General features: G+C 40.2%; 2 protein-coding genes and 1 long non-coding RNA gene across 3 annotated transcripts; 2 read left to right on the top strand and 1 right to left on the bottom strand.

Moving 5' to 3' along the window:
• Positions 1-12,449: 12,449 nt before the first annotated feature.
• On the top strand, positions 12,450-18,298 carry slc25a43 (solute carrier family 25 member 43). The gene is made up of 5 exons (XM_076292512.1): positions 12,450-12,853; positions 14,225-14,466; positions 14,563-14,735; positions 16,185-16,319; positions 16,839-18,298. Exons 1-5 carry the CDS (start codon positions 12,582-12,584, stop codon positions 17,049-17,051), a joined length of 1,035 nt encoding a protein of 344 aa, XP_076148627.1. The 5' UTR covers positions 12,450-12,581; the 3' UTR covers positions 17,052-18,298.
• A 1,989-nt stretch (positions 18,299-20,287) lies between these two features.
• slc25a5 (solute carrier family 25 member 5) lies at positions 20,288-23,308 on the top strand. Its single transcript, XM_076292511.1, has 4 exons — positions 20,288-20,507; positions 22,067-22,553; positions 22,639-22,779; positions 22,866-23,308. The coding sequence occupies exons 1-4, from the start codon at positions 20,391-20,393 to the stop codon at positions 23,021-23,023; spliced, it is 903 nt and encodes a 300-aa protein (XP_076148626.1). The 5' UTR covers positions 20,288-20,390; the 3' UTR covers positions 23,024-23,308.
• Positions 23,309-54,698: 31,390 nt separating this feature from the next.
• On the bottom strand, positions 54,699-56,502 carry LOC143133253 (uncharacterized). Its single transcript, XR_012988492.1, has 3 exons — positions 56,119-56,502; positions 55,372-55,435; positions 54,699-54,953 (listed from the first exon to the last, which is right to left on the bottom strand). It is a non-coding gene; the product is annotated as an uncharacterized LOC143133253 (long non-coding RNA).
• Between the last annotated feature and the right edge of the window lie 4,446 nt (positions 56,503-60,948).

Raw genomic sequence — 60,948 nt, 5'->3', positions numbered from 1 at the left:
TCCACACAGACTACATGCTTTAATTGTGACCAAGGGTGCATCTACTAAATGCTGACTTGAAGAGGGTGAATAATTGCTTATTTTGCATTATATATTTTATATTAATTAAAGCTGCAGATGGCAAGTCTGACAGATTGAGGGGACTTAGCCAAAATTTTGAATGTTTACAACTCTCATGCCCATCCCCCACTACCACTGAGCACCCTCTCATCGAGTTTGTGCTCGTCAGTGCGCACCAGACTTCACCAGACTGTGATTGACAGTCAGATTTCACACAGCCCTGCTCTGATTGGACAGAATAACCGGGAGCTGTGGATTTTTGCAAAACAAATAACAGGCTCTATAGGTGGAGAGCAGGGTTTTTTCTAAAATCAGCTGAGTGCAGGGTTTTTTTCTAAAATCAGCTGATTTATGTTGTTCGGTCGGAACTTAGTGTTGGTTTCAGTGAATATGATCAAAAAAATCTTGGCAACAGGTTTAACATTACTTTGTAGAAATCCACTTTCACTTTGACATTAAAGATAAAAGCAATAAAATGGGAAATATCCAAGGGGGGGGGGGGTGCTTTAGGCTCTGAAGATCTGCAATTCTAGAGACAGCAAAGTACTCCCATGAATATTCCCTCCTCCATGTTTCACTGTTGAATATTCAGTAACATGCTGTTGGACCATGTCTGGCTTTATTTCCCCTCCAGAGAAGTGGTTTAAATTTCAATTTCAATTATAGAGTGCTAAAACAATATACATATCTCATGGTGCTTTATAGAATGTTAGACAATCAGAGAAAAGAAAAGAAGGCCCATGAGTAACAGGGACGAGGAAAAACTCCCTAGAATTGGAGATACATATAGGAAGAAACCTCAAGCAGATCCACAACCCAAGGGCCTGACCCATCTGCCTTGGGTCAGTTACAGAACAGTAAGGTCTGTATACATGATAAATGCATGGAATAGAACATGGTGTTTAAAGCCATCTGAGGTGTATGTTACAAGAGGTGGGATGGTTATATATCCAGTATAGGCTCATTTAACAACTTCTGAATCTGTAATGACATCACTTCTCATATCAGTGAACAAAGATTGATATATTAATTTACTGATTGTGTGATGACATTCGGTTTGGTTGATCTTACTTGAAATACAGTGTTACAGAGTAACATGCACTACTCCTGATACACCTTCAGTGTACATAAGGTTTTTCAACCTTTTCCTCGACTGCATTGACACCACTGTAAGTGTGACCAAATATCTGCTGGTATTTGTGGGTGCCCGCATCAAGGGCTTGCGGTTTGTCTGGTCATGTTGCTGATCAGATCATAAACGGTCTCAGCAAAGAAGAGAGATGACCGAAGAATTTGTTGGTAATTGTTGGTAGAGAAGAGAACCCACCATGAGTGTGGAGGGGGATGGGTCTGGGACGCCAGACACCACTGTTGGTTGTTAAAAATATATAATGCAAAATAAGCAATGCATAAATATTCACCCCCTTCAAGTCAGCATTTAGTAGATCCACCTTTGGTCATAATTGTGTGAATAGGTCTCAATACAGCGCGCACATTTGGATACAGCAATTTTTCTTTGCAAAACTGCTCAAGCTTTATCAGGTATAAACAGCCCTTTTCAAGTCCAGCCACAGATTGGATTAGGATTGAGGTCTGGGCTTGGACTCGGCCTCTCCAGAACATTCACCTTGTTGTCTTTAAACCATTTCTGTGTAATTTTTGCTGTAGGCTTCGGCTCATTGTCTTGGAAAGTAAATCTTCTCGTAGTGTTGTCACGATACCAAAATTATGACTTCGATACGATACCTGCCATAAATATCACGATGCTCGATACTGAAACGATACTACGCTGAAATCCTAAGATATCTGGAAAAGAAAGGACTCATACCTCCTCCAAGTGTATTGAGTCATTTGTGTTGAATTCGGTGCACTTTTGTAGTGTGCAGGTCAATTCTGGGTTCTAAAATTCCTACATAATTATTATTTTTATAGTCAGTAAAATAGTAGGCCTACTTTGTGTGATTAAGTCCTTTATTTTTTGTTATAGTTCATTACATTGTGTTGTGTTTTGCCAATAAAGTAACTTTAAATAGCCAAACTAGGCTAGATCAAGGTCAGTGTTGAAATTACTGCATGCAAATCACTGAATGCTATGCAGAGGGGCCTAATCTTTAAGCCATCTGATGTACAGTAAAGGCTTCCCTAGGCCTTCCCGTGTTCATGGGATTTCTTTGACAGTTGCAAAGGGAAAAATGTGAGGATAGTCTTCTTTGCGCCCAGTGTACAAGTACGACGTTCCAACCACTCAGGTCTTCGTCAGATAGGCCTACAGTGTACAGCATTACCTGTTGCAATATGTCTGTGTGCAGTCCTACATTAGCCTACGTCTATTTCTTTGATAACATGATTTGCTACCACGTAACAATAACCCGCTATTATTATTAGGACTACTCAACACGCTTTGGTGGTATTATATGCTGTGGGCTTTAATTAGCGCATTTCGGGTAGCCTATCCTACATCTGGGCAATACTTATTGAACAAATTGCAGTCTACATGCCATGACAAATATTACCAGTAGTACTGACCGAACATGAAATAGATTGTTTACAAGTTATGGTAATGTTATTCTGGCGTGAACATTGCGCTTTCATCACGTTAGCACCCTATGATTACAGCTCGTTATGTCTCGTCAAAATGATTACAGCTCGTTATGTCTCCTCAAAATTCATTGATGAAGGAAGGTTCGCTTTATCCCAGAGAACCATACTCGTTTCACTTACCATGTAGTCGTGTTTTCTATAGCATATTCGTTAACCTGTCGTTCTTTGAACAAAAATGTTAGGATATGTCTGCGAGGTGTTTAGCCAAGTTCCATGCGTAGCCTACTGCTTTTAAATGACTTTGAAACATATTTCACAAACCGGCCTCTGTGTACCTGATGGCTTGCCTTCACTATTCGCGATGTATCCGAAATAGTTGCAGATTTCACTTCACCTTTTGTTTTATCCACAAGGCCGAGGACGGTCGGCAAAGAACTACTGTATGTTGACGTTGGCTGCGCACTCACTCACTCAGAGCTGCCTGCTTGACACGCCCACTTGCCTAGATGCGTGCAAGGAGCAGTGAGAGCAGCAGTTCACGCAGACACAGAACGTTAATTTTAATAAAGTATCGATTCTAAAAACGTCGGAAATCGTATCGTTTTTTGCGTGAAGGCATCGTGATACCTTTTTAGTATCGATGCACCGTGCAACACTATCTTCTCGTAGCTCTCTTGCAGGCTGCATCAGATTGTTCTCCAGAACTTCCATATATTTTGCTGAATTAATTTTACTTTGACCTTTACAAGCCTTCCAGGGACTGCTGTCGAGAAGTATCCCAATAGTATGATGCTACCTAGCCTGGGTGCCATTCCGAACTTAGTCCCGCCCACAACATTTGAGGTCGGGAAGTTCGGTCTGGCATTGCTCCATTGTGGAGCAAGTATGCTCGCCCTAGATCAAATCGGACAAATCAAATCGGGCTTTACGATGATGGACAGGTGAGCAACAGCGCCTGGTCTATCACGTCATCTGAGCACGCTTAGATTAGGCTTATGTTTGAAACAAAAACGCTGTGGCTAGAATGATACATGGCTTTTAAAACCCCATATGGAAAATGCATATTATTTAATGAGGTTTTATCACTGAAAATTATTATTTCTGAAAACTTTGGCCAAAGTTGAGATGTGGGAAAACTTGTGGTTTCACTTTCATCAAGGGAAAACAGCGATGTTGCATTGCGACATGTTCCCTTGTTTGTTTGAAATCTCTGATTGACCACCTGTTCGAGGGATTTGCGACAGCCTTTCCCAGCTGTTTAACATGTTTGTAGCATATCAGTGTTCAACAGAATTATTTTTAAAAACGGGGGGTATAGGCTATCAGTTTTTTCCTTATAGCCTACCCTACTACGTAGGCCTATCTCTTAGATTTCGCTAATGAGTGTTGTAGGCTAGGAGTTAACTTTTACAAAAGACCAGAAAACAATGTTAAGGCATTTCTGGAGAAGAAGGATGGTTCGTGTGTTTTCTTCCTACACCTCATGGTAAGCTATTTCGTTGCTCTGATTGGTTAGGTCTATCCAATTGAGTGCAGAGGCATTCCCCCCCTGTATCGGTTGAAACACGCCCCATAATTATGTCCCAATGGAGCAGTATCAGACTCATATTCTGACTAGAATTGAGTATGACTACGTCAGGCTAGATGCTACCACCACCATGCTTTAAATTAGGAATGATGCGTTTTTGGTGATGTGCAGTGTTTGGTGTCCGCCAAACATAGCATCTAGTCTGGTGGCCAAAAAGCTCAATTGCAGTGTTATTACAAAGAACCTTCCATCTCACATTGGAGTCTCCCACATGTCTTTGGCGAATTGTCGAGATTTAATAAGAACTTTGCCAGTCATAGAGCTTGGACTGATGGTCACTCAGTTTGTGGTGACGGCCTGCACTAGGCAAATTTGCACATTTGCCATATTCCTTACATTCCTTAATGATGGATGATGAGCTACAGGGGAAGTTCAGTGGACTTGAACGTATTTTTGTACCCATCCCCTCACTTATGCATACATTCATACACATTCACTGCACTCAGGCGATCTCCATTTCACTAATTTTGAGACTATTAGCACCACTTGGCTGGTCCGCTGTTGATTTAGTTCAGTCACTTTAAGGGGGGTGAATATTTATGCAATCACTTATTTTGCATTATATATTTATATATTTTTTATTAATTAATTAACATTACTTTGTAGAAATTTGGTTTCACTTTGACATTAGGGGAGGTTCACGCATGCACACACCCACGGACACTCGCAAACACACACAAACACATCCAAAACAACTGTAGGCCTTCTATTAAAAGGACAATATATGTGATATCTTTATGCAATCGCTTTGGCAATACAACTGTCTAACTATTTGTCATGCCAATAAAGCACATTTGGCATGACAAATAGTAGAAAACTATTTCTGAAAACGTTGTTCAATTCAACGACTTGAATTGAGATAGGAATCAAAGATGTTACTCACCTGCTCTTGGGCACTTCCAATGATGCAGAAATTTCCCTGTACCTTTCCCCAGATCTGTATTCACAACCTTCTCGCAGGTCTACGGACAATTCTCTCAACCTCTTAGCTTGGTTTTCACTCTGACATACAGAGGCTACCCCATCAACTGTGAGACCTTATAAAAAGAGTGAATTCATTTAGGCACAGGTTGACTCCAATCAAGTTGTAGAAGCCTATGTGCCTCTCCTAATAATGTCCAGTGAATTCATTTAGGCACAGGTGGACTCCAATCAAGTTGTAGAAGCATCTCAAGGACTAATGATAGAATAAGGATGTACCAGACCTCAATTCGCCTTATTCACCTTATTCCGCGTGCAAACATGGGGGCGCTAGCTTTGCCCACATTGTCTCCGAACTTCCGATTGAGCAGAACATCCATTGCGATACATTGAGATAGCAGAGCTCTATCGAGATGACTGGCATCATATATTATGCTATGCATCATCCTAAAGTTAGGAACATTTATTTAGGATTTTGGTGACTTAAGACATTTCTGTTATACAGCTTTCCTATCTGAAGTTAGGAAAAAACTGACTTTGGAGCGGCTGTTCTGTAAGTTAGCCTCTCTATCCTCTTCTGCCGTGTTATCCCAATGAAGCTAACTAGACGTAGCTAGCCGACCGGAAGTTTAAAGACAACGTGGATTTTTAAAAAATGGGCGGGGCTGAATTAGGTGAATTCACCCGGCGGCAATAGACCTCTGAAGTTCGCCTACAAAAAAGATCCAAAACGGCCATCTTTGCCCATATAAGGAGATCCGGTTGTTAATTGAAGCTAACTATCTATGGCAAATTGCATTGCAAGTTAGCTCTGGAGTAGCAAAAATCTAAGTGAGCCGCCTTTACTTACCGGAGATAACAGTATCCACTCGAAGGCAGAGGACAAAAGTATGTTCAGGAAAACGTATGCATTTCAGACTTTTTCATCCCCACGAGACTTAACAGGTGCGATTATTCAAAATCCCCATGTTATTTTCCCATAGGAAAAAATCGCCAGATACTGGATGTCAAAGATGGCAGCTTTTTTGTAGGCGAACTTCAGAGGTCTATTACGAGTCTGAGGGGTACACTTGTCATTACACCTCAGTCCAGCAGATGGTGGTGGTAATGCACTCCGTTTGCAAACTGCTAAAAAACAATTCACTGAAGAACAGGCCAGTGAACCCTTTTTCTTTAATCGGTGAGCTTTTTTCGGCAGTTTGCAAACGGAGTGCATTACCACCACCATCTGCTGGACTGAGGTGTAATGGCAAGTGTACCCCTCAGCCTCGTTATCGCAGCCGGGTGAATAAGACGAATAAACCTCCCTTGTTCACCTACAAAAAGGATCCAAAGCTGCCATCTTTGCCCATGTAAGGAGATCTGGGTGTTAATTGAAGCTAATGGCAAGTTGCATTGTTATGTGTCTTTCCATTTGTCTCGTAAGTCCTCCACCCGAGTTGGAAAGTGTAAATTACCCAGCTTTCTTGCGGCATTTCATGGAGGCACGCCCCCTTTACCTCGGAGTTCTTGAGGCTGCCGTACGACCTTACGACAAACATGGCTGCGCCCATAGTTGAGATGAGATGACATGTATTTTCTTTGCATTTGTACTGTGTTGGGCATTTTAATGTTGATGCAATGCTCTTACACACTAGATCACATTGCTGCTTCAATCCGGTCACCAATTCATGCATTGCGCGGTCTTGCTGTGCGTGCAATACAATGTAACAATTTGTTTTCCAGCCGGTTTGCTAAAAAGGCTACATGTAGCACAAAACAATAACAAAGACTAGTCTGCTAATGCCCCTCGAGACTCGAGAGAAACACGACAGCACTATTGTTGAAATTGAAATAGGCGAAATTGAGTTACTAAAAAAAGTTGTTATTATTAGTTCACATTGACCATACCCATCAAGGGCGAATGAGGGACGTGTTCTCGTGTTCTAGACCATGGTTCGAATTACGGGGGTATTGGGGGGATCCGACCCCCCTAGATGAGACTTGGAACCTCCCAAAAGGGATGAAAATAATAGTTTGGGGGTACTGAAAAAATGTAATAAACTTTAATGTTATCCAATATTGCATGTAATTAAATGCAGTATTACCATCACATATATACCAACAACGCAGGATATAATCTAATGAAATACGATTTTCAAACCCTGACCCCCATTGGGCTGTACCATTTCTCTGGTACGTTCAGACTGTGTTCTTTGCTATGATATAATACTGACGAATTAAAACAAATGCACAGTGTAGGCTGCAAAAACCTGGTATACGAATGGCTTAACAAGCGGTGGCCAACTGGTCATTTGTCTAATATTTCACTGCCTTTGTAACATAGTGATAGCCAACCATAGAAAAACATTGACTAGCAAGATCGCTATGGATTAACCGGAGGTCTCCCTTCCACTCAGCGGCCACGACTGCTGCTGCTGCTTAGCTTAAAAATCAGGCCTACAATCACACGCCATAGTAGGAGTTCGATAGATATACTGACACGGGGAGAGGTTTAATGAGGCGATTTATCATTGTGCATTAATGTCTTAACAAGAGGGAATCTGCACTAATATTCAGGGAATTTCGCATGTAGATTAGTGGTTCTTAACCTTTTTTAAGCAAATGCCCATACAGCCATAATTGCAACGTTACCTGCAGTTAGTTTGAAACGCTACGTGAACATATAATAATCAATTGGACCTGAAATGTCTTTCCTCGTTGCCATTATTAGAAATCAGCCTTTCTTAAAAGCGTATTGCTGCACAAACGTTTTGTGATATACCATGTGAACACCAGGCGCACAATGAATTGCCTAGGCCAGGGGTCCCCAACCTTTTATGTACCATGGACCGGTTTGATTCCCATTTTTTTTTCACGGACCGGCGCGGGGGGGGGGGGGGTGGGGGGGTTTCGGGGGTTCAATGTTCCATATGTGTTGTGCATGCATTACTTGAAAAGAACTAGCTCCAGTTATGTATGAACAGTGAAGGTAACAAACTCTTAAACATGTGAAAAACGTGAACTTGAAGAAGTGAAAATTGAACAATATGAACTATGAATATTGAACAACTTGAAGCTACATCTATCAAGTGTGAACATGTTTAACAAAATATGGGAACAAAACATGGGAACTAAACGTGCATTAGGCCTACGAATCAGTGGGAGCCCTGTGCTTGTTTCCCTGCAACAAGAAGGTTCCATCTGGGGGTGATGGAAGATAGTGACACCCTCAGTGTGTTTGAAATGTCCAGTCGATTGCGCAATTTGGTCTTAGTTGCAGTCATTGCCGAAAACCCGGCCTCGCATAGATAGGCCTACGTGGTGGGAAATGGTATCAATGTTTTCAGCGCTTTTACGGCTATCTCGGGATATTCTGCTTTGGTTTTGATCCAAAAACCCGCCAGAGAGGTTTCCTCATACACACTCTTAAGAGTAAGACCATCATTTGCAATTTCGATCAATTGCTCTTCCTCCTGCGCTGACAAGTTAGGACTATTCGGGATATTGACAAATGGGTTGCGGACCCACTCATTTGTTTGCCGTGGATCTTTGGAGGATGGGAAGTAACGATCAAACTCATTTGAAAGCGCAACAAGGTGATCGTGCACCAGCTGCGAGAGAAAGGGCCCTGCCTCAGTCTCTCCCAAAACCCCCACTACTGTTTGGAACATATCAAATAATACACCCCGGTCCACTCGTCGTCCCCACAAATCAATATAGCCGAATAGGCTATGTCACACAGGTAGGCCTAAGCGAGTTTTGACACCCAGTCCTCATCACTAAAATGTGCAGCTAACGGTGACTTTTTTTCTGTAAGAAATCTCTGCAGCGCCTCTCGCAACTCAAACACTCTGGCCAGTGACCTGCTAAAGATGCTTGTTTTTTGTTGCTCATTCTAGCAGTTTAGCTAACGTGTGACACTACCGTTTGCCAAGAACTGATCAAATGAAGTGAGCTGACCTGAGGCTGCGCAGCGCTGAAGGCAATATGTAAAGTGTTGAAGGCGGGACAGACAGACGTAAGAAAATAGACCTTGCAAAATGCAAACATGCGTGCAATCAAACAACTGCATATAGGCCTGTGTCATGTAAAAACGTGACATTATTGCGAATTAAATTGAGTTTAGTTTCCATGCATTTTTTTTTAAACTCATGTCGTAGGCTACGGCCCGGTTAGGAATGTCCTGCGGCCCGGTACCGGGCCGTGGCCCGGATGTTGGGGACCGCTGGCCTAGGCTACATTATATGAATCACCTAGGCTAAGCAACGTGAAGATATTTGTTTTCCAACCGTGAACAGGTTATTTTTTTATTTGCTTGATGTTTGGTAGGCTTAGGCTATCCAAGAAAAACGAATCAATGAACCAAAGGCAGGCCTTGTTTTAGGCTAGGTGAACTTGGCTATTAAACGGGAGACTTTCTGTGGCCCATCTGTAAACAATTCTGGGTCTTAAATGTAAGTAGTATGTTTGCCATTTCCGTGCTATTGGTCTGTATGCATTTCCATGTTTGCACTGTACTGATATACCAAAAAATATTTTTTGGACGTGGCGCGCAATTTTACGCACGGGGCGCACCTCGAAACAGTAACTCAAATTCAACCCTTCCCATAACTTGTAAGATATATTGTGCTTGCTAGTATGACTAGTTTCTTTTAAACTATGACCTATAGTTTGAAGGAAAATTTACTGTGAACCACAAGTGTGAAAGCATGTGTGTAAGCCTATATAAAATGGAGTGACGTCACCAGTCGAAATAGCTGTAGCCTACCCCCCGAAGCTCACGGTATAATTCGAACACTGTTCTAGACCAATGTCCAGCACTAACGAGACAGCTGCCCTGGTGGCATCCATGTTCTTCCCAAAAAGACTACAAACCCCAGCGTTCGCGCTAGCAACTCATTCGTAGCCTACATGTCGTACGGGTGGGCGTACGAGACTATTGGAAAGACCCATTAGCTCTGGGGTAGCAAAGATCAAAGTGTGCCGTCTTCACTTAGGCCTACCAAAGATTACAGTATCCACTCGAAGGCAGAGGACAAAACTGTGTGGAGCAAAACGTCTGCATTTCCGATTTTTTCGTCCCCGCGAGAGTTTACCTCCGATAATTCAATATCCCCATGTTATTTTCCATAGAAAAAATCTCAAGATAGGCTTACCGGATCTCCTTATTTGGGCAAAGGTGGTAGCCTTTTTGTAGGCGAACTTCAGAGGTCTATGGCAAGTGTCATAAACAAAAGGTGTGAATTATTATGTAATTATCACCCGGAGAGAAGAAATACTCTTTTCTGATTGGATGGCGGGTGGCCTTTAATTCTGAATAGCAGGACACCGTTCCATATCAATGCTTATGAATGGTAACTATAACAACCGTAGGACGACGGTTGCAGCGCTCTAGAATCTTTGGACGCACTGGTAGATGGCACTTCCGAGCTTTTGTTCATTTTTTAAGCAGCCACCTGTCCTTTTTGGCTAGTAGGCTACCTATGTCTTTTGTTTTGTTTTACTTAAAATAGCGGGAACAAGTTGAGTTTGCATAGTGGGAGCAGATAGTTACATTGTTTCTATCCGCGGACCAGTAGCCCATAGACTGAACCAGATCTCGTTGAAAGACGAAAACATTTCCCTCTCTTCTCTTAACCAGGCGCGCCTGCAGGTGTACGTCCGTACGCACTGTGCGTACCATCACTCAACAACGAGAGAAAATTTACCTTGTGTGTGTGTATATTCACACCATATTGGCCTATCGTACCTTTCCAACTATGCACAGTATCCCATTAGTTGCATGCCATCAGGCTATTTACAATTTTCTATTAAGTAAAGTTAGTGAACACTTATCAAAATTAACGCGCACACATGTTTGAGTAGGAGAGAATACGCACGCGCAACTCAATACTCATCATAGATATCACAAGTTTAAACAACGAAAACAGAAAGGATGGAGGCAGCAAAGCTAGAGGAGCTATTCAAGATGGGCAAGAACAAGGTTGGCTAAGCAATTGGTGTGCTTGTCATAACGACTGCATTACAGCTGTTTAAAGCCAGACGTTACAGTAGCTATAACACAACTAAAGGTAGCTTTAGCCTGTATAGGGATGTATAAAGTTGCCCAAATGAATAGGTAATTGTAGACGTTGTTGTTGCATTATTGCATGTGGATGTTGTTATGCTATGTATGCACGAACCTAAAGGAAAAATACTGTCCACGCGTGAAGGTTTTTTTTTTTTTTTTTTTTTTTTTTTTTTTGGGGGGGGGGGGGGGGGGTGATGGGTGTGCGTAGGCTACCATAGCATTAATTCCTGCAGGCGCCCCTGCTCTTAACTGCGTGTAAATAAGAAAAAGGCAGAAAAGGCCAATATAATTTTCCTTTGTTTCACCTAATAATAATTTCAGACTGAATACAGAACATAATTGGCAACCCCATGGAAGTTTTGGCAACCCCATTTGGGGTCGCGACCCCTAGTTTAAGAATCACTGGTTTAGCTGACCAATGCACGAGCTTGCAATTATGAAACGGACTAATACTGCAACCCTTCCAACGTTGGGGGACGAATGTTGACATTTTCCCGTATTCTGCATGAGAAACCCGGGAAATCTCCCTTATTTTCAAAGCCCAATGTTGACAGGTGACAGCTATGAACTAGTGAGCTTCTTTTTAAACAGAACAGCGTGTTTCCAGTGTTTCCAGTGGCAACCGGGTGATAAGCGGGATAACGGCCTTCGAGGTGTGTCCAGTTATACGGAATTAATGGACTCGGGCGGAGGGGAGTTTTTTGCCCCTCGCCCTCGTCCATTAATTCCGTATAACAGGACACCTCGGCGGCCGTTATCCCTTACATAGAATATTTCAGTCTTTTACTTTTTTATACATTTACAAAACACTCCAAACACTTGCTTTTTTGTGGGGTGTTGGAGTATTGTGTGTAGATTGATGAGAAAAAATACATAATTGAATCCATTTCAAGATGACAAAAAGTGTGGAAAAAGTGAAGCGCTATGTCATATGCTCGTATTTCTTTGGAATTGAGTAAACAACTGCATTTAAAACCTTTACAATATTGTTACACTTCTGAAACTATTTGGTAAGAGTTTTATGCACCAATTTAAGTTTAATTTCGCTGTTAGTTATGCCCCCGCTGAAAGTCGTAAGTCAATGAACCTTTCCCAGAACAACTCTCAATCAGATCTGCGTGCTAACCATAGGCTGTAAAAAAATACATGCTGCTAACCAATGTTAAGTTACAGTTACAGTGGAGCACCATACAATCTTTGCTCCACCCTCCGGAAAGCCAACGTGACCGTGATTGGTCATCGGCTGACACAGTTTAAAATACAGTTCTGCCAGTGGTGGTCAGCCAAACAAGGGTCTCGATTTCAGTGAAGTAGCTTGTCCGACAGTGTAGTGGTTGGGAATAAGCGGTTTAAAGAATTGTAGGTTAGTTGATGTAGGTTATCTTATGTATTCGCGATCACATAAAGGCTGCTAGAATAATGGCAACAGTTAAAAAAGATGATAGATTGACAAACTCGCAGGGGTTTCTCTGTGTTGGTTTTGCTGGGATTTTCAGCAAAACTGTTACTTCCCCTTTGGAGGTGGTAAAAATTGTTAGTCAAGTAGGTACATTTCATAGCAAAAGAGGCTTTATTCACAGCTTTTTGCTAATCTACCAGAATGAAGGTCTACGTGCGTTTTGGAAGGGTAATGTGGTTTCCTGTCTTCGACTGTTTCCTTACAGTGCAATTCATCTGGCAACTTACAAAAAGTAAGTATCATAACGCTACATTAGAAGAACATCCAAATGGTTTAACACAGATTGACAGTTAGTCAATGTGTGTGGTCATACCTCCAAGATTAAATGTATGCCGTATTCACTTATGCTAACAAAACTAGCGATAGCTTGCGATAATTATAGACTGTTTGTCAACATTAGAACAATGTCCAACGTGTTGTTTTGCTAGCTTAGGTAGCTATGGCTAGTTAGCTCGCTATTGTCTCGGCTATTGCTCCTGTAGCGAGTTGTATTCGTTCTTAGTTACACAGCGGGACATGTCATGGTAAATTCGGCTTCTATTATTATGTGCACGTATGTTAATATTTGGAGGCGACGTGGATAATCGCGTAACATTACCCTTAGCAGCTACCTTTAACGTTACCGTTGTTGGGTGAGTAGCTGCTAGCATTACGATGACGTTATCGTTACTAAAAAGGTAGCTTCTAGCAGCTAACCGAAGGGCCGAAGTGTAGTTCGTCTGTTTTACAGTTTTTTAATCGTTTGGAACATCATGTAGCAGAACTCGTTTATTGCGAAACAGCTTTACATTTGTTTAAAACTTTATACTGCCCCTCAACTTCCTGGCAGGCTAGGAATTTATTTATTTATTATAGTTCGTCGGCAAGCTACATAGACGGCAAGCTAGCGTTTACTTCCGTGCTCAAGTTTACCATCGTTCATGTGACGACGGAGTCACGCTTTACATTTCGCCCAATCAGAATCCTCAGAGTGTCACCACATAATCTGGTGAGACGAGCCTCCAAGATTTTTTTTAGGTCTAATACATATTAACATTACAACCTGAGAATGTGTCGCATAGATATATATCTACGACGTGGCATGTCAGCTTCCCACTTGCACACTTACTGGCTTCTGGAAATGAACTCTCCCATGTGTGTAAACTAAAAAGGACAGAGGAGTGTTCCGAAACCTTTGAAATGTCACGTGGCTTGGCACATGTGTTTACAAATTAGCCCCCTGCCTCGTGAATGTTCTGTACAGTATGTACCCGGAGTCTTGGAGTGTGCCCTTTGCCTGTCGCTACATAAACAAATGTTTAAAATATCAAAACAGATCAACAACTTGTAACATTGGTTAACATATTGATAGTTGGTCTAAAACTATTAGACTGACTGGATACAATTTCCCCAGTTTTCTTGTACATTACCTGTTTCAAGGCTTTAATTGCAGTATTTGTCCATTAAGCCTACATTATTTTTTCCTGTGTGATGCATAGAATGTACAGAAATGTCGTAAAACATTTTCTCTTGATCTATGATGATACACAATGGTATGGGATGTATATATGTAGTATGAATTGTAAGAATTACATTTTGTTTTAACCATTTCATATGTTTGCAGGATTGTCCACCAGCATATGGATGGTTTGGGCCATATATCACAGTGGCAAGCCATAGTGGCTGGAGGCCTAGCAGGAATAACTGCTGCACTCACCACATACCCACTGGAAGTGGTAGAAACACGCCTCATTGCCCAGAACTGCAGGCAGTCTACCTACAGGGGTGTGCTGCACACCATGTCCAACATCTACCACAAAGAGGGGCTCCTGGCTCTCTACAGGGGATTCTCTCTCACTGTGATTGGTATGTTCCCATTCGTCTAATGAGAAAATGTATACGATGTGTAAGATTGTCCACACAATATGAACGACTGATTACATTTGGTTTCTGTTGTGACAGGTGCTGTTCCATTCTCTATTGGCTGCTATGCAGTCTACATGAACCTGGATAAGTTGTGGCAGGAACCACACTTTCGCTTCTCTTCTCTGCAGAACTTCATTAATGGTTGCCTAGCAGCAGGAGTAGCCCAGACTCTGTCGTTCCCCTTTGAGACGGTGAAACGAAAAATGCAGGTGTGGGAAAATTTTTGGCACTCTTGATTACATTTATTTAAATTGTTGATGCTAAAATAAGTCATGTGTGTTTTTTTTTAATTATTTTATTGATTTTGACAGTTTTTATGAAGTACTATGACTGTAGATAAACTTGACATTGTACAGGGTTTTCACTGTAATTCAAGTGAGTAGAAACAACAGTGATATAATAAAGATATCGCTATGTAATGATTATAACATCTCACTGCATGGTTCTCCTTGCTCCTGTGGTTTTACCAATGGTGCAGTAAATATTTTGTCCATGAGGTGGCACAACTTATTAACAGCTGAACAACAATAACTCAAGTATGCAACAGGTAGTTGTGGAGTTACTGAAAGGCTATGCAAGAATAAGAACTATTCATTTGTTTATCTTTTTTATGAGGGAAAAGGTGATCACATCAGACACAGCAGACTAATTAACTTCATGGCTTTAGTAGAAGACGGGTTTATTCTTTGAGTACATTAACTGTGGACAAAGAACTAGAGAACATGTTCTATTATTAGGGACCACAAGGTGTTGTGGCAGCTGAGAATGTAGACACTGTTCAGGGTCTGCCTGGCCATAGATAAGGTCTCCAAAGATAGGCTGGTGAATATCACACAACAAATTGAAAATGCCCCACGGTTTTCGGGGATACTCTGATTGTATGGGCAAAGGTTCTGACTGCCTTTGTTCACCAAGCTTTATCAAAACAGTCTTTCAGTATACAGCATGACTTTGAATGGAGGTGCAGAGGTGTGTAATCATTTGTGCAATTAGGCCCAAAAGATCAAATCATGCAGCCATTATGGGGCAAACATGGCCCCACCCTGCAGGCACCACAGAGGGATTTTAAAGAAGCCTAAAGCAAGGGAGCAGCTCTTGTCTGTCCTTAAACAAAAGCTGTGAGGAGACTGCCCATGGTTTTCGACAGTCTTTCCCTTTAAGAGCCGGGAGGGCCTCGTGACTTGGTGTGTGTTGGGGTGGGGGATGGTCAGAAGCAAAGTTTCCTGTCACGCTTGTGAATGCATTGACTGCATTGACATTACAGAGGGTACAAAGTGGAGGGTAAACTCTAACACTGGTAGACTTCTTTCATGCCTTCACTAAAAAGCACTTATGGCAAAGAGAAGTAAATAGGAGCAAGGGAGCCACACTGCTCTACACATGACTCATGTGATAATACTTGTCTGTAATTGGTTAAGTATGAGTCCGTGCACTGCATTCAATTTGTGCCACTGCCGACTTGCTACTTCCCACAACAGAATCAAGACCATATTTATTTTCTGAATCATGACAATCTCCCAGCACAATTACTCCAAAGCAATGGGACAATATACCAAGGGAGAATGTGAATAGGATTTTGAATCTGAATTGAATTTTGACTGATCAATCACATTAAAAAAAGACTTACAGTAACTGATGTCTTTAAATGTCTTTTTCAGGCTCAGAGTTCTCACCTGCCGCATTATGGTGGGGTTGATGTCCACTTCAATGGGATGTTGGATTGTTTCCGGCAGGTCATCAAAACCAAGGGCATTCTAACCTTGTGGAGTGGTCTTACAGCCAACATGGTGAAGGTAGGATGTGTCTTATATTATGTTTGTGTCATTGTTTTTGTGTGTGTTTGGACTAATGTGTTTTGTGAATTGATTTGAATCACATGGGAACATCTAAGGACAAGTAAACATTTCTTATTAAATCATTAAATAAGCTTATATCATTTGGATGTGTTTGTGTTGACATATTGTTAAAATTAAGGTCTGGCTGTGAGTAAAGTAAAGTAATGTTCCATGAGCTAAAACTGGCATGCCTTGTGACTGGCATGATTTTATCTATTTAGACTGGATTGAATTGATGGGGCTTGATCTGTGTTATAAAAAAATAAAAGTGTTAATTAGGATTGTAATCAAAATAATAGCATGTTATCAATAGCTTGCTCAGTTTTTCAATGGATTTGCTTCACAACTGGCAGCACTTTCCCTTACACATTTGTAGTTGCAACTAGATGCAACCTGCATGTCCCTAAATGTTGTATTTGGTTTTGTATGTGAAGTATGTCTAGTAGATCATAACATGTTTTTGTGTTTCCTTCACAGATTGTTCCCTATTTTGGCCTACTCTTTACCTGCTTTGAGATGTGCAAACAGGTTTGCCTATACCGCAATGGTTACATTGTGTCCCCCCTGAGTTACAAGCTGAAACCAGGTGTGGATCAGAGTTTGGGCCCTTACGAATTGCAGGAGGTCAAACGCTACCTCAGAAACAGGAAGTTTCAGCCACAGAACTCTTCCATGGGAAACCGTTGGTGAGGTGAAGCCTCAAACTTTAAGGATAAGTTTGCTGCTCAGTCATCATCCATAGACTGTCCTGATTTTTAAAATGCAGAAGTCTTCTTGAATTCTGATGTTTTGAATGACATTGTTGTTCCTAGGTTGGTTTTACTGCCTAGCACTGCGGATGTTTTTGGTGTATCACCAGCAATATGTCTGGATACAACAGATCTTGTAATTTCTATGTTTTATGTACTATTGTCAATATGAAATGCTGGCAGTCAAAGATTTGCACAGGCAGAAATAATGTATTAATACCTCAAAATGTGTTTAATGTGATTGTGCACATGAAAATGTTATCAGAATAGTCCGGCTACAACAGTGGCCATATGGCTGGAGTAAAGACAGTTTTTAAAGGACATTTTAGTGGACAACATGCAGGAAATGTGAATGATTTTTGATTGATCCATGGGGTTGGGTCAATGCTTCTCTTTTAAATATCCTTAATGTGTTTGTCCTCCATTACTGAAGGTGCCTTGCCACTTACGTATTACTTATTTTTCTTTTCACATCATGGTATTTTCATTACCAATGTATTATAGATGCATCTGAGGACACACTACCCAGATAGCAAATGTTGTTATCATCACAGTGTATTGGATCTAGCTGTGTTCTGATGTGAATCTTTGCGTATCCACACCAGATCAATGTAGATCCATAACAGACAATGCTGTTAGCTGTTAGATAGATCCTACCACAAAAACAAACCTATATACAGTAATGACACTGTGCCCTCATGTTGCACTCCATTACCGCAAGGTATTTATGTGGATATTTAATAATTTAAAATGAATACAATGTAAGACCATTTAAAAGGTCCCCTGTGTAACGGTTTCAATTGTTAACAAAATTTAACATTTCCCATTCATAAATGTGGCCCCATTCATGTTTAATTACCACCACCACTAATTCGAAGCATACCTATTGGCTTAGAAATCCTCATTTTACATCAACATAGTGCAGGGTCTACTCTCCATGTACGTGTGCCATTTGAAAATAACGGTGGCCAGCAAGGGACATATACGAAATACAGCCGCATACAGCTCAGTCTTTGGCGTCTGCATAGAAAAAAAACATTAGCTTGGATTCAAATGCAGAATTTCCCTACATTCAGCAATGTAAGTTACGAACACATCTTCTACAAGCCACATGTCTTCCTAAAATTCTGACATTGAAATTGTATTTTCCAACTAAATGAATAAAGAGAAAAATAACTTTGTTTATGATCCGTCACTGTCTCACTTGATCTCTAGTCTCTAGACCCAGAGACAGTTGATAAACTAACCTAACATAGTTTTGCAAGAACTAGTAGACTACCACAAAATTGCTGAATATGTGTTATTTTCAGGTTAGTTTGCAACAATATACGTTTAACTTGAGTTTAACCAAAGTCCTTGGCTGCTAGCGAAGATCACTAGTTGCTCCCATTCACGTCCATTTACTGTGCTAACGTTTGCTGGCTAGCTCGGTTAACAGGCAAAATTAAACTATTTATTATACTATCCGAAAGAGTGTTTCATTGGCATCACACACAAGCAATGGCAATAAAATAGTATACTGGAAGTTGTTTGTTGGTGAGCACATCCAAGGCAGGTGCTGGACAAAAAGTGCTAGGCTATAAAATGGAAAAAGGGTGGAATGTCTGCACACTTGCTCCCATCAGGATTTTTTTAATGACTAGTGAATAGTCATTAAATAGTCACTGGTGAATAGTCATTAAAAAAAACTCGGAGCAAGTATGCGGACATTCCACCCTTTTTCCAATAAAATAGTATACACAATTATATTACTGTTTTGTTATTGCTTATTCAGAGAAAAGTTTATGTTTTGATGCGCCTAGGAGTCCAGAACTAGTGCCAGTTTTTGATGTGCGACGGCTACTGTAGTTCTAAACGAGGCAGCGCTTGAGAGGTTGGTTGCAATATAGTACCTAACCTCTAGATGGGAGAAATTCGTACACAGGGGGGCTTTAAGTAGGCCTAATCATTGATCATAATGGTAATCACCCACTCTAACCAGAGACTTTCTAATGTGGAGACACAGCACTCAAAAAATACTCCATAGAAATGCATGGGGCTAGTTTGTCACGCCAATATGGCCGTTGTCTACACATATCCCACCCCTTCCTTGGCAAAACGTCGACATGTGAATACATTGAGCCAATCATATGGTGTGTTGTGAAGACATCGTGCCAATCATGTGTTGTGATCTCGCCGCTGGAGCAAGATTGGTGTTGTGAAGCCTTGCGCACGCGCATTTCTGCCGAATTGGATGCCCGACGAGTGCCCAAAAAGCGTTGTCAAATGGCCGCTGAGTGGAGGGACTTGCCTAAAAGGACTTTGCTCTAACTTATTTGTAAAAATGTGTCTGTACAATTTCATATGCATTATTGCAGTATTGCTGATGGTAAATATATAATGGGGATTAAAATGGGTTTTAAAGTTATTTGTCTTTGTCCTCTGCATTTTGTTGGTTTCATCCCGATGAATATACACCCTTCTCACACAAACGTTGCCACACTAAAGACATGCCAGTCACAGACACCATTTCTTTTCCACTTGTCTGTATACCTTGCATAGTTTGTATGGGTTAAATGTTACATTGCAATATTTACTATAGACTGGATATCTTTGATTTTTAGTTGCAATTACCTGTTTCTGTTGATACAAGCCTTTTGTCACAGATCTTTGACACAACCATAATGCAGTGACAAGTCAAGGACACTCTTGCTATGACCTTCCAGGTCATCTATGGCCGCTGCCTTGCTCTCGTGAAGCCTCTGAAACTATTCTTCCTTTTGATTTAAGGCGGACTGAGCCTTATCTCTCTAGGGCTCTGGGACTGTCATTCACTAACATTATGACATTAGTTCTATTTGTTTTAATAGAACTTCATAGGAACCACATAAACCATTTGTTTTTAAAACAAAGCGCATTATTCGTGTCTTGTGATGGAAAACATTGTAGTCCAACAGTAAATCTCTATCAGTAATGTGTTTTATACGATTGAGTGGTTACTGAGTTGTACTAAAAACATTTGACGATCAAGTTGTGATAAATTCGTAGGCTTCCCCCATAGACTGTAAAAAATAGGCTTCCCCCCTCCTTTTCCCTCTTTTAGCCCCCACCGATATCAGAGAAACAACCAATAGAAGCCCGAGCTTGAGATCGCGTTTTGTCTCGCGAACTCAGCACTTTTTAAATCAGTACAGAAACTTGTTCATCGGCCATTTCGACTGAGCCGGCAAACCAGCCCAGAGTCGAGGCGGAGGATCATTGCCCTGTTCCGAGTCCGACCTTAATCCGAAATCGCCCGAAAATGAGTACCGACACCATGGTCATGTCCTTCGCCAAGGACTTCTTGGCTGGAGGTATTGCTGCTGCTATCTCCAAAACAGCTGTTGCTCCCATTGAGAGAGTGAAGCTGCTTCTTCAGGTAAGCCGGTAACTTGAGAATCGTGAGTTTGTTAACGTGAGCTAACTAACGTTAGCCAACGTGAAGTTGTGCTAATGGATGGTTTGATTGAAAGGGGAATCTATTGTTTCCCTGTTCTAATCTGTTGACAAATTTATGGTCATACAGTTAGCTATTTGGGTGGTTGAACTATATTGTGTCATTCAGATTGTTGCTCGTCTCTGTTTGTCATTCAAGTGGGTAGAGGTGATGACTTTGAGGCATGTCGTTTACGGTCGTCTCCGCGTTAGCTATCATAGCTAACGCTAGCGGTCTAGCTAACAAAGTCCACCATTACGTAACGGGCGGTTGATGGCTAATGAATGACGAACTTAGGAATGCTAGTTGGTGACAAACGTCAAAGGAACTGTTAATTCACGATTTGATCCTTTCAATTTCGCATTTTCAGAAACCTTTTAAGTGCACTACTTTACCGTGGCCGTTAATATTAAATCATGTTAATAATGTTAAATTAACGTTAGCTTGAAGTTAAGTGGGAGTGGTTGGTTTGCCAGCAGGTTCAATTTAAATCCAACTTTCAGCCCAATAATCTTATGTAACTGTTATGACTTCAGTTAACAACGGGCAGACATTTACACTAACCTTAGTTTATTTTGGATTCGTTAATGTTTTTATGTTAGTAGTGTGAAAGGCAACCAAGTTCAATTAATCTTAAAACCAAGTTGGGAAAGTTGACTGAAACGTCGTGTTTCGTGTTTGATCCAAGAAACCAGACGTGCATACAATATAACGTTAGTAACGTAGTCTCTGTTGTGAAATGATTGCGTGTGGCTACTGTAAACCACTTTTACCACTATTTCCTAGTAGCTCTTTGCGTAATGTTCGCTATCGGAAGTCAAGCGAACTAGCACACAAATGGCCAAGGTCGTGGGAAGGGGGAGGCCTCGGCCTAGCAAGCTAACACTAGCTGGTTAGCTAGCGCGGATGTGGAACTAATTGTTCTTGACGAAAAGAATGTGTGAAGTTAATAGTAACATTTGGTCATCTAAAGTCTGGGTATGAGGTTGAACATTTGACGCGTTTTAAGCATGCCCTGTCGCCTAAGGTTTCCACCTTTATCATTTAACTTTGACGATGTAATCTAATCTCATTGTCTGGGTAGAAGGATGCTGCTAATGTTAGCTTGCATTTGGCTAATGGTTATCGTTAGCCAGATATGTTTGCTGTCCTCTAAGCACTGGCTTACTTTGCAGTACAGCGTGTTAAAATTTGATTCAGTCGAGTATGTCCCTTTGTTTCTCGCCATTTTAGTTCAAATAGCTTATTGACCCGGTTAGACTGCGACGCCCTTGTGTGCTTGTGGAGTGTTGACCTCCATCTTGAGATTGCAGGTGAAGTTGTGGGACTTCAGATAGCTTGGCTAGCTACCGGTTAGTTGGCCAACTAATAGTGTGCCTAAATTGTTTGACAGTAAAAGATGAGAAACTGCTATGGCTGCATTGGTCAACATGCGTCTTTAAATTGCTCCTTGTCTTGAATATGTTTGTCTATGCCTTCTCTGACTTACTGTTGGTTTACAGGTGCAACATGCAAGCAAACAGATCACCGCTGACATGCAGTACAAGGGCATCATGGACTGTGTGACCCGTATCCCCAAGGAACAGGGCTTCTTGTCCTTCTGGAGAGGTAACCTTGCCAACGTCATCAGATACTTCCCCACTCAGGCCCTCAACTTTGCCTTCAAGGACAAGTACAAGAAGATCTTCCTTGATGGTGTTGACAAGCGCACCCAGTTCTGGAGATACTTTGCTGGTAACCTGGCATCTGGTGGTGCTGCTGGAGCCACCTCCCTGTGCTTCGTCTACCCCCTCGACTTTGCCAGAACCCGTCTTGCCGCTGATGTTGGTAAGGCCGGAGCTGAGAGAGAGTTCTCTGGCTTGGGCAACTGCCTGGCGAAGATCTTCAAATCGGATGGCCTGAAGGGTCTGTACCAGGGCTTCAATGTCTCTGTTCAGGGCATTATCATCTACAGAGCAGCCTACTTTGGCATTTACGACACCGCTAAGGGTAAGTTTTCCTTTATTCTTATTATTATAATTTACATTTTTAATAAATTATTATTTTCTTTAATGTTCTATTCCTCTCCTTGCAGGTATGCTGCCCGATCCCAAGAACACTCACATTGTGGTCAGTTGGGCAATTGCTCAGACTGTAACCGCTGTTGCTGGTCTTACATCCTATCCCTTCGACACCGTTCGTCGTCGTATGATGATGCAGTCCGGACGCAAAGGAGGTACTTGACTTAAATTCTCTTGGCATTGGCATAATTTGTGCTGTTGGGGGACACGTGAACTCAATCATGCTTTTTTTGCATTGCAGCTGATATCATGTACACTGGCACAATGGACTGCTGGAAGAAGATTTCACGTGATGAGGGTGGCAAGGCCTTCTTCAAGGGAGCTTGGTCCAATGTTCTGCGAGGCATGGGCGGTGCCTTCGTACTGGTCTTGTATGATGAGTTGAAGAAAGTCCTCTAAACCTTTTCTATGTCCACCATAAATGTTGTGAGGTGTCTGTAACATATCTTGTACATTTGGAAGGACTGTCAAATTCCGCCTTATTTATAGGGACCAACTAGTATGTTTACTAGTTGTACTGGGGGAATTGGTTTTTCTGTCATTTTGGCCCCTTTTTATTTTCTGTTTGGTTCCCCATTCACATTGTCATTCCCAGGATTAAGCAACCATACCGGGTATTGAAACCCGTCATCCAGCCGGTCTGTTTTTAGTCATCACTTTAATAAAGACAACCTACTGAACCTACTTAAGTCTTGCCCTTGATTTGTGTTTTGGCTAGACTTTAATGTGGTTTGTGGCACACCTGATCTTTAAAAGGAGTTTAGAAAGTCTAGTGCTTGACCATTGTGACATTACTGCACAAGCCAGTGTCACTTCCTAAGGTGAAACTCCAAACCTTGGTTGCCCTCCAAAATTGTAGTTGGTATTCAGCCAAAGACAGCTGTGAAATCTTCACCCAGGCAGGGTATAATCCATCCAGGTCTGTGGACATTGAACGTCATCTAAATTAATTGATACAGTTGTTGATTTAAATTGACTCTTTCCTTTTGCAATTGTCTAGCCAGGTGGTACAGATGGTTTTTTCCATCAGGTAGTAGTAACGTCATGTGATGAGACTGGGATTAGCTATGGCGTGAAGTGGATTAACGCCATCGTCTAAATATACATCTTATCTCCTATCAAGCCTCTTTCTGCCTTCAGCTTTGCTGTAGTTTAACCTTTGTGTTAGGTGAATGAACTAGATGGAGTCTAGTTTGTCTAGACTAATGTCATTCTATTCTTCTAAAAATGCCACACGAAGCCTTTAATTTAGTTGAGGGGGGTAATATTAATAATTGGGTGTTGACATGTTTGTCCACGTGTCTGTACTTGGTTGCTGGTGAGGAATGAATGAAATGCCAGTTTGGACACATGATCCTGACAGCTGCAACTGGCTGAAACTATTCCCTGTCAGCACGATGGGGGTCCAACTACATGTAATGGTACCTTCTTGCTAGATGTAGCCTAGCCATAAGCTTACACTGAAATTTGAGCTCTTGTGTCACCTTGTCAACTAACACCAATACGACCAAAGGTCTAGTTCTGTCATGGTTGTGCATGGTCTCATGCACACACACTATAGGGACACTTGGCATTGCCTATCTGCTATGCAGCTTATTCTGAGGAAGGGCAAATTCATTAAATTAAAATGAATGACATTTATGTATTCGGTGAGAGACTGGGTTGTTAGAGCTGGCAGAACACTTCACATTTGGATTAGTGACTCAATTGGGATCACTGTTCACTTTTATCTGTATTGGGAAGTGCATTGTCTGTGCTTGGCAGGCCTAGTCTCTAAATGAATTGAGGTCACCAGCTGATATTTCGATGTATCATGAATAGCCAAGGATTCGTCAGCTGTTACAAGAAAATAGTCTGTGAGGGTGCAGAATTGGGTAGATTTTGTATCTTTTTTTTGCCTGAAGGTAATAGTATACCTTTAGCCTATTTAGTTTCTGGGAAAGTTCATTGAGGGAATCCCTCATTTACAATGAAGCCGAGATTACATGGTCACAATACAAATTAATATACAAGTAGAGAAAGAGTAATGCACACTAAAATACAATAAAACTCAAGAAAAATATATTAAAATAATAAAATAAGATAAGTAAGAAAAAATAGATGAATAAATAGGGTATACAAAACAATAAAACAATAATTAGGACAAATTGAAAGTAATTTAAAGTGCATTCCTGTGAATTCATGCCCTTGTAGTGTCCACTAGTCCTACACCAGGTGGAATGCACTATGCGTGAGCTCAGCGGGTGCAGATAGCAAAGAACAAATCCTACTGTAGGATCACACGACTTGAGCCGATTACTCGGCAGTCCAGTTAAAGGGACAAACGCAATGTTTGATCCTATAGTAATTTCACAAACGTGACATGATGTATGAATATCAGCTTTTCCCTCCCTCCTACAGATACCGCTTCCACTAGTCTATTTAAAAACATGCGTTGGTTCTCAAGATGGCATGAATGGTGCGTAGTAGGTAGACACGTGATTACCACTGGAATCTGACATGGTAGCCTCATAGACAGTAAAAAGCCCAGTTAGTATGCCCAGAGAATGTCCCATAGACGGGCTCTGGTATGCCTGGCTACCAGTTTAGGGGTAGCTACACGGCAGTCGAACTTTGTCAAGGTTAGGCCTAATAGAATACGGCTGTCGTTCTGTCCCTATCCGTAGCCAGTGCCAATAATAATAATGAAAAATAACCCGGACACATCTAAGAAAACCACGTTTACAACATGGCGGTGGTTTGTAATGCAATTCTTTCCACTAGAACTGTGATATCGCTACGTATCGAAGTTATGCAACTTCAAACTGGGCAGCCTAATTTAAAGCCCGTTTCAGCATAGTTTAGAATTGTGTCCTATTTCCGGAAGTTCCTTATTATTTTGAAGGGGAAATGATTGAAAAGATTTAGACAGTAGACAAATGGACAGTTTTTGTCTCCAGCGTTCGACCATCAGAGTAGGCCATTAGCCTACGTATATTCGAGTTTTTCCAAATTGGCCTCGCCGAATTCAATTTTTAATAACAAACGAGTAGACGCCCTTAAATCTGTTCCGATCAAGACAGAATATGTAGGCATAGGTCATGTATTGTAGGAATACGCCATCTGGTGGTGGAAAAACGATATCCCACTACTGTTTTGTAGAACCACTTGTTGGAACCCTATGGTTGGAACTGGTCATTTTTTCTTCCTCTCTGATTAACCCATTAAGGAAACCTTCTGCCACTTTTGAGATATAGGTTCTAGAGATGCGCGGATGGGCTATTATTTCAACCGTAACTGCATAGCAAAACGTATCATCCATCCGCCATCCATCCGCACCAACGTTTTTTGACCAATTTTCAAAACCGCACCCGCCCGCCATCCGCTGGTTGTTTTAATGGGTGATGCGGCGCTGACGTGAGGCTAGAAAGCTCTTACCTGTTCTAGAAAGACTGATCCAATATGCAGCAAATATATTAAAAGGCTAAAGTCCTACATTGGCTATGTTGTAGCCTATCCCCAGAATATCAGCAGCAAACTCGGTCTCGCAAAACAGTCTCCAAATAAAACGCACATCGGCCTGTAGCCTACAATTTTATCATTGTAATAAAAAACGCAATTTGGCACATCATTTCAACATGCTGCTATTTAGCCCAGTGTTTCCCAAACTTTTTTTCTGGCGACCCACTTTTTAAAAATGACAGACCATCGCGACCCATTTCACTTCAAATCTACCCTGCAACCACCAATATTGTTTTAGGCCACAGGTTCTCCAACTTTTCTATGCCTCCCCCAACCATAGGGGAGCGCGGGGCACAAAGTAACACTTTTTGGTTATGGCTAAATAATTCTAAAATCATTTGAGTTTCACTAGTTATACTTTTTAACAAGCAACATACATATCTCTGTTACACATATGCACTGGAAGTTTGTTTGTAGGAGCTACTGTTCTTTTACAATTCCACCGAGAGTGGCGATAGGTGAAATGTTACAACCTGCCCCATATGCGGGGTTAGTTGTAACACTCATCCCAAAGGCTGTTTTTAATTAAATTAATTCAATAAATGTATCTGAATGTGTATGATAGAATAGGATCTGACTATTTATGATACATAAGTCATGAACTAACAACAGACGTGTGTCGAAAATTGACTTTATTTTCTATACGGAGAAATAACATGAGAAATATGCGCCAATGGAAGCTAAGAGTCTAACCAAGGTCAATCCTGCCAAGAAAAGCCCTCAAACCTGAAAACACATGAGGCAAAATGCAAAACATCACAAAAACTAACTAAACTAACACTAATACGCGCATATTTTTGTATTGCAACATCATTATACAGTATGAGTGGCTTAGTTGTAACAGCGCGTTACAACTAACCCCGCTGGGTCACGTTTGTTATAAAATAAGCTAGCTCCTGCTATGAGTTGGCTACATGTTTCAAAACGGTGTTCATTTTTAGCCTACAAGACGGTTATTAAGATGATACAAGATTGGAGTCAGTGAGCTGCACCCACAACTCAGTATTGGAAAGACAAGTACAACCTAGACATTTACGTTGATGTCTTCAAAAGGCGTTTTGCTGCAGATCTACGTGGAAACACGTCCATACTGACTGAAAATTTGTGGAACACCGTCTCATAGTAGTGTGATTAACTGACCAATAGCATGCCTCGATCAACCCCCTGCAAATAGGGAAAAAGTCCGTGTTACATTTAACCCCGCGTTACTTTGTGCCCCGCGCTCCCCTACATTGCTAACCGTGGTAAAGTTGGTTTTATATTGGACGTTGGATATTCGACACATTCGAAAAATCTATTTAGCACTGACTACGAGGGTCAAATTTGTGTCAAACCAACTTTAATGTGTTTAAACAAGGCCTGCCTATATTACACAAAGCTTCTTTTGTCCAAAAACCCATGTTTTGATTTTATGAATTTTTTAGGCTGATAAAAGATTTCAATCTATTATGCGGCTTCACCTTTTGACTTACCCATACTAAAACACATCTCCTGAACTCGGCTTAGTGCCCTTTCTAGTACACAAAGCTTATTTTTCCCTAAAACCTACTCTTTGATTTTATACAATTTTAATGTTAAATGTTTCAAATCTATTATGCGGCTTGCCCTTTTGACCTACCCATGTCAAAACACATCTGGTGAACTCGGATTACTGCTCTATATAGTACACAAAGCTTCTTTTTCCCAAAAATCCATTCTTTGATTTTATAAATATTTTTTAATGTAAAAAAAATGCTTTAAATGCTTTAAAACTATTATGCGGCTTGACCTTTTGACCTAACCATGTCAAAAGACATCTGTTGCACTCAGCTAACTGCCCTTCATAGTGCACAACACTTCTTTTTTCCAGAAACTCACTCTTTGATTTTATATTAATTTTTTACTTTATAAAAATGCTATAAATCTATTATGCGAATCGACCTTTTGACCTACCCATGTCAAAACACATCTGCTGCACTCAGGTAACTGTCCTACATAGTACACAAAGCTTATTTTTTTCAAAAACTCTTTCTTTGATTTTATATTATTTTTTTACTATTCAAAAATGCTATAAATCTATTATGCGACTTCCCCTTTTGACCTACCCATGTTAAAACACATCTGTTGCACTCAGCTAACTGCCCTTTATAGTACACAAAGCTTATTTTTTCCAAAAACTCACTCTTTGATTTTATATTAATTTTTTACTATTCAAAAATGCTATAAAAAAGAAGCGTTGTGCACTATGAAGGGCAGTTAGCTGAGTGCAACAGATGTGTTTTGACATGGTTAGGTCAAAAGGTCAAGCCGCATAATAGATTTAAAGCATTTTTTTTACATTAAAAAATATTTATAAAATCAAAGAATGGATTTTTGGGAAAAAGAAGCTTTGTGTACTATGTAGGGCTTCTTTTTCCCAAAAATCCATTCTTTGATTTTATAAATATTTTTTAATGTAAAAAAAATGCTTTAAATGCTTTAAATCTATTATGCGGCTTGACCTTTTGACCTAACCATGTCAAAAGACATCTGTTGCACTCAGCTAACTGCCCTTCATAGTGCACAACACTTCTTTTTTCCAGAAACTCACTCTTTGATTTTATATTATTTTTTTACTATTCAAAAATGCTATAAATCTATTATGCGGCTTGACCTTTTGACCTACCCATGTCAAAACACATCTGTTGCACTCAGCTAACTGGCCTTCATAGTACACAAAGCTTATTTTTTCCAAAAACTCACTCTTTGATTTTATATTAATTTTTTACTTTATAAAAATGCTATAAATCTATTATGCGAATCGACCTTTTGACCTACCCATGTCAAAACACATCTGCTGCACTCAGGTAACTGCCCTACATAGTACACAAAGCTTATTTTTTTCAAAAACTCTTTCTTTGATTTTATATTATTTTTTTACTATTCAAAAATGCTATAAATCTATTATGCGACTTCCCCTTTCGATCTACCCATGTTAAAACACATCTGTTGCACTCAGCTAACTGCCCTTTATAGTACACAAAGCTTATTTTTTCCAAAAACTCACTCTTTGATTTTATATTAATTTTTTACTATTCAAAAATGCTATAAAAAAGAAGCGTTGTGCACTATGAAGGGCAGTTAGCTGAGTGCAACAGATGTGTTTTGACATGGTTAGGTCAAAAGGTCAAGCCGCATAATAGATTTAAAGCATTTAAAGCATTTTTTTTACATTAAAAAATATTTATAAAATCAAAGAATGGATTTTTGGGAAAAAGAAGCTTTGTGTACTATGTAGGGCAGTTAGCCGAGTGCAGCAGATGTGTTTTGACATGGGTAAGTCAAAGGGGGAAGGCACATAATAGATTTATAGCATTTTTGAATAGTAAAAAAATTATATAAAATCAAAGAGTGCGTTTTTGAAAAAAAGAAGCTTTGTGTACTATGTAGGGCAGTTAGCCGAGTGCAACAGATGTGTTTTGACATGGTTAGGTCAAAAGGTCAAGCCGCATAATAGATTTAAAGCATTTTTTTTACATTAAAACATATTTATAAAATCAAAGAATGGATTTTTGGGAAAAAGAAGCTTTGTGTACTATATAGAGCAGTAATCCGAGTTCACCAGATGTGTTTTGACATGGGTAGGTCAAAAGGTCAAGCCGCATAATAGATTTATAGCATTTTTGAATAGTAAAAAATGTATATAAAATCAAAGAGTGAGTTTCTGGAAAAAAGAAGCATTGTGCACTATGAAGGGCAGTTAGCTGAGTGCAACAGATGTGTTTTGACATGGTTAGGTCAAAAGGTCAAGCCGCATAATAGATTTAAAGCATTTAAAGCATTTTTTTACATTAAAACATATTTATAAAATCAAAGAATGGATTTTTGGGAAAAAGAAGCTTTGTGTACTATATAGAGCAGTAATCCGAGTTCACCAGATGTGTTTTGACATGGGTAGGTCAAAAGGGCAAGCCGCATAATAGATTTGAAACATTTAACATTAAAAATTGTATAAAATCAAAGAGAAGGTTTTAGGGAAAAAGAAGCTTTGTGTACTAGAAAGGGCAGTAAGCCGAGTTCAGGAGATGTGTTTTAGTATGGGTAAGTCAAAAGGTGAAGCCGCATAATAGATTGAAATCTTTTATCAGCCTAAAAAATTCATAAAATCAAAACATGGGTTTTTGGACAAAATAAGCTTTGTGTAATATAGGCAGGCCTTGTTTAAACACATTAAAGTTGGTTTGACACAAATTCGACCCTCGTAGTCAGTGCTAAATAGATTTTTCGAATGTGTCGAATATCCAACGTCCAATATAAAACCATCTTTACCACGGTACATTACCATAGGATCCCTGCTTTGAACACGGTTGTGTTGCATTTTGAGCACCATCAGCGTGAAAAGTTGGAAATGACTACTGAAAAGATACGTTTTAATGCGCATCCGAGAGTAGGGGAAATTTTCGCATGTTGTGCAGTCGTCATTCGTCAGCATAGTAAGCTGTTCCTGTATTTCTAAAAAAAAATGTTGTAGGCTACGTTGCGTTGCAGACAAATGGGTCCATAACACTGTGGACGTCAATTCCAATGTAAACAGCAAATAACTCAAGTCGTTATATTGTATTGTTGTATTATATTATATTGTATAGTCGTTATATCAGAACAAGAGGCGTTTGCGCAATAGCCTGAAGAATGCGCCTTTACTTTGGAGTTAGCGAGGTAGAAAACGAGAGGAATAGTGTTTAAAATGCCCATTTAAATTGTAGACTATAATGCACTGTTGTGCATTTTAAATCAGAAATAAGAATGTGAGGAGGTTGCTATTAACTTTAAAGATTGCATCTGCAATCGAAACTGTATGCAAATTGAATGGCCTTATGTCCGGTCTATGGATGTCTGCTTTAGTTGACAGCGCGGTCACTAGATTTGAATCGGTAAAGTTGAGGAGCTGGTATCTATTAATGTTCGTGCAAATAGGCGGATTCATGTCCCTTGCAGTTTGCAACTGCGAGGTACATGGCAGGCGCCCCACAGAACGGTTTCATTTTGAGAGGTAGCCTAGATATCCATGCTGGCATCCCCTCTGCGATGCGTTCGTCCCCCAGTTTCATGCGCCAGTTTCATGAACTTTTATGACAAAACCGTGAGTGTGGTAGTTAACAATCTACATCCTAATAGAAAACTATTAGCTTTCCTGGTATCAAATGACAAATGGTATCAGTTAGGCCTATAACACAACATAAATTGTGCTGGCGACCCAAATAAAATCTCCTGCGACCCACCCGTGGGTCGCGACCCAGACTTTGGGAAACACTGATTTAGCCTACTAATTAATGCCTATTGTACTTTTTTTTTGCAAAAAGAAAGAAATCCTTAATAAAAATAACAAGTCATTCACATTATAGGCGACTTAGGGTGACACTATGACAAGCCTGTTCTGAAGACACATTCATTTTGACTGGGAAGAGAGCACGTCTTTTTCAGACAGACAGTGCAATTCATTTTATACCAGCAAACCGATCGGACAAACTATGGCGCCTCGATATTAAAGAAACGCCGACTCTATTCATTCCAGTGCAACAGTGCAACGTGCATGTTCACATTTTTAGTAATGTAGGCTAACAGAGTTGAAAAATAACCTCACTTAAAGTGAATTCTTTCAGAATTTTCTATACACTGGTTTTTATATGTTTAAAATGTTTTCATATGTCGTACCCATTCACATGAGTTTAAAACATGAGACATTGCGACTGCAATAGTATTTTCATTTCTACTTTGCATTTCAATATTTTGAGCATTTGCGCTTCCCGTACTCCAGTCAGAACTAGTCTGCTGGAGGTAAGCTGTGCATATAGTGCTCCGTGAATAATTTTGTGTTTTAATATAAAATAACATGTTTGTCTTCCACACTGGTTCAAATACGTATATACATAAGTTTTATTAATAGATCATTTCTGCAAGTAATGCTAGAGTGTTGTCTAAGATGGTATCTAATCGAGCTATTGTGGGCTACGTCTTTTTGGCGGCAGCCGTTAGATAGCTTTATGAAGAAAACACTTGCAATTTCTTGATTTCCTTTTACATTTATACTGTAGATTTGGGTATGCAGTCGTCAATCGTCTAATCTCAGTGGATTCTTTGTTTTATTTGTGAATGCAGGTACGTTGTTGTTTATACTGTTAATGAATCAATACTTGTTGTGAATTCAATGGGGGGGAAAAAACTATACAATCACAATGTGTGCCAACTCTGTATGTTGTTTTTTCTGCATGCTTTTATGTTTGTTTAAACTGAATTGAACAAGTTATGCATTATTTTATCTATGTTCAGGAATAGCATAGACAATGCTAGCCAGTCAGAACTGCTGGAGATTTGGGTATGCAGTCGTCAATCGTCTAATCTCAGTGGATTCTTTGTTTTATTTGTGAATGCAGAGAAATAAAAACAGTGAGAAGAGTTCGTGTGTTGAGCCATGCATTATCATCACAACTGACACCTGCAATAGAGAGTGCCGTGACCACTTCAGGATCGTCTGGATCAGCTTCAAGCAGATCGCCAAGGGCTGTAGTGGGGTTGTTTAAGGCTGGTTGGGGGTTGGTTTTCACTTCCAAGTTGAAGTTTAGGGTCTATAGAACAATTTGAGTCCGAGTGTGAAACACACAGATAAAAAATGGCCTCTGGGGGGCGCCGTAAAATATATAAACTGCTACTACTTTTCATTAGATTATCCAATTTTAACATATGAGGTATGTATGGATTCAGAATTAAAAGGAGAAACTGGTGTGCTAAGCATTTGGTTACCAGATTAAAAACACACTTTATAATAAACACACTTTTAGCCCATGGACAGCAAAATTGTGCTTTTTTTTAGATAAAGGGTGGAAATGCCCTCAAAGTTGCAATGAAACATCATTTTTAACTAAATTCTTTGATGCAACAGTTGCTTTTCTGGACCAGTGAGTGACATTTGGGTAATTTTCTGCGGCACACCTGATGATCTCTCACGGCACACTAGTGTGCCCCGGCACAGTGGTTGAAAAACACTGTCGTAGGCCTAATCCCTTGCATTGCCACAAACAAACATTAGGCCTATGATATCCCATGCATGATAGATAGATAGATAGATAGATAGATAGATAGATAGATATACTTTATTGATCCCTAGGGGAAATTCAAGAAATGAATTTTTTCATGTAGTCCAGGCAAAGTAAGGTAAGATTTCTCATGCTTATTTCAGACTGGTTTGTTGCAAAATTGGTGTCTATTTTTACATGTTGGCCCTTTGAATCAATGGAAATGGTTGTTGATGGGGATTGACTGATAGACTGTCTGTCCAATCAGAGGGGGCTGTATGATGCCTCGTTACTTTGCACAATTTTGGCTAAAACAGTAGACAGTATGTTTATGTAAGTGAATGAAGATAAATTGTAAAGGTTGAAGATGGGGTTGAATGGGGGTTTCTGGGTTATAGGGCCAGATAATAGCGGTATTAAACCGATGATGTATCATCTTGGGGTCACCAAGTCCCCAAAAGGATCTTCAAAAGTGACCTCACTGCTAATAGCTTATTTAGAGGGCATGCAGGTAAAAGCCTGTCCAGCCATTTAACTATTAATGTAAACGGCAGCAGTTACTGAATGGTACAGTGACTTTATCTGGAAGTGTGGTCTATTGTCAGATGAAATGAAAATTGAGCTCTTTGGCTAGAAACTTTAGATGTGTTTGGTGTACATAGAAGAATGGCTATACTGAAAAGAACCCCATGCCTAATGAGAATTATGGTGGAGGGGCTGTGCTATTGTGGGGCTGTTTTTATTCCCAAAGGCCTTGAGAACCTAATTAAGGTGCATGGTGTCATGAACACCAAGAAAAACCTGAACATTTTCAAAGGAAATCTGCCAATCTCTGCCAAGACACTAAAAGTTGGTCATGATTGGATCATTCATCAGGTCAATGAACCAAAGCAAATGTCCAGATCAAAACAGATATTGTTTGCTGAACACAAAATCATGCTTTAGACATTGCCATCTCAGTCCCCTTATCATACATTTGCTTCCCTTCAAGGTTGGATTTTTCCTAATTTCTTTCATTGTGAGATTACAATAAATCACCAACAGATTGTTTTTTTATACCAGTTTTTAGTCAACTTTAACCGAGGTGCCAATAATTCTGGAGGTTACTGTATATAATTGCTATAATTATTGCTATAATTTTAAACTATATTTTCTGATTCAAAGCTGAACAACTGAACAGCTGAACTACAGCTATAAAACTGACTAAAAGCTAGATTCATGTCAATTCAGGTTGGTTTTTACAAAGTTAAATTGTGTTTTGTTTTATAAATCATGATATTGAATTATGCAGTGCAAGATGCCTCAAAGACAGACAAATGCAGAAAGAAAGCCACAAAAGGCAATGGATCTCTCTCTCTCTCTCTCTCTCTCACACACACACACACACACACACACACCACACATACAAACAAATAGATAAAGATTTCACCTGGTGGGGTAAATGATCTATATACTATAGTATGATGTAGTTTGTTGTTAGCCTAGAAATCTAGTTGTAAGATTCCATGTAGAATTTTGTTTCAATATGGGTCGCTATAATTTAACGGATTGAACTGTAAATTATGCTGACATATGTTTAAAAATCTTGTTTCACGTGCCCCTTTTTCAATTTGAGCCCCTGGCCCTCCAAAGATCTCTGCACGGCCCTGATATAGAGAGCTAAGCAATGCCCATGATGATGACTGAGCTGTGTAATGGGTCTGTTGCCTATTAGACTACTTTAGGCTATATCACGACTACTTCATGACTACCTAAAAGCGTCTTTATTCAGAAACTATGTCATTGGTCATTGATTTATGTACTCAAAAATAGCCCTCTAGCCTTTTTTTTACAAGCCTGTATTAGGCAATGGGTTCCTCAAAATTTCACGCACATTATTATTGATTTACTTTCTTCCAGATATAAAGTTCTTTTGTGAATTTGTTTGTGAATAAAATGATGGCTTGATTGAAAAAAGTTGGTACTCATGATCCTAAATTCATAAACTCAAAGTTGCAAATATCACATCGGCTTTATGCAGCCATATTTGTGTATGGGTTTCCTAGGTATCTTTGTGCTTCAGGGATATTCTGAACAACGATCTTAAATCGAGTTGAGTGATTACCCAGGCTTTATTTACAATAACTTTAAAAATGATGTTTCATTGCAACTTTGAGGGCATTTCCACCCTTTATAAAAAAAAAAGCACCATTTTGCTGTCCATGGGCTAAAAGTGTGTTTATTATAAAGTGTGTTTTTAATCTGGTAACCAAATGCTTAGCTCACCAGTTTCTCCTTTTAATTCTGAATCCATACATACCTCATATGTTATAATTGGTTAAACTAGTCAAAAGTTGTAGCAGTTTAAATATTTTGCAGCGCCCCCTAGAGGCTATTTTGTTATCTGTGTGTTTGACACTCGGACTCAAATTGTTCTATAGACCCTTCACTTCAACTTAGAAGTGAAAACCAAACTTTAACACCAATTTGAAATGACTGAGAAAAATTACACATACATACGACCCCACTACTGCTGTGCGGTGATTGTTGTTGCCTATGATTTTTATGAGATTTTGTGGTGATTACTTGTATGGCCACTAGGGGCTGCACGTGAATGCATTCTACATTTGGTTAAGTTTCATTTCTATTTAGTGTAATCTTACTATACTACAATATTTAGTTAGGCTATTTCTAGTTTATTGGAAGTTACTATATTCTTGCATTTATCCAAATAATATGGAGGGAATGAATAGTGGGTTAAATGGAGTTAAGGGCCACACCATAGGCAGGGGCAGGGGGATTCATTCTAGTGATATGAATGGTGGCACAATGTCAAGTGGGTTTGGAAGTGAGGGTGCATGTGGACCTCAAACACGCTCTAGTAATGTAAGGAGCGGAGGGTATAGTTTGAGCCCGGGCTGGTCTCCTAGTGAGCAGTTTTTGAGGGGGGATGCACAAGCCTCTACACCTGTTAGTGACAACATTGCCATACAACACCTCACTGATATGGTAGGCCAGCTAGGAGAACAAATAGGTGACTCCATTGTAACCAGACTCATGTCAGCGGGACTTACTGAACGTAATAATGCATACAGTACTCCCGCGACTGACAAACCAGTGACTGTTATGACACATAGCACACACAGCACACAACATGACTCACCACCAATGATCATACATGTAAAGGCCGAACGTGACCCTGTAGTGTTTAGGGGAAACAAATCTGACAAATACTCTGTTCAGGAATGGATTGACATGACAAAAGCCCACATGAGAAAACAGTCTTATACAAAAGCTGAACAGGCAGAAGAGATACAAGGCAGACTGCTGGGAAAGGCCAGAGATGTGGTAACTGTAGCTCTCAGAAGTGATGACATGCTAGATGTAAAGCAAAATCCAGACCTCATATATGACATTCTAATGCGATATTTCAGTCAGTCCTCATTATCGCTTCCTTTACAAGACTTTTATACCACACTGCCCAGGCCAAAAGAAAATCCAGTTGATTATTGGATCAGGCTAAACAAAGCAGCAGACACAGCTGATGAGGGTCTTCGCCGTCAGGGTAGAAGAATGGAGAACATTGGTGGAGAGGTGGCGCAAATGTATGCAAAGCACCAGGGTAGGAATTTCACGACGGCCATGGCCGTCGTAGCCCCTTGCATTGGCCGTGAAGCCCGTTTGAAAATCAGAGGTTTACAGGCCACGGTGGCCTTGGTGCCCCATTCTTTCAATATTCTGCTTTGCGTCCTACTAATAGCGATTTTTAGTTAGCCTGTGGCCTGTCAAAATAATCTTAGCATTCACAGTGCAAATTAATTTAGTCTTTTACGCAGTGGAGAAAGTGACAGCGCAAGAAAGTGCGTCCAATTCACCCATTCTTCTCAGTTGAACTACTCGCGAAGTAGCCTACTCATCACACAGACATCACAAGTATCACATGAAAGAGCTTTTTCTCAGCTTTTAAACGATGTTAGCCGCTAATTGCTTTGTTGAACGGTTCGCGAGAAAAGTAGGCCTAAATATAATTCAATTTAATCATACATTCTACTGAAGGTTTTGCGTCCCATGATCTCCCTACCCATTCATCTCGGTGGAATACTTCACGAACCCTTCTTTTAACACATAACAAACCATATATGGAATAAACAGCAGACCTTACCGAACACAAAAGTGTAAAGCAGTCCCCTGTACAGTTAGCCGTTCCAGAGTAATCTAGTTTTGAATTTGCAGTACATTTCGACATGCATGGATGTCTCCAAATTTGGGCTTTGCGTTTTACAATGTGTTTAAATTGTTCCACATGATTTCATAACGGGCCAAATACAAAATAAATGTTACAAATATCGCCTAGATATTGGTAAATCATAGGACAGCTGACTAAGAGTTTGTGAAAGCATTTGATCACAAAATGCATGCATCTAGGCTATTTGAATCTCTTAAAGCTGAGCTGTGCTTAAATTGTTCAATACATGATTTCATAACAGGCCAAATATAAAATAAATGTTATATATAGCCTAGATATCTGTAAATATTACATGATCAGATGATTTACAGTTCTATGTAATGTGTCATGTTTCATGTTTTTGTAATGTTTCATACAGTGATGCAGGTCTACTGCAGTGAAAAGGCTAAATACAACTTTGATCATTTTTATAGCCTACTACTGTATAGTTAACTTTGGCCTTGGTGCCCTGACATGTGGCCTTTGTGCCCCCACCAAATATGCCCAACTGAAGGCCAAGTGGCCTTGCCCCCAGAATGGTGAAATTCCAAGCCTGCAAAGCACTGTCCCGATTCACAGCTCTCTTCCATTTTTAAATGTAAGCCTGTTAGTGAGTGGACTTCTAGAGACATCCAGCTTAGAATAGATGAATACCAAAGAGAAATGAGGGCATCCGCTACGTCCTATGGTGCTCCACAACTAAAAAGTCATCCTGCTGCTATCCTGGACGATGAGTCGCATGCTTGTACCGTTGCTGAATCTCATGGGGAGGACTCCCATTCATCTTGTTCATGTTCCCGTGCTACGTCTTTGCAGCCTTCTACCTCACACTCAGTCTCTGCTTGTGTCCAGCAGCACGTTCAGCGCCCACAGCGTGTCCCGCCACCACAGAGCACTTGGCAGCCTGAAGGTGTTCTTAGTCGCATGATGAGCATGCTTGAGCAGGTACTGGCCAGGGTGGATCAGCCCAGTACTGAGCGTCGCCAGAGACGCCCCAACCACTTCAACGCGCCACCATGTAAGGTGTGCAGAGACAGTAATCACTCCACCTGGTCTCATTGCCAATCTCACCGTCTCTGCTTTAAGTGCCTAGTCCCTGGTCACTCCAAGCAGCACTGTCCAAACAGTTCCCTACCCCAGTCCGGACCAGCATCGGGAAACTAGTCGACCTGTATTCGGTGGGGGGCAGTACAGGTCAAGAAGAATCCTCCTATTTTCCTGACACAGAATTCGTTTGACAAGTTCCACCTGTCAGTATCGTGAATCAAAACACTCAGATTGTTGGAGGCCATGACAGTTTATTTTACACACCAGTAAGGGTTGGGGACAAGTTAACTCTAGGGGCCATGCTAGATAGTGGTTCAATGGCATGCACAATCAGTGGGACTGCTATGCGTTCTCTGCTGTCTGCTGGTGCAGTGTGTGAAGCTGATGGTTTTTCCACTGATGTCACTCTTGTTGGGGTTGGAGGTAGACGAACCCAAAGTCTGCTTTTAACCTTCACATGGAAGTTTATGATTGCAAAATAATTGTGCCAACGATAGTAGTTGAGGGACAACATGATGACTTAATTCTTGGGACCAATGTGATAAAACACGTGCTACGTGAATCAAAGAAGTATAGTAAATACTGGGTGGCAGTCTCTGCGCCATCGTCAGCTGACACTGAAGCTGAGCATTTTCTTTCCATGTTGGCCGGCTTATACAGATGGAGAGGCGTTGATATGCCTGACAAGATAGGTACTGTACGATGTAATTCAGCCACTCTCCTTGAACCTGGTTGTGAGTACCTCTTATGGGGAAAGCTGCCAAAACCCACTCATGTGTCTCCTGGTAGTGCTGTGATGACAGAGCCTACATCAGCGCGTTCTGCTCCTAAAGGGCTCATGGTTGCCAGAGTTGTTGCACCCTTGTGGTCGGACGGATGGGTCCCCTTGAAAGTAATGAATGTATCTAAGAAATCCATACTTTTGAGACGTAATGCTAAGCTTGCAGATCTGGTGCCCTGTGTTGCTTTAGAAGACCTAGACTTGGTCAGCAGTCACCAAAAGACTTCTTCTGCACCCGATGTTTTGGTCCATCATGATGTGAAATGTGCTGAGGAGAAGTTGAAGTCCATTGGTCTCAGTGAGTTAGACATCAGCCAATGTGATGCATCTGCAGACTGCAAAAGTGAGTTGGTTGACCTTGTTACTCGCTATGAGGATGTCTTTTCACGCAATCACCTTGATTGTGGCAAAGCAGAGGGGTTTGTCCACAGGATTCACTTGATTGACCAAAAGCCATTCAGACTTCCTTTCAGACGTGTACCACCGTGCCAGTATCAGAAACTACGGCAAGTTCTAAGTGAAATGGAGGAAAAAGAGATAATTCGAAAGTCAACAAGTGAATATGCCTCACCCTTGGTTCTTATCTGGAAAAAGAATGGTGATTTGCGTGTGTGCACGGATTTCAGGTGGCTAAACAAGAGGACTTTGAAGGACGCTCACCCTTTGCCTCATCAGGCAGATTGTCTAGCTGCGCTTGGAGGCAATTCCCTATTTAGCACCATGGACCTGACTTCAGGTTTTTACAACATGCCACTACATGAGGACGACAGAAAGTATTCAGCATTCACTACGCCAATGGGGCTATATGAGTACAACAGGTTACCACAGGGTCTCTGTAACAGTCCAGGAAGCTAATGATGACTGCCATTTTTGGTGATCAGAATTTCCTCAGTCTGTTGTGCTACTTGGACGACATCTTAGTGTTTGCACCAGATGAAAGGACTGCTTTAGACCGCTTGGAAATGGTGTTTAGTAGACTCCGTGACCACAACTTGAAATTGGCTCCCAAGAAATGCTACTTTTTGAAAAAGTCAGTGAAATTCCTTGGCCATATAATTGATGAATATGGAGTTTCTACGGACCCAAGTAAGGTTGAGAGTATATGCAACATGACCGTGACTGACTTGATGGAGGCTGATGGAGTGACCCCATCTGAGAAGCGTACTCAATATTTCCTTGGTATGCTGAACTTTTATCAACACTTCATCCCAGGTTATTCTGCCCTTGCAAAGCCTTTGTTTTCACTGCTAGCAGGTCAGAGACAGAAAAGAGGCAGACAGGCAAAGCGTGCTATGGTGAGTCGCAAGCTCAAACCAACAGATTGGACTGCTGATCACAGTCTTGCTTTTGATGAGCTCAAACAAGCCCTCATTAATTCAGTTGTTTTGGCTCATCCAGACTTCAGTCAGCCTTTTTTGCTGTCTACTGATGCCTCCTTGGATGGCCTTGGGGCTGTTTTATCGCAATTGCGAGAGGGTGACATGGTGGCTAGACCAATAGCGTTTGCTAGCAAGTCTTTGACTCGATCACAGTCTGTGAAAAATTTAGCCACTGGCTAAAAGGCCATGACTTTACGGTGTGGACAGACAATAACCCACTAACACACATAATGACTAAACCTAAACTTGACTGTTGCGAGCAGTGTTGGGTGTCAAAATTAGCCAGTTACAACTTTGACATTAAATATGTGCCAGGCGCACGGAATGTTGTCGCTGACGCTCTCAGCCGTGTCCCTTTTTGCAAGAGTGTGGGTTATCGACTGGTCCATGAACCTTTCAGTGAACTTATGAGGGAAGCCAGTGTAGTGTCTGATACAGCAGTCCACCAGACGTTCAAAGCATCAAACAGTCAGTCTGAGGCGACAGAGAAGCAGGAACATTTTATTGTCAGCCATGCCCAGTCCCTTCATATGTCACCCCTGTCTTTGACTGCTCAGGAAGTTTCAGCTGTTATGCAGTCACACACTGAGTGGGTCTCTGGAACACAAACTCGTGCAACAGCCCTAGTGAGTCACTTACCCCAGCTTGTCCCTGATGTATTGCCCAGTTTGCCTGTTCACTCTGAGGAGGATCTTCGTAGCGCACAGCTACAGGATAGGATCTTGTCTCGGATACGTTATGTGGAAAGGAGTCGGAGACCATCCATACGGGAGAGAGCGCGTGAGTCGAGTCATGTTTTGAAACTGCTGAAACATTGGGATAAGTTTGTCTTGAGCAATGACATCTTGTACAGAGTTTCGCGTGATCAGATTTCCAAGACAAGACGCCATCAGTTTGTAGTTCCTGACTGCCTGAAAGCTGATGTCTTGAAAGGAGTGCATGACAGCGCAGGCCATCAAGGCCAGTCTAGGACTCTAAACATTGCTAGACAGAGATTTTTTTGGCTGCATATGGACAGAGATGTGAGAGAATATGTTCGTCATTGCCAGCGTTGTATTGTGAGCAAAGTAGCTGAGCCTGATGGAAGAGCTCCTCTAGAAAGTATTGTCACCACCCGACCCTTGCAACTCGTATGCATCGACTTCTGGTCAGCTGAGGATTCACACAATAAGTCTGTAGATGTTTTAGTGATGACAGTTTAACCGCGGAGTCCGCGGCTGTAACCGCGAACCGCGCATCTTGCGAACTGCGAATCAAAATTCATTCTGAGATGCTAAATTTAAATTATGAGAATTCAAAAGTGTGATATATTCACAAGTATTTTAACATGTTCACATTTGTATAATGAAACCACCATTTTCATATCCATCCATGTGTTCACTGCTGGCTTCTTGGCTATCAATTTGGTAACTAATGAGCTGTTTGACATCTTTAGAACACTAAACATATCGGAGGTGTCAAATGTTGAGTTGCTCCTGTTTTGAAGTTAACTGATACCAAGTCAACCAAAACTCTGATATTCTTTGCATGTTTGCACTTCCAAGTTGTCTGTGACGTAAGCTTGTGTGAAAGAATGGGTCTCCAGCATCGGGAAGCTGCCCCTTTGTTAACTTCCATGTTCGAAAATTTGCATAATTGGCAATTTGGCATAATAAGCGTAAAAGAATGATAATCACCTATATTGATTGACAATATCTCAGTAACAGAAAACTTTCAACATTTTTTGGGGAGACGCTTATATCCAAAGCGACCTACAAGTATGAAGTCTACCTATCAATCTATGGTGTGATACAAAATATTTTCATTACAAATACAAGATACTGGAACTTAATTACTTTTCATGTTTCAATTCTACAGGTACTGCATGCATGTATTTTTTCATAATACAGTTTCCCTTTACTGTAGCCCCCTCTACATTTTGCTTTAGTGTTGAATGTGTGCAGCATATCAAAAAGTGAATGAGTCATCTTACTGTAAAGAAGAGAAAAAAGTGAATCAGTCTAAGTATAGCTGCCAGTGATCAACTCAATACCCAGCATGATTTTCATTTGGTTCAAAATGTTTAAAGATAGAATATACACATAAAGTGAAAATGACACAAAAATCCATGGTCCCATTCTGCAGTATATTTCATCAGTGACTTTCCATTGAGCATGTATACTCCACTCTTCCTACCATCCTTCTCCCTTGCCTTCAGGGATGGGAATAGAGAGCTGAGGAGTGCAGACGGAGTTGAAAATAAAGCTAAGAGAGCAAGGAGGCATATACACGAATCCGGCTAGCGTTCTGTGGAGGCTGCCATCTTGTGGCGACGCCATTACTGGTATGTAAACGAACCTCCGTGATAACGCACCCTCAATGACAGCTACGGCCAGGCAGTATGGCTTGTTGGATTGATGATGTTAGACAGTGGCCTCCGGTCACAGATGAAGATACAAGCGATCTTACAGATTATTTATGAAAATAGCTTAGAGTAGAGAATGATGAAATAAAGACATAATTGGGACTAGGTTGATAATATATCTACTTAACTACTGTAGCTAGCTAACGTTAGCAATAACTATGCTAGCAAGGCTAGCTAACGAGGAAACTATAAAAATATCTGTCCATTTGGCAACAATAAATAAATGAATGGATATTAAATAAACGAATTCATGTTATTCATTTGTGACCATTGTTTATCTAATTTTCACATTTCAAAAGGAAAGGGTAAGGTACAGCTAACTGCTATCTGTGCAAACCGTATGGTAACGTTAGGCTACCAGACAGGGGCAGTCGTATTTTGTGTATCTCACATTTTTCTTTTGTTCCAACTGGTAATTTTATTGCTGCTATTGGAACAATTGAAAACAGAACATGTTTTCCCATTCGACATTATAAAAGAAGTAGTGAGACAGTCGTAAATCGCGGGCTGTTATCCCAGTGGACGCAACGAATCCAATAGGAGGCACTGGCGCAATGCTACCCAGCAACAGCTCAGTAATGGCGCCCGCTTACTTCCGGTAGTTTCGCCGGATTCCCAGTAGGAGTTAAGTCTTATAGAGACGAATGACCCATTAGACCAGCCTCAGACGAGTCCAGGAAGTGACGTCAATTCCAGAAATAAGTACATAATTTACTTTACTCTTTATGGAGAATACAGTTCATGGAAAAAATAGTCACATTAGGTAGAATCTTTTTATTATTATTCGTAATTCACATGTATTTATTAAATAATCGATCGCGACTGACTGTCCACGTGATCTGCCAGTCAGCTGGGAGGAGCTCTTGACTCATGCATAGGGACTCACGGCAGATATTGCGCGAAATGTTGGTTTATTTAAATGTTGGTATCGTTATAGATGTCCTTCCTATTCATTAACATGAACATGATGACTGACTAAATAAATGACTACGATGTTTAATAAACCATTGTAGGCATACAAGTTATCATTATATCACATCAATTAGTTTTCTGTAGGCTAGTCTAGTGTGACATGCTTTACACTAGGCTACAGCATAAAAATAGGCTCAACAATAGGCTATCAACACGTTTGCAGTATCACTGTTGCAGAAATCACATACAAGAAAGCATCCTCTTGATTGTTTGTACATTTTTGCATATTCCAACATAAGGAAGCAGCATGAGGAAACTTGTCGTTTTTCTGCCTTATTTTCTAACTACTTTTACGAGTCTGCAGTATCACCGAGTAGCTGTTACAAGAGGGTCTGGCGTCCCTTTGTTATGACGCAACTTCCTGCGACGGTCATTCGTCGGAAAATGACTTAACTCCCTCTCTAAAATCTCCTGCGACCCACCCGTGGGTCGCGACCCAGACTTTGGGAAACACTGCTCTAAGGTGCTCTGTGTGAATGAGTGTCATGGTGGTAGTGCAATGGTGATAGTGCAAATGAGTAAGTCAACAGTGCAACAATGCAGAAATAAAGTAAAGTCTATATATCTATATATTTAACTATTTAAGAAAATGTATAAGTGTGCATGTCCTTCATGTTGTTTTGCTGGAGCTTCCTCTACAGCCTCCTCCTATGCCTCCTTCCTCTCTTAGCTTTATTTCCTCCTATACAAGAATCCGGAGAGGGAGTTAAGTCATTTTCCGACGAATGACCGTCGCAGGAAGTTGCGTCATAACAAAGGGACGCCAGACCCTCTTGTAACAGCTACTCGGTGATACCATAGACAGTAAAAGAAATGGACAAACAGACTCCGTCGTTCTCAATGGGAGGGCACTGAGTCATTTTTCAGTTGGTCCCCCCAGTACTGCGCAGACTCGCACTTAACTTCATGACGTTAGCCATCGAACTGAATCTTGTAACTCATATGATAGATACACAGAAATTCTTCTTACACTTCCTTCGTCTTCAAAGTTAAACATTTATTTATGTATTATTATTAATATCATCCTCACAAGTGATATCAAGTTGTGTTAATGTTGAAACTACCACACATGATCATCTTCAAAAACAGTCATGGTAAAACAAAACAAAAAAGTTATAGCTTCTAGCCTTGAAGCTAATCTTCTTTCCACTTTTCTGACCTACGGTCAATCCATCGAAAACCTCTGAAATGATTATCGTTAGACTACCTAACGGTAAAACTACTGTTTTTCATTAGGTTTACTTGCCTCTATGCTTTACCTTAACATACAATGCTATTGTAGGCTACATAGCTCACGAGTTTCCGTGCTGGCTGGCCTACGCTTCTTATCCAAACAATACGGTTATCTCCCTTCAGTGCGTTAGCTTCCCTTCAACCGGACATGCTAAACATTCTTCTTACGGGAACCTAACGTTACGTACGAGGTAATCGAGTCTTGTTTTGCCTTTTATTGTTTATGTAGATAACACAGAAGCTAAAATATCGGCACATGATATATGTTATATGAAGTTATGGGAGTTCAAAAAAATCCTAAATGACTGGGCGTTCTATGGGGTTAGCAGAGAGTTGATAACCACCGCTACATCGATGCTTCTACTTCCGGGAATTCGCCTGCCCCCTTGGGTGATACCAAAGATTGTTAAGGCGGAGCAAGATACTTCATCAGGAGCCACTTCCGGGAACCCGGATCGCACGAGGGGGGGTCAAAAATCCCCCTTTATACAGAGCAGAGGCAGCGACTGCTCCATTGAAGTCTATGGGCATAGCTCAGAATTTTACCACATATGCTAAGGTCTTAGTTCTATAGAGTTAGGAATGTGAATTTCGGGCACGTTTTCATGATCCTCAAACCCTTGTGAACATTTCAGGTACATTTTTAGCATTTTTGAGCATTCCAGTCTGGAAAAAAAAAATCGACTTTATATCAGGTGTGCGCCGGTTATTTATGCCGCTGCTGTTGGCGGGTTGCAACGTACCAGAGAATGTCTGAACGTACGCTCATCAATACGTCATCAACACGCCTCTTTATGCAGACAGGATTCGATCCCCATTTCGCGCCCATAGACATGAACTACGACGAAGTATCTTGCTCCGCCTTAAAGGAACACGCCACCCAAAATCAGTAGTGATATATGTTCTTACCGTAACTTTCACGAGTTGAGTCGTACCTCTCCCGCGTCGGTAGGTGCACTCAAACGCTCTGTCGCGCGGCGCGAATGTGTTAGCATGTTGCTATGCTAGCGGGCTCTGCCGTGGCCGTAGAGAGAGGCACATAGCAGTATTCAAACACCTCCACGTTTTACCTACTTAAATACAGTTGCACAAGTAGTTGATGAAAAATGTTTGGGCACACAACATGAAACGTGACGATTTTCCAAGCGAATAAACATGAGAACTATGATGTGTGGCGCAATAGCACTTGGGAGTACTTCGACCTAGCGTGGTAATATTATTAACACCTAATTGTAGATCCTATCCACCACAGAGTTTAGAATCCATGCTGGATCGACCCTCAGCCTCTCCCTCCCCTCTGAGCGAGAGAGGCACACACACTAGAGGTGGTGGCTGGTTGTTTTAATGTAGGCTATATGGGTGATGCAGCGCTGCTGACGTGAGGCTAGAAAGCCCTTGCCTGTACTAGAAAGACTGATCTAATGCAGCAAATATATTAAAAGGCAAAAGTCGTACATTGGCTAGGCCTATCCCCAGAATATCAGCAGCAAACTCAGTCTCTGTCGCGCAAAACAGTCTCCAAATAAAACGCACATCGGCCTGTTGCCTATTCTGCCAGCTTGTGACAATATATCGTCCAAAATGCTTGATTGCATTGCATTCTCCACATTTTTAGCTACATTTTCATGTACCACATCAGCATTTTTGTTCAGTGAATCTTTTGTAAATTGCTTTACAATTACCGTCGGGCCCTTGTCAGCAGACTTCGGCTTGCTTCTTGCCATATTCACTCCTTGTCTTCCGATGTCATTTCTGAGTCATCTACAGATGTTCACCTCCCTAAATAGAACCAACTTCAACCTGTGTTATATCCTAGATGAGACTGCCTGGGTTATTTTGTTTAGATATTAGCCTATATATAAAACACATAATTGTAGCCTACCATTCAGGGAATAGGCATTTAAAAGAGAGACAGAGAGTGATATGACTAAGAAATGACATCGGGCGATGGCAGTGCGAGATGTTCAGAACGTAAGAGCTAAAACTTCTACAAACTCACTAACATCCACAGCGGAAAAAGAAGGTAAGAAAAATAGTCGGAAAACTTAGATGTGTAAGGCAAGCAAGCAAGTTTGGCGGTTGTTACTAAAAATGTGAACATGCACGTTGCATTGTTGTGCGGTGGACTTTCAGAATGAATGGAGTCGGAGTTTCTTTAATATCGAGGCGTCATATTTGTCCGATGGCCTGCTATAAAATTAATTGCGATGTCTGTGTGAAAAAGACGCGCTCGTGCAGTCAAAATGAATGGGAGTCTTCAGAACAGGCTTGTCAGTCAACCTGACATAACAGTGTGTAAAGTAGCCTATAATGTGAATGACTTGTTATTTTATCAAGGATTTCTTTCTTTTTGCAAAAAATAAAGTACAATAGGCATTAATTAGTTGGCCAGGAGCATGCTGAAATTATGTGGCAAATTGCGTTTTTTATTACAATGATAAAATTGTAAAAGGACGTGACCGAAGCTGAGGCAAGCCAGGCAATAGGCCTATAGGCCCGACGGTAATTGTAAAGCAATTTACAAAAGATTCACTGAACAAAAATGCTGATGTGGTACATGAAAATGTAGCTAAAAATGTGGAGAATGCAATGCAATCAAGCATTTTGGACGATATATTGTCACAAGCTGGCAGAATAGGCAACAGGCCGATGTGCGTTTTATTTGGAGACTGTTTTGCGCGACAGAGACTGAGTTTGCTGCTGATATTCTGGGGATAGGCCTAGCCAATGTACGACTTTTGCCTTTTAATATATTTGCTGCATTAGATCAGTCTTTCTAGAACAGGCAAGGGCTTTCTAGCCTCACGTCAGCAGCGCTGCATCACCCATATAGCCTACATTAAAACAACCAGCCACCACCTCTAGTGTGTGTGCCTCTCTCGCTCAGAGGGGAGGGAGAGGCTGAGGGTCGATCCAGCATGGATTCTAAACTCTGTGGTGGATAGGATCTACAATTAGGTGTTAATAATATTACCACGCTAGGTCGAAGTACTCCCAAGTGCTATTGCGCCACACATTGTAGTTCTCATGTTTATTCGCTTGGAAAATCGTCACGTTTCATGTTGTGTGCCCTAACATTTTTCATCAACTACTCGTGCAACTGTATTTAAGTAGGTAAAACGTGGAGGTGTTTGAATACTGCTATGTGCCTCTCTCTACGGCCACGGCAGAGCCCGCTAGCATAGCAACATGCTAACACATTCGCGCCGCGCGACAGAGCGTTTGAGTGCACCTACCGACGCGGGAGAGGTACGACTCAACTCGTGAAAGTTACGGTAAGAACATATATCACTACCAGTGTTGCCACAGTTACCTTGAAAAAGTAATCTGATTACTGATTACTGATTACTCCTTTAAAAAGTAACTTAGTTACTTTACTGATTACTTGATTTTAAAAGTAACTAAGTTAGATTACAAGTTACTTTATTAGTTACTTTCAGCAGCTGCCGACAACACCCCCAACGCCTCAACATAAAAATGATAACTGGTTTTGCCAATACTCACTATACTGGAAGTGCATTTTAACAGCAATGTATAGCAGACATCCCAACCTAACCTACTTAGATACTGAAATTCAGATGTTTGTTCAATAATGTCTAAGTACACCAAATAAGGAAGGCCTATTGATAGAAATTGTTATAGTAAAATATGTAGATTTTTTTTCATGTAGCCTTGGCAACTAGCCATCTTGTAGCCTATAGGCCTGAGTAATATGCAAATGAAATTACACTTGTTAAACTCACCTCAACAAGTCTTTTGCAATCATTTAACCAGCCGTGAGCAATGCTAAAGTTGCTGTTACAAACAGTGCAGTGTGCAAGATTATCATTATGTTTTAATCTTTTGAGACAATGGGTACACTTTTGTGTAGTCTGATGTGAAATGGGTCTTAAATCTAACTTTTGAGGGGCACTGACGCTGCCATGACGCTTCTGTTCCTAGATACACTGACTGAACTGATTAATTATGTTTGGGAGAAAAGAGATATAAAGCACTTACACTGAAAACGGATTGGTTGATTTAGCAAAACAGACCAGGATGCTCTCTGTCTTGGATGCGCTTCAGGCACAAACGCACCACTCCTCTCTCTCTCCCTCTTCGTTGTGTGCGCATTAAGCTATGCACACGCGATTTGAAGCAAAGATTCTAGAATCTTTGATTTGAAGTCCGATCTGGCTTGCGTGCTCTTGTTCGCTCTAGGTTCCGGGAGATTTTATGTAATTTGCGGGCGTCAGGAAGCCGCTATATCAATATGTGGGAGACTCCCAAAACTTCGGGAGACTTGGGATGTCTAGCTAGACAGCACTTTGTCGCCAGCACAGAATGTACAATGTACCTTAATGTTGTCATGTTTAGCTGACACAAACTCAAAGTAATGACTGATGAAATGTGCATCTCTCTCTCTCCCTCCATTGTTGTTTACGTTTGTGTCGCTGCACGTGAATTGTCCTCATGCTGAAAACGTGAGCATAGCCTACATGACATTAATCCCCAAGACAAGAAGAAAGCAAAGAATATATCTTTTTATTAAGGAAAATGACAAAAATAGTAACGCACAGTAACTTAGATAAGTAACTTTAATCTGATTACTGGTTTGTAAATAGTAGCGCGTTAGATTACTCGTTACTGAAAAAAGTGGTAAAAATAGACTAACGCGTTACTGGCATCACTGATCACTACTGATTTTGGGTGGCGTGTTCCTTTAACAATCTTTGGTGATACTGCAGACTCGTAAAAGTAGTTAGAAAATAAGGCAGAAAAACGACAAGTTTCCTCATACTGCTTCCTTATGTTGGAATATGCAAAAATGCACAATCAAGAGGATGCTTTCTTGTATGTGATTTCTGCAACAGTGATACTGCAAACGTGTTGATAGCCTATTGTTGAGCCTATTTTTATGCTGTAGCCTAGTGTAAAGCATGTCACACTAGACTAGCCTACAGAAAACTAATTTATGTGATATAATGATAACTTGTATGCCTACAATGGTTTATTAAACATCGTAGTCATTTATTTAGTCAGTCATCATGTTCATGTTAATGAATAGGAAGGACATCTATAACGATACCAACATTTAAATAAACCAACATTTCGCGCAATATCTGCCGTGAGTCCCTATGCGTGAGTCACGAGCTCCTCCCAGCTGACTGGCAGATCACGTGGACAGTCAGTCGCGATCGATTATTTAATAAATACATGTGAATTACGAATAATAATAAAAAGATTCTACCTAATGTGACTATTTTTTCCATGAACTGTAAAAGAAAACACGTTTTTCCCCACTGTATTCTCCATAAAGAGTTAAGTAAATTATGTACTTATTTCTGGAATTGACGTCACTTCCTGGACTCGTCTGAGGCTGGTCTAATGGGTCATTCGTCTCTATAAGACTTAACTCCTACTGGGATTTTATTTGGGTCGCCAGCACAATTTATGTTGTGTTATAAGCCTAACTGATACCATTTGTCATTTGATACCAGGAAAGCTAACAGTTTTCTATTAGGATGTAGATTGTTAACTACCACAGTCACGGTTTTGTCATGAAACTCAAGCTCATGAAACTGGCGCATGAAACGAACGCATCGCAGAGGGGGTGCCAGCATGGATACCTCTCAAAATGAAACCGTCCTGTGGGGCGCCTGCCATGTACCTCGCAGTTGCAAACTGCAATGGACATGAATCCGCCTATTTGCACGAACATTAATAGATACCAGCTCCTCAACTTTACCGATTAAAATCTAGTGACCGTGCTGTCAACTAAAGCAGACATCCATAGACCGGACATAAGGCCATTCAATTTGCATACAGTTTCGATTGCAGATGCAATCTTTAAAGTTAATAGCAACCTCCTCACATTCTTATTTCTGATTTAAAATGCACAACAGTGCATTATAGTCTACAATTTAAATGGGCATTTTAAACACTATTCCTCTCGTTTTCTACCTCGCTAACTCCAAAGTAAAGGCGCATTCTTCCGGCTATTGCGCAAACGCCTCTTGTTCTGATATAACGACTATACAATATATAATACAACAATACAATATAACGACTTGAGTTATTTGCTGTTTACATTGGAATTGACATCCACAGTGTTATGGACCCATTTGTCTGCAACGCAACGTAGCCTACAACATTTTTTTTTAGAAATACAGGAACAGCTTACTATGCTGACGAATGACGACTGCGCAACATGCGAGAATTTCCCCTACTCTCGGATGCGCATTAAAACGTATCTTTTCAGTAGTCATTTCCAACGTTTCACGCTGATGGTGCTCAAAATGCAACACAACCGTGTTCAAAGCAGGGATCCTTTAGCAATGTATGGTTGGGGGAGGCATAGAAAAGTTGGAGAACCTGTGGCCTAAAACAATATTGGTGGTTGCAGGGTAGATTTGAAGTGAAATGGGTCGTGATGGTCTGTCATTTTTAAAAAGTGGGTCGCCAGAAAAAAAGTTTGGGAAACACTGCCTTAGAGCACCTTACCATACCTTACTATGCACAGAGAATCACAGGCTCAGTCCCTGCCTGAGTCATTGCAAGCGCCTCTGATTTATTAATCACCACTATGTGGATACTGTTTTTAGAATTGATTTAGATTAAGTGTTAGTATAATTTGTATTTTTGTAATTTGTATTTTAGTATATTTACAGTGCATGAAAATGCACTGTACTGTTCTTCCTAGGCAACAACAACAAATTTTTACAGTGCATGAAAATGCACTGTACTCTTCTTCCTAGGCTTCTTCTTCTTATTACCCTAGGCTTCTTATTACAGTGCATGAAAATGCACTGTACTGTTCTTCCTAGGCAACTTCTTCTTATTACAGTGCATGAAAATGCACTGTACTGTTCTTCCTAGGCAACTTCAACAACTTATTATTATTATTATTCCGCTTACCACTTTTTCCGTACGCAATTTCTCTTGAACAGTTTAACTTAGTAACTTTGTAATGTAGGTCTTCAAAGAGATCGGGTTGGTATGACTTTTCAACTTTGAAACTTTTATACTTTTTAAACTATTAAAGAAAAACTTTTTAAAAATCCCCATAGACTTAACATTGCCGATTATGACATCATAATACGGCCGTTAAGCAATTAGAATCCTATGGCAGGTGTTCAGGCCACCTGCAGCCTCAGGCTTTAAGGCGCAGGGTTCCTACGCAGTATGGAAAACCTGGAAAAGTATGGAATTTGATTTTAGTAATTTCCAAGTCTGGATAAGTATGGAAAAAAGAAACAAGGGTATGGAGAAATATTTGTGTTTCCAGACTATTGCATTTGCAGTACTAATCACTTCACTCAGGTCATAATGAACCATTCCTACATTCCTGCTTAACTGTCAGTCCCCATCGTCAAGATACAACTAAAAATGACCCAGCTAAAAGGACGAATATTAAGTGTCATTTTTTAATTCACTTCAGTTGTCCTATCCATTTGTTTTCACCGAGTTATCCCAAACCAGAAGTGGCCGCAATGTCGAGAATATGGTCAGAAAAATCTACAGAGAAGTTTGGAAATTTGAGTATGGAAAAAGTATGGAATTTTCAAATGCAAAATGTGCAGGAACCCTGAAGGCGAGACACTACAGGTGAATAGAGTAAAATTTTAAAGGTCTCATCTCATCGTTTTTTCATTAATTTTGCAGTGGTCTGTAGTATTGATGAATGCCCTGTGAGCCGGTTTTGGTGAAAAAAATGCTGTCCTGCGTCTGTTTCATGTTGTTCTAGTTTGGTGGGGAAGGTGGGCGGGGAGGAACGACTGGATGTCGCCTCTAGTCATGAATATTAATGACATGCTAATGAATTCACCTCTGATTGGCTTACAGTACTGTGACGCTTCCTCCAGTGCGTCCTCATCTGATTCTGCCTGTGCTATGCTCCATATTCAACTTTACAGTGCTAAAACCTGGCTAAAACTCGAGTCAAAACTGTTGCACAAAATGTCTTCGGAGATACAACTTCATGTGTTTGATCCTAGTATTCGAGTAGGAAGAAGAACCGCTTCCTGATCGTTTGTCGGTGAACGTTGGTTTAATAGAATGGTAACTTGCCTGTCAGCTTAACATTTCTTCTAAAAGAGGTAACGTTAGCAGCTAAACGTTTGTGACAATCGTCATCTTGCTTTCAAGTAATAAACAGTTGGAAACGTTTTAAAATAAAGACCTATTTCTTTACACAGTCAAAAGTCTTTGCAATTTTCCTAGTAGATATTTTACTTCACAACACAGGTAAGCACCCTTAATGCAGTTCAGCCACTGACCTAGCCTGCTAATGCTATCGGAATAGATAGTTATGGTTTGAATTCCATGATACTATCATTGAAAGACCACTTGGTCATAGCCCAATATATATATAGATCTAAATGCAAACACACCTACCTAGCTATATTTTGCTGGAATTGTACCAGAATGCCTACAGAAGCAGAGAATGTGTGCTGCATGATTTCTCCGGTAATGAGAACTATGGCTTTGATAGCCTGACATTGGCAGAGGTTAGCCTACTCAAGTTGTTTTCTGTCACGTATGACAGAAAAAGTAGCCTACTATAGGAATCTTATAGTATTTTGGGACTAAATATTACAGTAATCTTATAGGAATACTATAGTATTTGGACATACTATAGGTACTATAAGACTACTATAGAAAAACTATAGCGGTTACAGAATATTATAGAGTTATTAGTAGTACTTCTACAGTATGTCCCAATTATTCCTATAAGATTACTTTAATATTTTGTCCCAAATACTATAAGATTCCTATACTACTTTTTCGTAAGGGGATTGCTCATGTGGTTAGAAAAATGGGCAACACCAGTACCCCTGTTGTCTGTATGACCCTGTACCCAGAATGAGAACCAGTCTGCCTTAGCATAATGTACTCCCTTCAAAATGCACTAAACATTCGACTATGACGACTATGGCCCTCTGTGAGACAGAAGATATGAAGGGTAAGATAAACCTTTAGCTTAAAAGGGACAAAAACTGATGAAACTCCTAAAACAAATATACAAAACAGGTCAATTTTCAATAAATAACTTTATTATATTTACATACAGCAGTGGTACTCAAAAGTGTGGTCCGCAAGCTCTGAAGTGTTCCACAAGTAGATGTGGTAAAATATAATAGATGAGTTGTTTGCAATATTGAACCAACTTGTATTTAAATCCAAACAGTTCTGCAACACTGATGTAACCTATGCCAGTTTAAATCATATGAATCCTCTGACACCATAAGCAAGGTGCAAAGACAATAATCAAGGTGGTTCAGTGAGAAGGCCTATTGTGTAATATACTGTTGAAGTTTTTTTTGCTAGGTGGTCCGTGAAACACTGACAAATAGTAATATTGCAGTCTATTAAAATAATGCAAACACAAAACAAGAACATCCAAACTATGCACAGAATTAACAATGTCCTCTTTTTGCCAGACGATGCAGACATCTGGCCTACAGATCCTTTGTAAGATGGTGCTGGGATTATTTAGGCAAAAAGGTCTGAGTTGTTGTTTCGGCTTGTATTGTCCTGGGGATCCGAAGGGACAACACACAAAACACATTCGTTGGCTGTGATGATTCTATTACATTGCTCTTTGATTGCGCTGGGCCATAGGTGTTATTGTGGAGATGTCGCTTTCATCCTCCTCCTCTTGATCAACCCGAGGTCTTGTAGCTGGCCTTGGATGAACAGGCTTGATGGCAGTAGAGGTAGCAGGCCCCCATGCCCATGGTGTATCCGAAGTGCTTGTATCAATACTCATACTTTTCATGAAGTATTCTGTTTGGGTACCTAAAGTAAATAAATGTGTATTACTGTCAAGTTACAAGATACTAATAGTACACAGGACATTCACTATCTCACACAAAACTGTACTGGCACAATGGAAACAAAAATATTTTAGTGACTGGTAAGGTGTATGATGCACTAAGTAGCACACCCACAAGAAGACATTCGGTAATATCAATTCTATCTGTTATGCAATTCATGGGTTTCATCAGGTCCATTTACACAGGTGTATTAATCAAGCACCATGCAGTCTGCATTCATAATCGAGGTGCTTGATTTTATACACCTGTGGAAAGTGCCCTGAAGAAACCCATGAATTGACTTTCCCAAACATTGACGAGCACATAAGAACCTGTATTAGCCTACTAGAAAAAGACTTCTAGAAACTAACTAGCACAACAATAAAAGTTAGATCACAAACCTTTGCTTAACGTGATGACCTAATGTAGGCTAGAAAGCTGTGTAGCCTGACATGAGGATGTGCTCTGGAAGACATACAAAACACTAAGTAAACAGCAAGTAATCAAACAAAACATCATTGTAGGCCTACAAAGGTCAATGTAATAATGGCAAGAAGACATAAATTAGACTGAAGTGTAAATCCCCGAGCTCTATAGTGATAGCAACTTATCCTAATAGTGCACGGGTATTGTGTTTTTGATTTTCCCTGTTTAGACTAGAACAATACCCGTACTTAGTTGAGCATAATATATTGTTGCTAATATTATTATTTGTGGTTTAACGCTTAGGTTAGAAGATTATAGGTTCAACAAGCTAAATCTCAGGGTAGTGTGGTCAGTTTCTTATGAGTGTAGCTACACCAGGCACGTAACTGAAGCATTCCGTTCGCGTTATGTAGCCTACTGCAACAATTAGCTTCCAATAGGCCTAATCAATGGAAGTAGCTACACCTGGCGTGTTAGTGGCCTGTAGGCTATGTTCGGGACCATTCCTTTAATGGATTTTACCAGAGCCCTTCCTATTAGACATTCTCTGATTTTACACGTCGCGAACAGAACACTTCAGTTACGTGCCTGGTGTAGCTTCCTGTAATATAGGCTAGCCTAAGCCTAGCTTGTAGCCTACCCTTTTCATGCATGCTAACGTGAAGAATATGAACATGCTATTTTGTAACAGACGTTAGGTGGAAAAGTTTGTTTGTACTTACAGCCTGTGAGCCTGGTGGTCGATCGTCATGACGGTACAGAACCAGGTTTTCAGAACATCGATGCAAAACCACTTTCTAACTGTAGGCAGTGAGTGTGGTCGAAATGATTGGAACACAGAACTAATGTTGCACTACTTCGGTGGTGGTGTTCCAACGATAAATCCGAACCATTTCTTCCTCAACTCTTGTTTCTAAGGCAAGACATGCAACATTGATGTGTTATTGCCACAAATAACACAGGCACGATTTTTTTCCGCCATGTTAGCAACTTGCTGTTAGCTCCTACTAGCTGCAGAGAGACAATCCCCTAGCCGCAAAATCTTCCAGTCTTCCTGTAGGCGGTCACAAGCCAAGGTGGGCGAGGCCATGAATAATCAGTTTCCCTTCGGCATCATTGGGAAGGGCTCTTTCTGATTCGCTTGTTTTTCCGTGTATTTTCTTTCATTGGTTAATGCGGGCAATGGGGGTAGAAGATCATTTTCACGCGCAGCATGCATATGCAACTTGGAGTGAGCTATAGTATTTCGAAAGTAACAAGTATTAAACGGTTTCTCAGTGAATGAGACCTTTAAAATAATAGACATCACCATGAAACTTCCTCAGTTGATTACTTACACAAGTATGAACAAAAAATGTATTACAAGTTTTTGAAATTTGAATGTTTAATTATGCAAATTAGGCACTCTCTCATTAAATATGCGCAAATTTGCATATATTTTCGGTAGATAGATCTGAACATATGATAAAGCCAGGTACAAAATTATTTTTTCATTTTGTTTGCATACAAGATGAAAATAAAATTACAGAGGGATTTCAGGATATTTGCTTTTATTGCCTAGGAAATCAGAATATACTGTCCATAGCCTTAAAAAATCATCATATATGCATGATATCATATCATATATTTTTGATTAAAATGTCACATAAATCAGGTGAGGAATGATTTATTAACAAATCCCTCTGTAAATATCTTCAGAATACTGCTAAGTGTATATCTGGAAAGTTTGGTGTACATAGGTGCTACATAGGCTCAGATGTTTCTACTGGAAAATGAGAAAAACTCAATTTGAGGAAACAGCCTTGGAACACAGCCAAGAGATTCCGTTCTCAGCCTAGACTCGCCTTTGAACTTTCGCGATTGGTTGCGGTTACAAAGGAAATGTCCATATTTGGATAGCACAACGTCATGCAGGAAAAACAGAGCTTTCCAACGGTACTACACATGTTATGTTTTGTATCACGGTCGCGGTAGAGCATGAAACGTTAGAAGACTAACTTTTGGTGAATTTAGGAGAAATATACAGGCACGAGTAGACAAAATGTAATGAAATAAACACCTAAATGTGTAAATCGGGCTTTGTTGTTGTAGTAGTGTGAAAGAATACATGCTAAGGTAGCAAATTAGCCCAAAATCTCGAAATTGACCAGTGCATGAAAAAACAATGTTTTCACCTGCTGTGTCTCGCCTTAAGCATACAATCTGGGTCAATTAAGACTACACGTCCTATTCAACTGTTTCCTCTGCCCAAAACTGTTTCAAAATAAAAGTCCTCACTACAATAATCCACTGTTAAACAATGAAACCCATTAAACTACTGAACTTTTTACATTCAACTTTTAAACGGTCTACTTTTAAACTATCATTAAACTATCTATCTATTAAACTAGCTGTCTATCAACAACTTTTAAACTATCTACATTCAACTTTTAAACTTTTAAACTATACATTCACTAGCTGTCTATCAACAACTTTTAACTTGTCATCAACTATGTCAACATGCATTACACTAATGATGAGTAGACATGGACATTTATACCGGTCTAGGATGTGCTGCTTTCACATCTACGGTGTCATTTTCTTAATAAACTAATGCGACGTTTTAATGGGCATATCCCGTAGCATATTGTTCAAAACATCATCAGTAGGCCTAGGCTAGCCTAAGATAAATTGTTCAAACCATATTGTTTCAAAATATTAAAAACTAATAATAGCCAAAAATACTAAATGAATCGCAGTGCATGCTGGGAAGCAAAACTCAACATGAAATAAAGTACATGAAACTAGAATGCATTGACGTTATATCCACTCGTTTTCTTGGACCTGCTGTGATCAAACAGGGACAGCCTATAAATGTAAGCCTTTCTTCCTGGAACATTGCAGATAAAGAAAAATGTATCGTTTTCTCTAGGCTATGAATGCTCTTTATAGCCAACTTTAAGATGAAATAAATAGATTCTGATGTTTCTATTCTATATCATTGTTTTATTAATAAACTGTAAGGCTCTGGTGAGGCAGAGAGCTTCTGCTCCTCGTTAGAAATATCATCGGATATGTGCACTCTTTGCTGTTTCCACAAGGAGCTGCTGTAACATCGGGGACAGCTAGGCCTATGCGTGACACTTTTAAACGCGAGCATGCGTCAAATAAATTACAATTAAAGTGTAGCCTGGCACGTGAATCGAGCTTTCCAGTTGTACATTGTAATCTGTAGGAAAAAATGTGGCTGACAGACCTAGCAAGCTGTTTTTATAGCAGTTGATTATCAAGATACTTAGGCCTAGTATCAGAATGATCCGTCCTTACTCATATGATTATCAACAGCAACAACAAACCCATGCCTACAAAGTTTTCTAAGCTGCTTACGTTTTATATTGAAAAAAAATATGATTAGCTATCAACTATCCTTAAACTGAAAACAATAAAACACAGAATTCTGCTTTGTTTGTAATTTAATAGTATAGGCTAGTATTTAACTACCAGTAGCTTGATGGTGCAACAATTGTTACATTACATTATATTTAGCAGACACTTCTTGACCAAAGTGACTTACATATGTCAGCTGTATTACAAGGGATCACATTGTCCCCGGAGCAACTTGGGGTTAAGTGCCTTGCTCAAGGGCACAACGGTGGAAGCCGGGAATTGAACCGACAACTTTCAGGCTACTGCACGCTAGCCCAGCTCCTTAACCACTACACTACTGCACGCTAGCCCAGCTCCTTAACCAGTACACTATCACCGCCCTGTACAATTGTATTGTACTCTACCTTTTTTTAATTGTCCTAGAATTGTTGAGAATTGTTTAAAAAGCTTAAACTGTTTACCATGGTATTTGTTAGGTTAAAAATGTGTCAGCCTAATGTAATGCAGTGTTTCCTCTATGTTGATTTGGTAGTGGCGGCCCCCCATGGTTTAATTTTCTTCCCCCACAGTATCAGAAATGGGGCAGACGTACAATAGTCGCAGTTGCCTTTCAAAATTCATTGTGCAGACCTGTTGTAGATTCTCCAAATATACAGCTCAATCACAACTGAAAATAATGCCTCATTGTGTGTGAATAGAGGTGAATACATATAATTGTTTGTGTTGCAGCGAAGTGTCAGTTGTCAGTTCCGTGGGACGGGGGGGGGGGGGGCAGGGGTTCGGACAGGCCTGCCCCCACTGCTTAAAAAAATACTAGAGGAAACACTGTAATGTAACTTCACTTAAATAAATAAGCTGTATTGAACAATTGTACAATTGCAGACATTCCTTGTATTGTTTTGGTATAACTGTTAAACTTGCTTGCTTTTGTCTTTTAGGTTCCAGACCAGACCAGTGGTGATGACCATATGACATTGCGTGTGTGCCTGTCTGTGCACACTTGTCAACCATACATCTCTGACAATGTTGCTAGCAACATACCTACTAACATACATTCTTACAAACATGTGACCACATCTCAACTGTGCACATTTAACAATACTGAGACGTATCTGAGATCTACACTGAGACATTCTGAGAACTATATTGTTGTGTGAGGACTATACTAATTAACTATATGGAACTTGTATACCTGTGAATCATATTTGTCAACCATTCATACCTTTGAATCATACCTGTGCTGTAACATCTGTGAAACTTCGTTATGCTGTTAGACCTCTGTTTTTAGACCTGAGCAGTGCTGTGTGAAAATTAAGATTCTAAGTTCTGTCTAAAACTGATCATCCGAAGGGCTGACTCTTTTATTCTTCAGTATATCACCATTAAATTTGACCTATTACCATTACCTTTAGCCTGTTGCTGCCAGTTCAGAATACTGATAACTGATTAATAGATCTGTCTTAGGATAATATGATTGGCATCATCAAGTTCTGTAAGAATGCAAATTCAGTAGACATCTTGTTTCTCCCTTATCATTATTGGTTAACTTTAAAATTTAAAATTTAATTAATTTGACATTATTGTTTATTATTGATATTCTCCTTAATGTAGTCTTAGCATGTCATTGTTTTTATATTATTGATTGAATGGACATTATTGTTTATTATTGCCTTTCCCCTTTTTTTTCCATTGATTTTTTATTAGGCTATTGATTGAATTGATATTATTGTGTACTATAACTATTCTCCTTACTATATTTGACCAACATTCTAATCTGTTCCCTGTTCAATTTTAAATATTATTATGTTGTTTTGTATTTATGTGTCGCTTTGGACAAAGGCGTCTGCTAAATCCATAACCATAACCATAAAATTGGTTTCAACAACTTAGATTTTTTGACTTCAAGCTTGCATTGGTTGTTAAGTGTTCATTAGTGTGTTCTGAGTATCATTCTGCAGTACTGTATTAAAACAAATAATGTTGATCAATATTGAATTGACAATGTATTTGTACTGACTGTCATATACTCTAAGCTGACATCTAACCAAGTAAGTGGTTTTCAAGAATACTGTAAGTCTATGTAATCTGAATAATCATACTGTAAGTAATGTTATACACAGCAGTTTTTTTGCATTTACATGCAATGGTAATGTTCTAGTTTGACATTGTCATTTGTGAATTCCGTT

The sequence above is a fragment of the Alosa pseudoharengus genome, unplaced genomic scaffold (genome assembly GCF_046254945.1).
Source record: "Alosa pseudoharengus isolate Yale_2024_CS ecotype anadromous, Long Island Sound unplaced genomic scaffold, YU_APseudo_1.1 YU_APseudo_1.1_scf_19, whole genome shotgun sequence".
In the NCBI taxonomy this organism is placed as follows: Eukaryota; Metazoa; Chordata; class Actinopteri; order Clupeiformes; family Clupeidae; genus Alosa; species Alosa pseudoharengus.
The sequence above is the reverse complement of the archived record's forward strand: the minus strand, read 5'-3'. Positions and strand labels throughout refer to the sequence as shown.

Excerpts from the sequence above, each read along its gene's own strand:
- slc25a5 (XM_076292511.1), top strand. The coding sequence starts at position 20,391 with ATGAGTACCGACACCATGGTCATGTCCTTCGCCAAGGACTTCTTGGCT. Across the intron at positions 20,508-22,066 it reads GAGTGAAGCTGCTTCTTCAG|GTGCAACATGCAAGCAAACA; the intron begins GTAAGCCGGTAA and ends GTTGGTTTACAG. Across the intron at positions 22,780-22,865 it reads GCAGTCCGGACGCAAAGGAG|CTGATATCATGTACACTGGC; the intron begins GTACTTGACTTA and ends TTTGCATTGCAG.
- slc25a43 (XM_076292512.1), top strand. The coding sequence starts at position 12,582 with ATGGCAACAGTTAAAAAAGATGATAGATTGACAAACTCGCAGGGGTTT. Across the intron at positions 14,467-14,562 it reads ATTCTCTCTCACTGTGATTG|GTGCTGTTCCATTCTCTATT; the intron begins GTATGTTCCCAT and ends CTGTTGTGACAG. Across the intron at positions 16,320-16,838 it reads TTACAGCCAACATGGTGAAG|ATTGTTCCCTATTTTGGCCT; the intron begins GTAGGATGTGTC and ends TTTCCTTCACAG.